Source organism: Capra hircus, chromosome 7 (assembly GCF_001704415.2).
Source record: "Capra hircus breed San Clemente chromosome 7, ASM170441v1, whole genome shotgun sequence".
Taxonomy (NCBI): Eukaryota; Metazoa; Chordata; class Mammalia; order Artiodactyla; family Bovidae; genus Capra; species Capra hircus.
The window spans coordinates 71,554,998-71,617,313 of NC_030814.1; the positions used below are offsets into that span (position 1 = coordinate 71,554,998).

At 50.4% G+C, this 62,316-nt stretch overlaps 3 protein-coding genes across 14 annotated transcripts; all 3 read left to right on the forward strand.

Moving 5' to 3' along the window:
- Window positions 12,624–43,304, forward strand: FAM193B (family with sequence similarity 193 member B). 11 transcript variants are annotated; one of them, XM_018050588.1, is made up of 11 exons: window positions 12,808–13,657; window positions 13,795–13,986; window positions 26,744–26,849; window positions 27,776–28,007; window positions 29,090–29,498; window positions 31,854–32,055; window positions 32,964–33,203; window positions 39,065–40,088; window positions 40,239–40,314; window positions 41,050–41,147; window positions 42,915–43,304. In XM_018050588.1, exons 2-10 carry the CDS (start codon window positions 13,874–13,876, stop codon window positions 41,144–41,146), a joined length of 2,499 nt encoding a protein of 832 aa, XP_017906077.1. In that variant the 5' UTR covers window positions 12,808–13,657; window positions 13,795–13,873; the 3' UTR covers window position 41,147; window positions 42,915–43,304. The 11 variants fall into 11 exon arrangements, with proteins under 11 accessions (XP_017906074.1, XP_017906075.1, XP_017906079.1 ...); XM_018050589.1 differs by having other exon boundaries at window positions 12,835–12,902; XM_018050592.1 differs by lacking the exon at window positions 12,808–13,657 and adding an exon at window positions 18,817–18,877 and having other exon boundaries at window positions 13,885–13,986; window positions 26,744–26,986.
- On the forward strand, window positions 46,572–52,189 carry DDX41 (DEAD-box helicase 41). Its single transcript, XM_018050595.1, has 17 exons — window positions 46,572–46,664; window positions 46,747–46,857; window positions 47,134–47,293; window positions 47,374–47,448; window positions 47,577–47,637; window positions 47,761–47,897; window positions 48,660–48,732; window positions 48,836–48,989; window positions 49,072–49,208; window positions 50,023–50,185; window positions 50,308–50,439; window positions 50,692–50,763; window positions 50,870–50,966; window positions 51,105–51,254; window positions 51,337–51,408; window positions 51,515–51,625; window positions 51,801–52,189. Exons 1-17 carry the CDS (start codon window positions 46,638–46,640, stop codon window positions 51,935–51,937), a joined length of 1,869 nt encoding a protein of 622 aa, XP_017906084.1. The 5' UTR covers window positions 46,572–46,637; the 3' UTR covers window positions 51,938–52,189.
- Window positions 54,053–59,111, forward strand: DOK3 (docking protein 3). Of its 2 annotated transcripts, none has more exons than XM_018050597.1 (5): window positions 54,053–54,247; window positions 55,569–55,874; window positions 57,746–57,845; window positions 57,959–58,131; window positions 58,232–59,111. In XM_018050597.1, exons 1-5 carry the CDS (start codon window positions 54,182–54,184, stop codon window positions 58,910–58,912), a joined length of 1,326 nt encoding a protein of 441 aa, XP_017906086.1. In that variant the 5' UTR covers window positions 54,053–54,181; the 3' UTR covers window positions 58,913–59,111. The 2 variants fall into 2 exon arrangements, with proteins under 2 accessions (XP_017906086.1, XP_017906085.1); XM_018050596.1 differs by having other exon boundaries at window positions 54,102–54,247; window positions 55,569–55,889.

Genomic DNA, 62,316 nt, shown 5'->3' on the forward strand with positions numbered 1-62,316 from the left:
CCCTGGTAGCTCAGATGGTAAAGAATCTGCCTGCAATGCAGGAGAGCTGGGTCGAATCCCTGGGTTAGGAAGATCCCCTGGAGAAGGAAATGGCAACCCACTGTAGCATTCTTGCCTGGAGAATTCCATGGACAAGCCATGAGGTCGGAAAGAGTCAGACATGACTGAGCAACTAACACTTTCAACCCTTCAGTAATCAAGTGGGAAAGTTGAATAGGGATATTTTCAGGCATGTAAAGTCTGAAAAATTGACCCCTAAGTACCTTTCCTTGAAAGGCTACCGTGATGTTCTCCACAAAAACAAAAGAGATAAACAAGAAAGAGGAAGAGATGGGTGAGAAGAACCGGAAGATCCAACAAGGAGAGAAGTGATGGAAATCCCCGATAGAACATTGAAAGAGAATCCCTGGGTGCCCTCTTCCATTGCACCACCGTTAAAACTGGAAGACATGCGGCCTGCTGAGCTGGTCGTGAGTCTCAACTGTACTTGTTTCCATAGGAAGCATTCCTGCTCTTTACCATGCCTTGCTGCTTGCAGCAGTGGGGGATGCTCAGCTCAGCACAGAGAAACAGTCCCTTCCTCCTATCTCATTGCTGCCAGATGTGCAGCACCTGCAAACTCCAGAGACCTGTGGGATTTCCCAGCTGGGATTTCTCTCTCTGGGAAATTCCACCCATGATCTTGCCCACCAACTTCCCTGAGGAGGGCCTCAGAGACTTTTAAGGAAACTGAAGCCAAGGGTATGCCTCAGAACCTGTGTTCAGTGTATCCTCTGGGGCTTCAACAAACAGTGGCCATACTGCCCTTTCCTTCCACAGATGGGTTTCAGTTCAGTTCAGTTCAGTCGCTCAGTCGTGTCTGATTCTTTGCAATCCCGTGGACTGCTGCACGCCAGGCCTCCCTGTCCATCCCCAACACCCGGAGTTCACTCAAACTCATGTCCATCGAATCGGTGATGCCATCCAACCATCTCATCATCTGTCATCCCCTTCTTCTCACGCCTTCAATCTTTCCCAGCATCAGGGTCTTTTCCAATGAGTCAGTTCTTCACATCAAGTGGCCAAATTATTGGAGTTTCAGCATCAGCATCAGTCCTTCCAGTGAATACTCAGGACTGATTTCCTTTAGGATGGACTGGTTGGATCTCCTTCTCAGGAGTCTTCTCCGACGTCACAGTTCAAAAGCATCAACTCTTCAGCATTCAGCTTTATTTACAGTCCAGCTCTCACATCTATACATGACTACTGGAAAAATCATAGCCTTGACTAGACAGACTTTGTTGGCAAAGTAATGTCTCTATTAAAAAGCAGAAACCTAGATTGGTCATAACTTTTCTTCCAAGGAGCAAGCGTCTTTTAATTTCATGGCTGCAGTCATTATCTGCAGTGATTTTGGAGCCCAAAAAAATAAAGTCTGTCACTGTTTCCACTCTTTTCCCATCTATTTGCCATGAAGAGATGGGACTGGATGTCATGGTCTTAGTTTTCTGACTGTTGAGCTTTAAGCCAACTTTTTCACTCTCCTCTTTTACTTTCATCGAGAGGCTCTTTAGTTCTTTGCTTTCTGCCATTAGGGTGGTGTTATCTGCATATCTGGGGTTATTGATATTTCTCCCGACAATCTTGATTCCAGCTCGTGCTTTATCCAGTCCAGCATTTCTCATTCTGTACTCAGCATATAAGTTAAATAAGAAGGGTGACAATATACAGCCCTGATGTACTCCTTTCCCAATTTGGAACCAGTCTGTTGTTCCATGTCCACTCCTAACTGTTGCTTCCTGACCTGCATACAGCTTTCTCAGGAGGCAGGTCAGGTGGTCTGATAGTCCCATCTCTTTAAGAATTTTCCACAGTTTGTTGTGATCCACACAGTCAAAACTTTGGCATAATCAATAAAGTAGAAGTAGATGTTTTTCTGGAACTCTCTTGCTTTTTCGATGATCCAATGGATGTTGGCAATTTGATCTCTGGTTCCTCTGGTTTTCAAAGCTGTACAATGCATTCTTTAGGAGTACATAAATAAGGAGTAAAACCACAAAGAAAAGCAAGGAAGACATATGTAAGTGAGGCTAGAAGGAGGTTAGGGACCTTGAGTGGTTTGTGGGGAAGGACACACGGAAGAGTAGTTATGGTTCTGGTAACAGTCTATTTCCCAACCTGAGATCTGAGTATGTGGCTATTCACTCTATTATTTCCTTTTTCAACTGAAAATGTACTTTTTCTATATTCTTATCTATGTATGTTGCATTTCACAATAAAGTGTTTTAATTTTTACATACGTGTATAAAGATATTCCTTGCATATTTTTTGCTTCAAAATTATAACTAAAAAAAAAAAAAAGGCACCTGGCAGATGGTAGCTGTTGTCTCCTTGTAAAAGGCTACGCAAATAAGCAGACACTGCTCTTAACTTTCAAATACAAGCGCCCATTGCAGTTCATGGGGAATTTGGGGCTCAAAAAGAATTAGAGCCCAAGCCTCCAGATGTTGAGTTTGCACTCCCTGATGAAATGACAGCAACAAACTAGACAAGGATCAATTCCACCACAGTACCTCCCAATCCAGAGCCTTGTTTCAAACCCTGTACTCTCATACCACCTGCCACCTAGACTCACACCCTTCAGTCACTCACCATAAACAGTAGAAGAAAGCACACACCTCTCCTGCAAGACCATTCTCATCTCCATGCTCGGACTTCATGGGGCTTCTCACTATATTATTCAAGAAACATCAAATACCCTTTCAAACTTTGAACACCCTTTCAAACTTTTTCAGTGGTAATTCCCTCTGACTGAAGAGTTATCCAGCCCCCACCCCCATCAGTATGACAAAAATCCTACACACCCTTGAAAGTGAAAAGTGAAAGTGTTGGTTGCTCAGTCGTGTCCAACTCTTTGCAACCCCATGGACTGTAGCCTGCCAAGTTCCTCTGTCCATGGAATTCTCCAGGCAAAAATACTTCTCCAGGGGATCTTCCCAACCCAGGGATCGAACCTGAGTCTGCTGCATGGCAGGCAGACTCTTTACCATCTGAGCCATTAAGGAAGCCCACACACCCTTGAAGGCTCACTTTGACATTCTTTCCCTCATAAAATCTTCCCAGACCCTCTGGACTCCCACATCAACAAGTGTTCGGAATGTCAGCCCCTATCACACTGCACTCAATGGCCTTGTCTCTCTGTGCTCCCTTTTCTAAACCAAGAGCTCCTCAGCCAAGAACAGTATCTTTTTCTTCTAAATTTTTACCCATCACCAAGTCAAGCTATGACATGGAGTGCTAACAAAGGCCTAATGAATAAATAAATTATTCTTCAATAGGACAAATTGTAAACACACAGATGCTCTCTCATCTGAGTGATCCTTTTAAATCAAAGAAAATCAAGTGGAAGTTGGAAGAATCCTCATGGGAGACCTAATATTCCCCAGTGAAGCCAGTTCTATAGATGAGCTCAGCCCAGGAAATGTCAAACACCTGTTATGTGATGGCTTAGGGCTATGGCTTCCAAAAGGGCAGTATTACATTTCCAGGAAGAATATTATTTCCTTCAAGGAGACAGTTTTGTCATCTGCAAGAAAATTAATGCTTCCTTAGCAAGGTGAGCTTCCTTCTCAGGTAAATTACTAAGACTGTGATCCACACAGTCAAAGGCTTTGGCATAGTCAATAAAGCAAAAGTAGACGTTTTTCTGGAACTATCTTGCTTTTTCTATGATCCAGCAGATATTGGCAATTTGATCTCTGGTTCCTCTGCCTTTTGAGGAGATGCAAAGAATGGGATCATGAAATCCGTTCCTGAAAATATCTAACTATCCAAAGACCTGTTCCACCAGTTTCCCTGGAGCAGAGTGCCTCAGTCTCCACCCTGAATTTCCTGTAGGGGGTGCTGAAGGTCAACAGCTGCAGCAGCACAAGGTTCAGTCTCTGCAGAGGCAGACGGCAAACGCCCTTGTTGTTCAGTCGCTCAGTGTCCGACTCTTTGTGACCCCATGGACTGCAGCACTCCAGGCTTCCCAGTCCTTCAGCATCTCCCAGAGCTTGCTCAAACTCATGACAATTGAGTCGGTGATGGCATCCAACTGTCTCTGTCGTCCCCCTCTCTTCCTGTCTTCAATTTTCCCAGCATCAGGGTCTTTTCTAATGAGTCAGTTCTTTGCATCATGTGGCCAAAGTATTGGAGCTTCAGCCTCAGCATCGGTCCTTCCAATGAATATTCAGGGTTGATTTCCTTTAGGATTGACTGGTTTGATCTCCTTGCAGTCCAAGGGACTCTCAAGAGTCTTCTCCAACACTACAGTTAAAAAGTATCAATTCTTCAGCGTTCAGCTTCCTTTATGGTCCAACTTTCATGTCCATACATGGCCACTGGACAAACCATAGCTTTGCACCTCTACTATATGCACCTCTGTCAGCAAAGTGATGTGTCTGCTTTTAAATATGCTGTCTAGGTTTGTCATAGCTTCTCTTCCAAGGAGCAAGTGTCTTTTAATTTCATGGCTACAGTCACCATCTGCAGTGATTTTAGAAACCAAGAAAATAAAGCCCATCCCTGTTTCTACATTTATTTGCCATGAAGTGATGGTACCAGACGCCATGATCTTAGTTTTTAGAATGTTGAGTTTTAAGCCAGCTTTTTCACTCTCTTCTTTCACTTTCATCAGGAGGCTCTTTAGTTCCTCTTTGCTTTCTGCCATAGGGGTGGTATTATCTGCATATCTGAGGGTATTGATATTTCTCCCAGCAATCTTGATTGCAGTTTGTGCTTCATCCAGCCCGGCATTTCACATGATGGACTCTGCACATAAGTTAAATAAGCAGGATGACAATATTACAGACTTGACGTACTCCTTTCCCAATTTTAAACTAGTCTGTTGTTCCATGTCCGGTTCTAACTGTTGCTTCTGGACCTGTATACAGGCTTCGCAGGAGGCAGGTAAGGTGGTCTGGTATTCCCATCTCTTTAAGAATTTTCCACAGTTTGTTGGCAAGCTCCAGTTTGTAATTGACAGGTCTTTAACCGACATGCGAGTGAAAACAAGCAGCCAATGGGAACCAATGACACAACCAAGAGCACCTGTGTGAATAGATGTCCTGGAGAACTAGGCTCAACCTGCAACCATGCACGCACACACGCTCTCTCTCTCACTCACAACTGAGTACTAGATAAGGTTCCAGGGCCTTAAACACAACCCCAGGGAAAGGATAAAACCCTCAATTGGCCGAGCTTAGGTTTTGCCACTCCAGCAGAATGGGAGTTCAAAGCAGAAATTGAGTTATAGAAAACTTTAATTACCTTTTTTTGGCTATGCTGGGTCTTTGTTGTCTGTGTACAGGCTTTCCCTAGTTGTCACAAGCAGGGGCTACTCTCTTGTTGTGGCGCGTGGGCTTCTCATTGCAGCAGCTCCTCTTGTTGCCCAGCACTGGCCCTAAAGCAGCACAGGCCCTTGGGTGGCGAAGGCTCAGTTGCCTCACAGCATGTTGGACTTAGTTCCCGGATCAGGGATCAAACCCACGTTCCCTGAATTGGCAGGTGGATTCTTAACCACTGGACTACCAGGGAAGTCCATAATTATATTTCTTGCACAGGTGAATTTATGAACAGAGTTTCCTCCTTGCTGCAGTAAATATTTTGGAGGCAGAATCAACAAGACTTGGAAGTCTGATGTATGATGCAGTGGTGGGGAAGAAGTCTCTGTCCCCTCTGAGATACCTGTCTCCCAAATGCCCCCAGCAAATTCAGGTCTTCAATTCTGTCTGCAAAGTTTTCCTTCCTTCCTTTGATGTTCTTTTCTCACAGCCTATAACATAGGTTCTACTGCTCTTACCCAGTTATTTAATGATCAGGAGCCATTACTGGTTACTCTAATAAAGCAATGTATTTACTAGCAATTTACTGTTTACTTCCTAGAAAAAGTATCTCAAAATCGCCCCATTCAGACTTCTGCACAATAGTCACTTAAGTTAGTCCATAGGGCCTGGAAGAGGTCAGGGCAAATTCTCAAATGCTCTGCCTCCATGAGTATCTCATCTGGACCTTCCTGTTTTATTCTTTCCCTTTGCTTAAGCTCCACTACCCTCACAGAAGGTCCAGTCCTCACCCTGGTATTCGAGATTATTTCCCACTAGATCCCATCTCTCGTCCTCTCAGTCTTATGTCCTTTTCTCTAAACCTCTCTTCCTCTCTGGGGTGGTGGGAAGGGTTTGTCCCAGGCCTTCCTGCCCAAGAGTAAAAAGGCACTTCTCAAGTGTAGAGGGAGGAGGATTGAAGGAAAAGAAAGGAGAATTAGTTACCTCCCTCAAAAATGGTTAATAAATTCCTTAGGTGGGCAAGGCCCAACTCCAGGACTCAAGGAGAGGAAGGCACCGTGATCTGACAAATTCCTCCCAGAATACAGCCACAGGATGAGGGTGGCAAGCTGGATGGGGCTCAGGAACTGCACTGGGGCTGCCTGAAACACACACCTCTGTGAGGCCCATGATGCCCAACCTCACCTGTGCAGACGGGGCACTATGCTGAGATGGTAATCTGGTTGGCATCACCCTTATCATTTTCCCTTTCCTCCTCTCCACTCAAGCACCTGGTTCTGTAACGGTTGCCTTGAAGTAGGAATAAAGTACTACTTTATTGGAAAGTGGAAAGTAGGAGAACATATAAACCATCCTGGATTTTATGTTTCGAAAGTCCAAGCTCTTATAGACTTGATGGTTGAGGTCAGTAGCCTGCAAACTTTTGCTTCCTGCTTGCTTCCTGCTCCCCAAAAACAGTTTTTAAAACTACATACCCTTTCACACAGGACTAGCTACATAAACTGGAGTACCTAGAACAAAATGAGAATGTGGGCCCCTTGCTCAAACATTATTAGGAATTTCAAAGGACTTCCCTGGTGGTCTAGTGGTTACTTACAACTCTGTGCTTCCACTGCAGGTAGCCCAGGATCCATCCCTGGCCAGAGAACTGAGATCCCACATGCTGTGCAATGTGGCTGGGGGCAGGGGGAAGCGGGGGATAGGAAGCAATTCAGGAAGCAATGGCAGACTGTTAAGCCAAGCTCAGAGCCCTCCTGAAGTAGAGGTCTTGAGTGACTGTGCAGGTTACCCAGAAGAAGCTGGCTCTGCTCTCACACATTCCTAAGTTAGCCTCTAAATACATATATATAACATTAAGCAGTTGCAAAAGATGTGATTTTAGTATCCTGCATACTTGCTTTAAAAATATTTTCTTCCTGGGACTTCCCTGGTGGTCCAGCGGTTAAGACTGTCTCGCCGATCCTGCCGACTATGCCAATTGTCTTGCTGTATCTCACTGTGTACACTGTTTGTTGAACCCATGGTAGGTAAAGCATGAGTGGGGGAGCTGGAAGAAAACTCAAGGAGACATAGGAACTGCAGACATGTTTCTTCTCTCCAGATTGGCACAGCAGCCGTAGCAGCAGCAGACATGCTGTGTTCTCCCTTCTCATGGTTGACCCAGTGGACACAGTCATAACACAGCCTTACCACCATAACACACCCATAGGGTAACTGCAAGGGCTTTTTCAGGTGGAATTTATGCATGCTTACAGAACAGAAGTAGCTCGTGGCCAACCGAGTACCTTGTGAGCCACATGCGCAGTGCTATGTGATCTCAGCTGTTGCCTAATCATGATTTACAAAACACAGGGCAAGAGCGAGAGGGCGTGGGGTGAGAGAGCCTGACCACCGCCATCTCCGCTGATTTGCTGTTTGCTTACAGACTCTGTGTTCCCAGTGCAAAGGATGCAGGTTTGATCCCTGGCTGGGGAAGATTCCCATATGCCATATGGTGCAGTCAAACAAAAAAAGGAAGAAAAATTTTTTTCTTTCAGTTCTCAGAGCAGTATAATAAGTTAATTCAATGTATGAGAAAGATCTGTCATGACTATTCATCAATGTTGAATGAATAAACAAACTGCGGTACTTCCATACAATGGAATACTACTTAGTATTAAGAAGGAATGAGCTTCTTAAGTATTAAAAAGGATACACGCTACAACATGGATAATTTGCAAAATAATTATGCTAAGGGAAAGAGGTCAAACAAAGCAAAGTGCATGCTATATGAAAATGCAAAACACTTATAGAGACAGATCAGTGGTTGCCTGGGGAGAAGGATGGAGTGGGAGGGAAAGATGACAGTTAGGTGGAGCCATATGGCTGCAATCTCCCCAACAGAATGAGTGAAAGTGATGTATAGTCATTAATGGGTATTGCTCATAAAAACAACCCATGCAACCCTTGCTCTACCTTCTTTCCCATCCTCTCATTGAATGAAGAGAACCTAGATGAGGGCAGAGCCACAAGACAGAGAGTGGACCCCTGAACGACAGCCTGAAGCAAAGTCCCCTTCATCCAGCTTTGGACTGTGACATGAACAAGAACTAAGCTATTATGGTATTAAACCCCTGACATATTGGAGTCGGTTGTTACAGCAGTTAGCCAACACTGACTAATACAGAGTCTAATGTAAGCTCCCTGCCAGGAGATAGCAAGCTGGTTCCCTCAAAGTAAGGTTCTGCCTAGGGGCTCAGGCTGGTTCCCCAAAGCTTGCAAATTGGGCTCAGCACTGAGAATAGGTCAGCTGAGGGAGGGAGCATTTCGTAATACTCTGTCAGTTTTCTCGTAAACCCATCGAGCCAGTCCTGATATGGCTAGGGAAGGAGCCAAACTGCCCACCAAGCTGCTAAGAAGTTCTTCTGTAGTAAGACCCTTTGGTGACTATTCATCTGGCATACAAATAACCCTAGGCTCTGAAGCCATTCTGGGCAGTTTATCCACATTTATCTTCCTCAAAACTTCTCATCACTAAGCCTTTAGTCTGGGACTTCCTTTCAAGTCCCTGACCAACAGACCATACCATGAACCAATGGCCAGGAACCCGTGCATCTTCACTCTGGGGACTCTGGGCACACTTCCCTTTTCTAGGTCCCTCAGGCCTTCTCGGAGGAAGACTAGAAGACTCTAGCACTCCACTTTCAGCAGTAGCCAACATAATGTGCAAAGCCACCTATAAACAAGGCTTTAGGTTCTTCTTCCTTAATCAACCTATTACAAACAACTCTCTTGGAGTAGCACATCAGTTGCAGAAGAGGAAACAACTTGCTCAGGCAACCTACTTGTGCCTTTAAGGCCTGCAGGATCCCAGCCGTGTATGTCATGTCCTCTTCATGAAGGAGTGAGGCCTGGTCATCCCTGGTTCTATATCTAGGTAGATCAGATACCACAGTAGCTCAGGTCATGTGGTCACCTGCTGTGCCATGATCAGGCATCCAATTTCAACAGACTCCTGGAGCAAGGCAAATGTTTCTCAAAAGGAAAATAACTGTTGCAGGAGGTCATAACTTTGCTCCAAAATCCAATGCCCAAACATAAAATGCGAAAGGCAGAACCATCTACCCTAAAGCCTGATCCAGTAAGAAAACCATCTCTCCTTGTATGGTCCCCCCTAAAGTTGATAGTTTTCAAGTGATCCAGTAATAGGTAAAAATAATATACTGCAGATGGTGACTGCAGCCATGAAATTAAAAGATGCTTACTCCTTGGAAGAAAAGTTATGACCAACCTAGATAGCATATTCAAAAGCAGAGACATTACTTTGCCAACAAAGGTCCGTCTAGTCAAGGCTATGGTTTTTCCTGTGGTCATGTATGGATGTGAGAGTTTTACTGTGAAGAAGGCAGAGCGCCGAAGAATTGATGCTTTTGAACTGTGGTGTTGGAGAAGACTCTTGAGAGTCCCTTGGACTGCAAGGAGATCCAACCAGTCCATTCTGAAGGAGATCGGCCCTGAGATTTCTTTGGAAGGAATGATGCTAAAGCTGAAACTCCAGTATTTTGGCCACCTCATGCGAAGAGTTGACTTATTGGAAAAGACTAATGCTGGGAGGGATTGGGGGCAGGAGGAAAAGGGGACAACAGAGGATGAGGTGGCCGGATGGCATCATTGACTTGATGGACATGAGTCTGAGTGAACTCTGGGAGTTGTTGATGGATAGGGAGGCCTGGTGTGCTGCAATTCATGGGGTCACAAAGAGTCGGACACGACTGAGCAACTGAACTGAATATACCTAAATTTCGTATATTTTATTTTATTTTAATTTTTTTTAATTTCGTATATTTTATACTGAAGTCTAAAGTCTAGAGAAGTCCACAAAGTAGTATACCTCTTTATTAGTGGTCAGGAGTGTGGTGTTCAGCAACTTGTCCTTTATTTGGTGCAGAATATTACAATACACCCCAGAACCCTAGAAAGTTCACTGAGTAGACAGACCGCTATATATTTGTGGGGTTTGTTATCTGCCCTCTGGCACACATTTGTATGCTTACCAAATCATCTAGGGTATCCGCCACTTCCTGTTCTCAAGCTCCATCTGGAAACTGTCATCAGTATCACAATATATTAGCCTGATATCCCCTGGAATGGTGATCTGGTCAAAAATTCCTGTAAGCTGAGTGTATCCAGACAGTGACACACCCCTGAAGCGAGACAGTGAAAGTCTATTCCTGCCCCTGCTAGAGGAATACAAACTATTCCTGAGCTTTGGTATAGAATAAAAAGCACTGACCTGACCTATCATTGTGGGCCAACAACTGTGCTGGTCTACTCCAAGAATGACCACTCTGAAGAAGTCCCTCAATTGGGTTCCCTACTAGAATGAGTTTATCATAATGCTCGATCATTTTTTAAGACCATCTATCTTCTCTGTTGAAGTATGAATGGATAAAGAAACTGTGATATAGACAGACAGATATCTGTATATATATAAAGGAATATGTAAGTATATACCATATATATGAGTATATATATAAGGATATACAAAAAGTATATATAATAAATATAAAAAATATTATTTGGCCTTAAAAAAAGAAGAGAATTCTGTCATTTGCACATGTATGAAATTTGAAAGGCATTTTAAATGAAATAAGCCAGTCACAAAAAGACAAACACTGCATGATCTCACTTACATGTGGAATACTTTTTTTTTTTTAATCTAAATTCATAGGGCTTCCCTGGTGGCTCAGTGGTAAAGAATCTGCCTGCTAATGCAGATCCCACATGCCTCAGAGCAACTAAGCCCGGGTGCCACAGCGATTGAGCCTGTGCTCTGGAGTCCAGGAGGGACAGCCGCTGCTCTGGAACAAGAGAAGCCACTGCAACGAGAAGCTTGCACAACAGCAAAGACCCAGCACAGCCAAATAATAAATAAATATTTTCTTAAAAAGAGAGTAGAAAAATGGTTACTAGACACTGCAGTGTAGGGAAAAGGGGAAGGTTTTTCGTGTTTTTTTAAAGTAGAATGCTGGTTGCCAGGGGCTGTAAGGATAGGAGAATGGGACCTTATTTAATGAGTATAGAGTTTCAGTTTAGCAAGAAAAGAGTTTTGGAGATGGATGGTGGTGATGGCTGCACAACAATTTGAATGTATTTAATACAAATGAACTGTACACTTAGAAATGGTTAACACAGTAAGTTTTATGTTGCACATATTTTACCACAATGAAAATAAATAAATGGGGGGGAAATGCCATCTATCTTCTGTTCTGGCCAAACTGAAGAGTTAATGTTGATACAGTGGGAATCACCCTGAATCTTTCAAATCTTTGACGATGGTGCTAATCCCTATAACGAGATGAAGTATTATTTTTTCATTCGGTAGTTAGGGAGAACTCCAGGGCCTTCCATTTAGCCCTTACTCCCTAAGTCGGGCCAATGTCAAAATTGTGCCCTTGATGGAGCAACAGCAACTCTACATATAACCACCATAAGTTTCAGGATACCACTGACCCTTGCATGAGACAAGCTGCACTCAACACTATTTTTGAAAAATCTGTTCTACGTGCATGTCACATATTCAAAAAAGAGTAAACATCCCATTTTAAACAATTAAATACATAATCATTACACTTTTTTAATGTTCCATTGATATCACTCAGAATCCTCCCACACACACATATACTTTTTTGGAAACACTGACCTAGTATGTGCCCCAGTCATCTCATCTTTATCACACCTGTTGTAATTGTGTATTTCAGTGTCCACTCTTTCCACCTGACTGAGGAGCTGAGTCTCCCTGTCCTAAGCACCAAACGCTGGGTTCCCCGTGGATCATACACTGAAAATAAGGATCTAAACAATCCCTTCGTCCCATTCAGCTCAGGCTGTCCACAAGCCCATGAGTTCTGGCTGTCTGATGCTGAGCAACCGTTTCATCTTCCGTAGCCCCCGTTTTCTCCGCTGCAAAATAGGAGCTATAGCACCTGCCAGGTCGTGTAGGTACAAGAAGTCAAGTCACAGCTGTGAAAGTAGCGGAGCACTATAGAAACTACTAATATTACTAACATTCACTCATCCATTTAACAGCCAGTTTTGAAGCGCCCAGGGCCTTGCAGCACGGTTACTACAGCGCACACCCCCTCCTGGCGCAGGTCTCATCCCCGGAATCCCGAAATGAGGAGGGCATTTCCTCACCAGGTTTACTCTCTCGCGGAACTCCGGGTAGTGACCTTATGCAAAATGGCGCAGGCGGCCTCGGGGGCTAGTGCGGCGGCGCGGCCTCCGCGTGCCCTCTGACCTGCTGGCAGCGGCGGAGGGGGAGCCGGGCGCCGCCATATTGGCTGTTGTCCTGTGAGGGGAGCGGCGGCGGCGGTGCGAGTGGAGCAAGGGAGCGGCGCGAGAAGCAGCATGACTCGGAGGCGGAGCAGGCCGAGCGGCGGCGCGGGCCGGCGCGAGCGGGCGCGGGCCACGGGGCCGCAGAAGCCCCAGGCGCCGGAGCCCCCACCGCCGCCAAGCCTGGAAGCGGGAGCGGGTGCAGGGCCCCCGGAGGCGCCGGCGGAGCCCTACCGCGACGACCCCAGGGAGGAGGACGAGCCCAAGCTGGCGCCCGGCCCCCAGGTAGGAGCGAGCGAGGCGAGTCTGGCTGCTCGGGTTCTTTCACCTCCCCGGAGTGGGGCTGGGACGGGCTTGGGGATGGACCATTCCCCGGCTGGGGCCAGAACCTTAACCCTCAGGGCCAGAGCTGAGGCTTTCTCCCCCAAGGCGGGAGTGAGCCTGGACCCTTTGGTCCAAAGCCGAGGCACGGCCCGTCCGGTTCTGAGTGAGACCAGCCTCCCTGCCCTCTCCCGCCGCCTCCGGGATACCTTCTGGCCGCACACCCAGTCTTACGGCCACAGCTTAGCTCTGTGCCCTTCACCTTCCCTGGGCCCACCTGCTCCCCACCCACCCACAGGCCACGTCGGGGCTCTGGGCCCTGGAAGGCTGCAGCCTGTTCCCTCCCACCCCCTCGGGAGCAGCTCCACCCCTTCCCCTCGCTGCTCCCTCAGCAGCTGTGCCCCCAGCATCTGTCTCCAGGGCGCCCCCCCCCCCCCCCCCCCGCCCCGGGCCCTGCGCCTTGCCCAGCTGAGCAGTTGAAGCAGACAGCCAGGCTGCCTAGAATTATTTGGTGGGGCTTCTGTACTGAGTTGGAAACCCAGCAAAGCCTGCTCTTTCTCCCCACTATACCCCCGACCCACGAGGTAGTCCACCCAAACCCTCAGATCCCTGGGTTTGGCGAATCCTGCTGAAAGTGAGCAGTAGGAGGACTCTCCAAGGCTTCCAGCTTGTCACCTGGAAGAAGGTCACTTTCTTTTGAGCAAAGGAGATAATAGGAGGTACCCTGCCAGTGTTTACTGCGAAGCTGGGGTGGCATGAGCCGCAGTTGCTCTGGGGGGGTTGTGGCACCTGGGGCTGGGTGGCTCGCCCTAAGCTTGCTCTGACAAAAGAGTTTTGAGTTGGTTTTTTGGATGAGTCTGCCGAGGAAGGCAGGCTCCTGCAGGAGTCTTGGAGGGTCGGATGCAGCCCCGGATGAGGATGAGGCGTGGCGGAAGATGCGTTTGGCTCTGCAGACACTGCATCGGGCAGCAGGGGACTCTGGGAGGCTGGTGCAGCCTGAAGGCATGGCTCTTGACAGCCTTCTAGTAGAATCTCTGGAATTGTGCATGTGAGTGGGGATGCTATTTGGGGTACCATTCCCAGAAAGCCTTTCCTGACCTCCCCAGCTGTGTGAGGTGCCCCCTCTGTCCCACAGCCCCCCATGCTCTCCTCTGGTAGCACTCCCTGTTCTACAATGACATAGTCTGTTGATGTGTCTGTTCCCCCCACTGAACTGTGAACTCCACAGGGGCACAAATCATGCCGTCTGTCCCCAGCCCTCCACTCCTAGCCCTGGGCCTTGCTGACACAGAGTAGGAATAATTAGGTGAATGAGAGAGAATGAATCCGTTGAGAACCCGAAATTACTGTAACCCAGTTTTTATACTGTCTCCTTTGTGTCTTAGATCATAGTAAGATTTTTAATTAATGAAGATGTCACCACTTACTGAGTGTGATAAGCCCCCCCCCCTTCATCCCCATCTCCTACCCTGGGCTGAGACTGTTTCCAAAGGACTCCTCAAGTTGAGAACTCAAGTTGGACCCCACCCTTGCCTAGTCTAACTTCGCACCCTGAAGCTGTCTCCCCCTCTAGCCTTCTCTGGACCCCTGGGAGTGCTGTTCTCCAGAAGAGGAAGGTAGGGAAGGGAGAGTCAGGGAGCTGTTGTCTTCTCTTGTTTACCATTCAGGGTCCCCTGCCACTTAACCAGCCTATAGTATTCATGGCCAGAAAGTTTGGTTGATGACATAACCATTCAGTTTTTATTTAGGTCGCAGTTTTAACATGATAGATTGCTACCTACTCCACTACTTGACCTTTCAGTTAATTCATTTATTTATGCTAAGCATTTTACATACCTTCCCACCAGCCCTGTGTTCTCCTCAGCATTTAGCACGAATGTGATGAGTTAACCATTGATATAATTATTAGTCTGCTTTTGCTTTGTAAACTCTTGAGAGTGTAGGAACCAAGTCAGTCACTATTGTACCACTAAGCCTGGTGATTGATAAATTCTAATGAATGAAGATATAAATACTGTTAATCCCATTTTTCAGATGAAGAAACGGAAACTCAGAGAAACTAAACATTTGCCCAAAAAACTCCTACTATAGGTACACCTACCACCGCCTCATAAAGTACCTTCTTATGTACTGTGGGGTATTTAGCAAGACTTTTTTTTTTAACTCGAGCTGTAACAGGTGAAACAAATGAACAAACTTCTGATTGAGCCCCGTTTTTGCTGGGGAAGGGGGTTCTAGGTGCCAGAAGCAGGCCTTTGTGCCTTGGTGAAAAGTACCTGCTGAAAAAATTGGGATCAGTCCTTGCTCTGCCCGCAGGCATACCTTTGGCGAGGACCTCTGGCTCCCACCACCACTTAGTCCCCTGTCTTAAGCACTTAGAGTGGGTAAGTAAGGTGAAAGTCAGTGTCGAATGCCACACTGAAGCCAAAGCTGGAGAATGGGATCACTTTCAGTCTACACACAGGGTTTAATGCCCCAAATCACATGTTTTGTTTTTTGTTTTCATTTGAGCCAGTATTTTTAAAAATCAATTTCCCACAAAACTGGATTTGTGCCATCTGCTGCTAAAAATCTGGTACTGCTAGGCCCATGTTTCCAGAAGTTAGTCATCTGCAGTCTCTGGGAAGTGTCTGCCCTCTTCATCATATGAAGGACACCTGATCTGTGCCAGGCCCTGGGCTAGCTGGTATACAGAAGTGAATCAACTGTGGACCCTCCTCACAAGGGGCTCATTTGGTCTAGAGAACATGTATATAGCAGTCATGGTAAGGCTAGAAGAGCGTTGCTTTCTCTGAGTTAAGGCTCATAGGCCTCTCTGGTTCCATCCAATCTCCTTTGCTTATTTTTGTAACTTGTATGCATTTAAATGCAGGACCTTGAACTTAATTGGAATCCCAAAAGCCTTTTCTTCTAATTGTTTAGGCCCCTAAACAACATTGATACATTCACTGAAAACCCAAATCCTTGTTTGTTTGTTTTTTCCCCCCATAAGAAGACTAAAACAGTTATAGCCTTCTTAGTGAAGAGGGGAAAAACAAATTACAAAGCAGTTGAAGGAGGCAGAGAGACATAGTATTTAATCTTACAGACTTGGGGTGAGCTTCCTGCTCAGTCTCCTAGCCTTGTTACTCTAGGCATGTTTCTTCCCGTCTTTAAGACTCTTAGGCAGCTTCACAAGAGAATGTGGAGCAGCCCACATAGCATCTAGTGCTGCTCATGCCGGAGCTAGAATTGGATGTGGCATGTGGCAGGAGCCGTTTGGCCTTCCAAAGCCTGAGTGTTCTCACCTGCCGGCCCCACTGGCTGCTTCTAGTTCTCTTGGGCCACTCAGCTTGCAGTCCAGGTGCACACTCACTCAGTAAACCCCCAGGAGACTCACTAGACTATAAACTGGCGTTGGTAGGGGTTGAGCGCATCCTGTCCTTCCATCTCTCCTCTACAGCTTCCCGTGGGACTTTGCCCAGCCTAGTTTAAAGGAACGCTAGAGACATGGCTCCACCACTGCTCAGAGTTAAACCTACTCCCTCATGGGACAGGAGCAGATGACAGTCAGTATCTTTATTAAAATCATCTCATTATATTTAATCCACTCAGCAAGTATTAACCTCTGTGCCAAGGCCTTTATTCAGAGCGCACAGATGAATGAGATAATCCCTGTACCCTGAGACTTCCCCCTTAAAATCACTGCCCACCTAGCCATTTTAAATGCAGGTAGGAGGAGATAATGCTGAGTAGAGATCCCTCTCACCTCTGCTCCTTTGTAAACCAGTAGAGCTTCACCATGTAGAAATGCCAAAAGACCTTTGAAGATTAAAACTTCCTAAAATTTTAAATTTCCTTAAAATTTCCCAGAACTATTAAGTGTAATATTGTTAGATGTACTATTAATATCGTACCACCTTCACTTACTAAGCCTAGAATTTTGTGAGCTTGGGCTATGTTCTTAATTCATTTCTGGAGTATTTATTGTACATGGTTCTTATGTGTTCAGTGAGTAGCTGTTAAACTATAATAAAAGAAACGTTAGGTTTCTGGCACCTTATTCTTACTGCCTGCACTGCTAAGCCAGGCTGGCAGTCACTCATTCATTCAGGCCCATTACGCATGCACTGTGCCCAGCCTTCCTCTCACCTAACCTGCTGTTCATTTATTCTACCAACACTAATAGACTCCTGGTCTGTGCTGGGTCCTGGGCTAGCTGGTAATATAGGATTGAATCAGACATGGTCTCTGCCCACAGGGGCTCATGGTCTAAAGAACATATATGTAATAATTACACTTAAGCTAGAGGAGCATCACTTCCTCTAAGTTGAGTCAAATTCTACATCCTGGTACACACCTTTAGAAGTGCTTCAGCCTTTTGTTTGGTTTTCTGTGTATAAAATGACAGTGATACTGGACTCAAACTAGGGTTCAACAGGCACTGAATGTCAAGCACTGAACACATGTAGTAGCTATGATTATTATAGCGCTTTGTTTTGAGGATGCACAGATGTGATAGCCTAGAAAAGGCTTCTTGGAGCTGAGGCTTCAAGGTCAAGTAGAAGGTCCTCCAGAGAAGGTGAGGCAAAGCAGGCAGCGTAGACAAAGACCAGAGTCCAGAACTGCCCAACTCATGGTGAGTGGTGAGAAGTCTGACTGGAAAGTTTAGTAGGTTTGAGCTTTAATCTATAGGCTATGAGGAGTCAAACAAAGATGTGGGAAAGTGAATGAGAGTGTGGGAGGAAGTAATTTTCAGTAGAAGCAACTGTGATTGCTTGATTCTACCTCTCTCGCACCCCAACCTAACTAATGATCAGATCCCCTGTGCTTTGCTAGACCCTGTCCCAGCCCTATAGTCTCTAGGTTTGGAGCCCAGTAACCTGTTCTTAAATTGCCTCAGATGATTTCTGATGTGTGGCTGGGTCTGGGAACTGTTTAACTGAGGGTGCCATGGGGATCTCTGTGGAGGCCTAAAGTATTCTTTAAAGAATGAAGCTTCCTGGGGAAAGAGAGAGCTTTTCCCTAAGCAGATGAAGGAGCAGCCTTAGTTTTTAAAGAAAAAAAAAGCAAACTTTTTCCAGTTCGCCGTTTGTCCATATTCTCCAACTGCTAATCTTTCTTTGTGTATCAAAACATGTGCTGCCATCTCTGCTGAACAATTGGAATGCAGTGACTCATGGGATACAGGCCCTGCCCTTGAAAAGCTCACAGTGCTATGGAGAAGACAGATTTTGACAATCAGGGTACAGGTGATAACCTCTGTTCAGGAGACATGTAAAAAAAGTGTTAGGGCATCCCCTAACACAGAGCAAAGCACAGTTTGTTTTGCCTGTAGACTTAGGAGAATGTAATACCCAAACTGAGCTTCAATAGGAAGAGGCAAAGAGGACAGTGTGAGTGAAGATACACTTTATGAATTGGGGAAAGGGAATGAATATTGTAGAAAGGAGTGGTTCATGGTTCTTCATGGTGGAATGTGCAGAGCAGAAAAGAACTGAGGAGAAGAATGCTTGTGTCCTCGGAAGGACCCTGTGTTTGCACCTTTCAGTTCTGTGCCCATGTTCCCACTCTCATCCTTCCAAGTGCAAGATGGATGAGCATGGTGCTGTCCTATAGGCCACCTCTCCTACATTCCCTCCCCAAGACTCTTCACTATCCAGCTCCCTTTGTGGTTTCCCCCACCATTCTGAAGTGAATAGATATAGAGAAATTCAGACAGAAAGAAGGGCCTAGAAATATTGAAGGTTCTTATTACGAAGTTGTAGCCAGAGAACATGAACTGGGGGGGTTAAAGAGACCTTGAAGGTCATCTGTCTAGTCTTCTGTCCTGTGCTTCAAGTAGTAACTTTGGATTGGGCAAGTCTCACTTAGTAAGTTTCCCTGTCATTTCTTCCAGGACAGAAGAGGAAAGAAACTAACGGGTATTGAGCACCTACTGTGTGCCAGGCCCAGGCCAGGTACTTTACATAATTTATTTCCTTCTGTCCTCACGACTCTGTGAAGTATGGTTTTATTCTCATTTCATAAATGAGGAAATGGAGGCTCAAAGAAATTCAGTAATAATCCAAGATCATACTGAAAATGGCAAACTTGGATTTGAACTCAACAGTCTGTCTTCAAAGGTCATTCTCTTCCACCCATGAGAACTCTGTTGCCATTACAGAGTAGTCGGTAATAAGGTTTGCCTGAGATTCCAGGTAAATAAGCAGGAGTTTAGGCCTTCCCATAACTGATTGCACCCAGGAAACAGGTTCAACAGGTGAACTAGCCTTCACAGGTAGAGGGCCACTGGGGTTAGAGAGACTCACTGCTCTATCCTTGACTCAGCCTGTACAGCCAGAGAGAATTCTCCACAAACTGACTTTATGTTGTGAAACTACTATCCTGTCTCCTGGAAAGACCTGAGCCAACAGCCTGAGTGGGAGTTTGAGTGAAAGCTCAGGGCACGGAGGTGTGGTTGTATTGGCTTCGCAAGAATTAACTACACCTCTGATGGCCAGCATTAGAATGGTCTGAGATTCTTAGCACTGATGCCTTCCCATTAGTGACCTGGAGTGACGCAGCCATGCCTTTTCAGCATAGTATGTTGGGCTAGTTGGGCTGTGTTTTAGTTCCTTTCCTTTGTGTAGAGCAGCTGAGACATAAGCCAGATGGCTTAAACATCATTTATTTATTCAGTGAATGCCTGCTATGTGCCAGGCCCAAGCCAAGCCTAGTTCCTGGACCCATTTAAATGGCCAGGGTCCACTCCCTGCCCCCAAAGAGCTCCCATTCTACAGGGGTTTGGGAGTGGGCAGAGGATATGTGTCTATGGCACAATGCGATAGACGCTATACTAAAAGAACTCTATTTAGCCTGGTCCAGCAAAAGCTTCATCAACCTTTGACCAAGATCTTAGGAGATGAGTAGGAATTTCCTGAGGAGCAAAGCTGAGGTTTGATGGGGCACGGTGTATCTGAGGAATAGTACAAATACAACCTATGGCTCAGGGTGTTAAGCATGGAAATGGAATATGGAGAGATCAGCTGGGGCCACATTATGAATGCCACGGGCCAAAGGGTATCATAGTGAGGGTAGTGAGCTCCACCAAAAAGGAGCCGAGATGAAAAGCGACCAAGGTAGGAATGAGGAGGTCAAGGAAAGAAATCTTCAAACTGGACAGATATGTGAGAAGGCACATTACAAGCTTAACCTTAAGGAGAGAATCCCAGTGTCCTAATTGGTGGTTTTTAGTTTATATTTATTATTTTGTTTACTGATTATAATTGTATATTATTTTAATATGTGTTCCTGCCTGATTATCCAAAATAAATATGAGGCATCCTGGTAGTTTGGGAGCATAGACAACCCTGTGCATGAACCTGCCTGGTTTTACGCATGTGTTCTTAAGGCAGGAACTCTTGTTTCCCAGCACCTAGCACAATGGTTGGCACCAGGTAGAGGCTCTGAGAATGTTTGTTGAATGAGGGAATGAATGGAAGAGTGAATGGCAGTGACTGGGCTGGGGAACTAATCACTTTCTCTGCTTTTGGAAGGGACTTCTAACTGTTGTCTTCTGCCTGCCTCGGTGACAAGGAGGCTTTTGGAGTTGGGCCATTTCTGAATAGAATTTAGAAACTGTCACAGGGCTCCTGGGTAGATACAGCACTGTGTCTTGAGGGAATCCTCTATAAACATATACTAACTCTTGGGAATAAAAGGAACCCATGAAAGAAATGAGAGCAGGTTTGGTTTTAGAAATTAGATCCAGCTTCAAGAGCGGTCCTTGATAGCCATCTGGCCTAGTGACACATAATTCCCAAACTGTGGCCAGAAAGGCTGTGGTGCAAAATTTTCTCATGACCCCAAACAGCTCTTCAGATATACCATGAACTGCTGTATGATTGTTAATAATCACTATTGCTTATAGCACACCCACTGGCTGACAGGCACTGTTAGATACTTTACATCAGCTGTTCTCAAAGGGTTTGGTCTTGGGAACCTTTTACATTTCTGAAAATTTTTGAGGACCCAGAAGAGCTTTTGTTGGTTAAACTATTGAAATGTACCAAAGGAAGTATTAAAGTTGAGAAAGTTTAAAAATATTTGGTCACTCGTTTCAGAATAACACTATTAGAGCTATCATATTACCATAAATAACAATTTTAAAACTAGAGATAACAATTTTCCCAAAAAGTGAGAAAAATGGTCTTGTTTTCACTTTTGCAAATTTATGTCTATCTTAATAGGAAAAGTTTAGATTCTCTTACATGCTTCTGGGGCTTCCCAGGTGGTGCCCGTGGTAAAGAATCCACTTGCTAATGCAGGAGACACAAGGGATGTGGGTTCAATCCCTGGATCAGGAAGATCCCCTGGAGAAGGAAACAGCAACCCACTCCAGTATTTCTTGCCTGGAAAATTCCATGGCTAGAAAAGCCGGGTGGGCTACAGTCCATGGGATCGCAAAGAGTCGGACACAGCTGAGTATGCATACACACATGTGCTTCTGTATTCAGTCTGTTGGCAGTACATTATCTTGATGGAATTATGTTTTTAAAAAAATTTAACTTCACACAGATACATAGTTGGAAAAGAGAAAGGTATTTTGATAGCCTTTTCAGATGATTGTTGGTATTATTCTTTGCAATATGGAATCTGAGAACATAGCAATAAAGTCTTTATACTCATTTATGTTAAAATCTGTTGGTTCATCTAACACTTTGGGTGGACTTTATACCAGTGCATGACTCTGTGGCATCATGCTTTGATCATTTGGAAAAATAGGTTCACTGAGTTATATAGATCTTCCAGATGTTTTCCTGTTTCATTTTATAATATCAAAAAATAGCATTTGTTAATATCACCATCAATTTCATCATAAAGTCTTTTAAGTATTGGGAAGCTGTCAAGCTCATGGTTGTGGATGCAGCTTTTTCAAAATTCTAATTTTCGCCTAAAACTTGAATTTTTATCATTGACCACAGAAACAGAATAGTTTTCCTTGGGGGTGATAGGCTTGTTTTGTTCATTTTCTGAGAAAATGTCTGCCAATACCCAAGTTTGAATAACCATAGTTTGTCAGTTAGTCATTCTTTGTAGTAAAAATGCTCCGTGAAAAATTGGCTTTCCCTTCCTTTGACTTTATCTCTTTTTTCCCAGGAAAAACTAGAAAGTCCTAGCATAATGCTTCTCAGACAAAAACAGAAAAGTCTTGGGCCTGGCCAGATGAGGGCACAGGTACTAGTTTTCATGGGTGTGCATGCCAGCCCCCTGGGCTGGGAGTGGCCACAGTCTAGGGTCCTGGCTCCCTAAGAACTCTGGAGATATGCCTATAGCACAGATACCCCATGTGAGTAACTCCACACGTCCAGAGATTGGGTGTTTGCCCAGAGAATGAAGCAGAATTATCTTGGAGCTTTTATAGCAGATCCCAAATCTAGAGAACTCCTAGAACCTTTCCTTTCGCTCCTCCATCTTTTACCTAAGGCTAGACTGGAATCCGGAGAGGCTCTGAATTTAACCTGAGGTAAGAAGGAATAATTAGCTGTTGCCCAGGGTCACTGGGTTGAAGAATCGATTCCAACAGCCTTTCTGATGAAGAAACATGGTTGGAATTTTCATTCATTTGATAAACATGTATTGATCATGTTCTTCATGTGAGATTACTATAAAATTGCGCTAGCTGCTAAAAAGTACAGCTTGAGAGCAGCTAGTTGAAAGCCTGAATTGACTACAGGGCATACAAGGTCACGATTTCCAAGAATTTGGAAAGTGGCAGGAGATTGCAGTCAAAGGGAACTGTAAACCAAGAGCTTTTCTGCCAAAGCAAAAATTTGACAGTATTAACTGTATATAATATCTCCAGGGCTTGGGATTCTCAACACCCTCTGGCAGTTAAAATAGAGATGAAAATGTCAGAGAGAACAGTCCACAGGCTCCGCTGGGAATTTTACCCAGAGATAGGCACCAAGGCTTAGAGTTAAGACAACTTTGAGGGTGGCCCCCTAAAACTTCCTGGGCCTAGAAAGAAAGAATCTAATATACCAAACTCAGGACAGTAGATAAGCTAGTTTCCAGTGTAGACTTACTAAGAACAGACCAAAAAAGAAGACCAGCCCAGGAGCCTAGATAGTAGATTGAGCACCTCCTGTATGGATCCTTTGAGCTAAGTGCTTTACATCTCTAATGTCACTTAATCCTCTGGGCAACCTTATGCAACATAGGTGGTATCATCTCTGCTTCAGTTTGTACTTAATTAGCTTCCCTGGCCTTGTGTTTCTTCCTTTAACTAGAAAGACAGCCTGCCCTGTAAATTCACTTCCATTGATGGCTAATCTTATTTATCATATGTACCATTTCAACTCTAGGGAAAGTCACATTATTTCCATGAATAAGCAGTCTTGTAATCCCTGAGGAATACAGTCTTCCAATAATCTTCCAGTCTTCCACACTTGGATTGGAACCATTTGGTTGGAGGTCCAGGGTGGGAAGACAGCCTTTTACTATGGGAAACAATTTCAAGCAATGTCTCACCAAACTGCCTGCCAGCTGTATTGCCATGAGGATACTTAACAAATCTGACTTAGCCACTATATGCCCAGCTGAGCCTGTGCCCTGTGCTGTACCGTGAGGGATCCAGACAAGAATCAGACCTGGTACTTGCCCTCTAGGAGCACAACCTAGTAGAAGGGACAGAAGATACAGGTAAATAAGTTAAGTAGAAGGCACAAATCTTGTCACCAAGGCCCAATGTGCTGCAGGGGTATGGAAATGGGAAAGAGAGGTGAATTGTAAGAGGGAATCTCTAGGAAAGCTTGAGTGAGATTGGATCTAGACTGGGCTTTATTTAAGCCCTGCTCATCTACCTATTGGTAAGGGGAGGAAGAAGGGTTTAGGCAGAGGATCTCCTTTAGCAAAGGTGTGATGTAGGAGAGCACAAGGAATATTTGGGGAACTTAAGGAATTACATAGTGGAGTGAGGACAGAGGTTAAGATGCCTGGATGTCACCTTCAGTTCATTACATATGAGAGACTCTTGCATTCTCATAAAATACAGTGACTGTATATTCTATGTTTTCAATCCTAGTCCTGATTTTAAATATTTTTTCCTATTGCTCCCATCATGTTCACAATTAGTGCCATATATTGAGTAGCATATATGCCTGGCACTGGACTAGGTGCTTTATCCCAATGCTCACAGACAACTCTACAAGTCAGAACTTAATCCCATTTTATAGATGGGGAGGCACGGAGTAAGTAGAACTTGCCCAACATTATACAGGTGGTAAGTGATGGAGGCCCAGGATTAATGCCAAAGCCAGTATTGTTTCTTCTACACCTCAGCACCTCCCACAAGTACTTTAGCATCAAGTACAGTCACACAGGTCACATATTTACCTTATAAAAATTGTTTCACTTTTAAAAGAAAACAGCAAATAACACTACACATTGTCATTTACATTGTACATTTGCATTCTTGGTTGTTCCTATAAAACCATATATACTGTACTTTACAGGCCACATTAAAAATTTCAAGAATTATTTTACTCACCCAAGATTTTCGTCTTCTGTAATAACTCGAACCTAACACTGGAAAATGAAGTTCCATTGTAGTAAAATTGCACATCCTGGTGTTTGCCTAAAAAATACAGTCACTTTACTCTTTCTCACAGGAAAAGGGACTTGGGCATTGGCCTTACCTCCTCCTCCTGGAGCTATTAATACTATGGCATCTTGTAGCTATGGAAAGTTTCCTGGGTGCACGTCTCAGAAAGGCCTCCTTTACCTTAACTTCTCTGTCAGCCTTCTACCCTTACCATGTGACACTCACCACAAATGGGTTCTAGAATGCTGTTTTCTTTTATAGCTGCCGCTAAGCAGCTGACTTGCTCACTGAACTGTCCCCTTGGCACAGACTTTAGGCAGCATCTCACATGAGTTCCATATGTAGGATTTCTTTCTCCTTCTCTCTGATGTTCTTTCCCGAGGTCCTTGTAATTCCCCACAAGTTTCGGTATGCTCCTGGTGGTGCTAGTGGTAAAGAATCCCGCTGCCAGTGCAGGAGATGCAGGAGACCCAAGAGACGTGCTTCAGTCCCCGGGTCAGGAAGATCCCCTGGAGGAGGAAATGGCAGCCCACTCCAGTACTCTTGCCTGGAAAATTCCATGGACAGAGGAGCCTGGTGGGTTTCAGTCCACGGGGTTGCAGAGTCAGACACGGCTGAGCGGCTGAGCACACGCACAGGCTCAAACACACATGCTTCTGGTGCCACTGTTTGTTTCCTTTCTTCTTCTAGAAGCCAGGGGCCCAGGTCGGTGTAATTGTAGCATTACAAATTGAAGGATACCCTGATGCCAACTTATTGTGAGAAGGTGATTTTATTTGAAAAAGATGATGCCATTTATTTTATTGGTAGGATGAAAGTGATACTTGTATTATTCCTTTGCTTAGGCCTCTGCAAATACGTCTTGCCTAGTGGTGGGTAAGTTTGGAAGCTTAACTATTATGTGCAACAAACCACCCCAAAACTTAGTGGCTTAAAACAATACCATTTATTATTTGTCATGAGTCTCTCGGGTGTTGACTGGGTGTTTCTGCTGATTGGTGCCTACTGGGCTGATCTCAGCTATACTCATATATCTGATCTACTGGCCAGTCAGCTGGGAAGACTCAGTTTTCCCCACAGGTCTCACATCCCTCCAGCAGCTAACCTGGTCATGCTTACGTGGCAGGGCAGAGGTGCAGGAGCAAGCAAGTCCAGCCATGCAAGGGAGCACGTAGAAATGTACACACACTTTTCAAGCTCATGCTGGCAGCATGTTTGCCGACATTCGTTGGCCAAAGAAAGTGACATGACTGTCTGAGTGAGAAGGGACTACAGTGCAAAGTTGCAGGATATAGGAAAGCCATTAATGGGGTCACTAGACACAATCAGTCTCTTAAGTCACTATCCCTCAGTGTGACAGAAAACCTGTAGACTTACATTTCTAGGTCAGATTTGTCCTAGAAGGAAAAGGGAAAAATAATAATAATAATGACTGTATACTGGGACTGTACTATGGACATGCACAGGGCTAGGCACTTTACTTGTTTATGCACCCCCCCTCATAACAACTCTGCACAGTAGGTAGGAAATCAGAAGTTGAATAACTTGCTCAAGGTCACCCAGCTCATTTGTGGTCAGGGAGGGATTAGAATTCATGTCAGTCTGACACCCAAAGCCCAGGGGTTTTTTACCGCACCTCCCTGCCACTCAGAAGCCCCTGGGTCTGCCTTACCCTCCAGCTCGGTTTTCAGCTGAGTTGATACTCTGACTGGCTCCTCCAGAATGCTCCTGTGATCCTAACGGAATTGTGCAGCTCTTTGGGAAACCCACATGGTCTCCCAAACTGCGTTAACTGAAAGCATTTTTTTTCCTTTCAGGTGAGAATTGGTCTGTAGACTTCACAGACAGCCCAAGAATTGTGACCTCTCCCAGACATGCCACAGCAGGAAGGGCCGACTCATTAACCTTCAAGATCCGGAGACGTTGGGGCACTAGGGCATTTAAGCACGAGCTTTGGAGTCAGCCTCACTGGGGTTCAAATCCTATAGGGTTCAACCACTCACTAACTCTATAACCTTGGGCAACTTATTTGACTTCTTGAAATGTTTCTTCTTTAAAAAAAAAAAAAAGAGAGAGAATAATAACAGTTTGCAGAGCTGTTTACAAGGGTAAAATTGGGTAAATAAAGTGCCTAACCCAGTGCCTGGCACATAATAAGTGATGTCATCAGTATTGTTAATATTGTTTCTAAGCAGAGCCTTTCCCCTTCTGGGAAACCCTGTTTCTGTCTGTTGGACAGGTTCCCCCTACCACCAGCCAGTCTGTGCAGACTTGCTGCCTGCTGTGTCACCGGGAACGCAAAGGCTGGGAAGAAGGCCCTTCCCAGAATGGACTGGTGTTGCAGGGTGAGAAGCTGCCCCCTGACTTCATGCCAAAGCTCGTCAAGAATCTCCTAGGCGAGATGCCTCTGTGGGTCTGCCAGAGTTGCCGAAAGAGCATGGAGGAAGATGAAAGGCAGACAGGTCGAGAACATGCAGTGGCGGTAGGTAACCGCTGAGAAGGGGTCCCCGAATGCAGGAGTGCTGCCTGCCCAGAGAAGTCAGGCTGTTGAGCTGTGGCTGCCTTGTGCTCAAGTGGCTGTCCTCAGGCAGCACCTCCGCCCAGGTGCCAAAGAGGCTGAACCCATACAGCATTAGCAGCTTGTGGCCCACATTTGGGGGAAGAAAAGAGAGGTTTCAGGCAGCCCACCAGCCCCCAAGGACAGTGCACCGTGTGATGGCCGGCTTGGAGGCACTGGTAGATCGAGATCCTGACCCTCCCTGTGACTGTGCTGCCGTCAGCTCTGTGGCAGCTCAGAAACCAACCAGTATGACATGGAAGGCAAAGGTCAGTTTGAGGGTCTGCAATACCTCTGTTAGAAGGCTTCCAAGATGCCCGGGAGCCATCTAACTGCCATCTCCTGAATCACAGAGGTCAGACTCCTCATTTTTCATTCCCCTCAGTCCCTCTCTGTAACCCAGAATCAGTTCAGCTTTAGGACTCCTGGCTTAAAGACCTTTTTCCTCTCCTTGGCAGCTCTCAGGACTCCCCAAAGGCCACAGCTGACAGGCAGTCTCTGCCACTTACCAGACCCTCTCATCACATCCACACACTTCACGGGGAGCACCGCAGCCCCTCTTGGCAAAGGCCTGGCCCATGTTTGCCCTTGCATCTGGAGTTGTGGGAACTGGGCCATTCCCACAGTTGGTGGGGGGTGCCCCAGGGGAAGCCAAGGCAGCAGAGGGCCAGCCCTGAGGTTTACTGTTTTACCATGAGCCTTTTTCTTCCCCAGATCTCCTTGTCACACACATCCTGCAAATCACAGTCTTGTGGGGGTGATTCTCATTCCTCTTCGTCCTCCTCTTCATCGTCCTCTTCCTCGTCCTCCTCCTGCCATGGGAACTCAGGGGACTGGGATCCTAGTTCGTTCCTGTCAGCACATAAGCTCTCGGGCCTATGGAACTCCCCGCACTCCAGTGGGGCCATGCCAGGTGGCTCGCTCGGGAGCCCTCCTACAATCCCTGGTGAGTCTCCAAGCTTAGAAGAGACCTCTCTCCATAAATGGAGAGAGTTGTGTTTTCCTAACCATTTTGTTCAAACAAATCAGATCGGTTATTAAATAAAAGTGGAGCTGTTCTGGTGGGAGCCAAGTAGGGAATCTAGCCCTTGACTATCTTGGTAGGAATCCTTTCCCCAAGACTCTGAACTTGAAAAATACTGCTGGCATTGGCTCTGGTAACTGTTCCCATTGGATCCAAGAGGGGACCTGGTAAGCATTGGCTGAAGAGAAAGTAAAGTCTGCAGGGGCCTTTAAGGAATTAGGTCACCTGACTGCTGCAGCAGCATGGAGGGCCTGAGTGTCTCCTCTTTTCCAACCAAGGGTTGGGTGCTTTTATAAAAGCACTGCACTTCCATCCACACGAGATTGGCAGTGTGAGCTGCTTTGATTATTAGCCAGTTATGCAGCTGTGTAAGCCTTTTTTAGACCCTGGGATAATGCTTAGCAACCCAAAGAAAAAATCTTGAGTTATTGCTGTACTTCGTAAATATGAATTACTGTCTACTTTTAAATGGAGGACCTAGTTCTTCAAAGGGGTGCTACCCGCAGAATTGTGAGGGAGCGATACATAAATGCAGTTATTCTGGTGCATGAGCCAGAGAGAGTCATCAAAGCGCTTTCCCACTTGTCCTCTGAAATTTGGGGCCACCCGAAAGTCTGGCATATCTTGGCTGCCTTGATGCACGTGGCCCAGAAGCAGAGCCTTGTCAGACAGGTCCTAGAGAAGCACTCAAAGATAGAACATACAACCCCTGTTTATGCCCAGCAGAGGTTTTATGACCTTGCATGGGACTGGCCTTCCTGGTGCCTTCTCCCTCAGGCGTGGCCATCTTCAGCCTGTCCAGCTGCTGCCTGCCGAGAAATCTCTCCAGCCCAAGTTACCGCTTGACTTTTCCAAAAGCTCATGGGTCTACCATGCTGAGAGACTGTGCCCAGGCATGCTGCCTCTGGCCACAGTAAGCAGGCTGCTGCAGCAGCGAGCCCTTGGGCCTCCTTCCCAGGATCTGGGCTCCCGCTCTGACACCTCTCTCCCCCATCCGCCCACAGGTGAGGTTTTCCCCATCTCGGAGCACCACCGGCACTCAGACCTCACTGCTCCACCTAACAGCCCCACCGGCCACCACCCCCAGCCAGCGCCGCTGATCCCATCTCACCCCGGATCTTTTGGCTCACCACCCCACCCGCACCTGCTGCCCACCACCCCAGCAGTGCATTTCCCTGCCCAGGTTTCAGAATGCCCTGTTGCCGTGGCAGAATGCCCTGTTGCCGTGGCTGCTGCCCCCCACACCCCAGGGCCATGTCAGAGCCCCCACCTTCCCTCCACCAGCATGCCGCTCCTGAAGATGCCTCCTCCATTCTCGGGTTGCAGCCACCCCTGTAGTGGGCACTGCAGTGGGCACTGCAGCGGGCCCCTCCTCCCACCACCCAGCTCTCAGCAGCTCCCTAGCACTCACAGGTGAGTGGCACAAAGAGCAAACTCCCTGACAACTTGAACTTAAGAGTTTGGGGAAAACTTTGGGGTGGAAGTTAAAGGGTATACTCTGTTTATGTTTTTTCTATAGTTTTTCCAGATATGAAAGAAATGTTTGTTTGTTTGTTTTAACTTGGGAAATTTATAAATGTCAAAATTTTAAATACATGAGAGAAGAAAAAAATTCCTGGCAACCTAAAGATAAACTTTAATACCACATTATATATTCTTTGTTTTCACGTTTCTATATATCCATAACAAAATGAGGTCACATTCTGTATTATTTTTGTGTGGTTACTTTTTAGCATATACCATCATCATTTCCCTAGTTAAAATTCTTCAAAAACTTTCTCAGTGGCCACATGTTTTGTTGTACAACTGTGGCATAATTTATCATTACCCTGTTCCTGGATATTCAGGCATTTGTAGATTTTTTTTGTAGACTGTAATAAGCATCCTTGCACCCAAATGTCAGGAGTTCTGTCCTTAAAGTAGATTCCTAGAATTAACTCTTAAGTACTGAGAAAGTGTGCTTTAATATATATTTGAAAGGTACAGTTCTTTGGAGAAGATCTGCCTTTTTGTAAATCAGGTGTGTGTTGAGGATGTGTTTCTATTTGCCCGCTCTAAAATCCCATCACCCCGATACAGCGCTTGTAGCAGGTTTCTCTTGAGTAGCTTTCCCGTGTGGTAGTGGTGTCTGTGGTTTTTTGTCGTCCGGTTTCACTTAGTGCTGTTAGGTTCCCACATGGCTTCTGAACCTCAGCTTTAAAGGCTGGGAAATTCTTTGCTCTTCTCCAGTTGCTGAACATTTAGGTCATCCCAGCATTTTAACATTATAAATAATGTCTCTTAACGATGTGTTTGCCTAAAGCTCTTCACTCTTTTGGATTTTTCTCCTTGGAATAGATCTCTCGGTGAAAAAAGTTCTCAGTATAAAGGCTATGAGGGATTTTTTGCTTTTATTTTATTGAGAAAGGCTCTTAATACATATTGAAAAATTGCTTTCCCAAGGGGTCTCCAAATTGATGTAACCACCAGTATTAAAGCACTAGGAATTTTTAACTGTGCTAGTATAGTAGATGAATAATGGTCAGTTGAGGTTAAGCTTCTCTGAGCACCTTTTTATTTTGCACCGCTCAATATGTAGGAAATTAGTTCCCACCCTGGGATTGAATCCGTGCTCCCTGCAGTGGAAGTGTGAAGTCTTAACCACTGGGCCGCCAGGGAAGTCCTCCGAGTACTTTGATAATGATTCCTGCCCCAGGGAACCTCCTTGGCTGCTCCTTGCCCCACCCTTCCTCCTGGCTCCCTTTGGCTTCAGCCCTGGAGCACTCCCACTGCTGATGGCCAGCCCAGGACTCTGACTCTTCTAGCACGAATTCTGGGACCTTTCAGACGTGTCTCTTCCTTACCCTGGGAAATTAGTCCATATTACAAGATGCTTCCTGAAATCCAGAGGCAGAGCAGAGCAGTGCAGTGCGAGGGTGAGTCCTAGCTGCTCTTTGGGCAAAACGGTAAAGCACTCTGAGCCTTGGTCTCTTCTGTTGCAGCGTGGGGATGGCAAAACCTGTTTTGCAGGGTTTGGGGGATTGTTAGAAATGATTTGCTGTATACAATACCTGGCACAAACAGTAGCTTAAAATATGGCCCACAAGGCACATTTACTTTCCTAACCTTGAGACGCCATGGCTGAGGCAGCTCTGTGCAGTGGTGCGATCTCAATCAGAAGGACCTTTGAGCATGGTCCACTGTCACTTCCACTGTCAGGGGCCCGGATTCAACCCCTGGTTAGGAAACTAAGATCCCAGAAGCCACATGGTATGGCCAAAAGCAAAACCACAGTGTCAGGGTGGGGGGAACCGTAGAGAATGAAAGGACGTTGGCCTCCTTTGGATGTTCCAAGGAACCATCAGACCACTAATCTGTTCAGACACCTACTTCCTGAGCACTTACTGTGGATAGGCTTGTGATGGTACACACTGGGACCCAAAAATAGAAGTGGCATAGTCCATATCTTCAGGGAGTCCATACTCTGCTCTGGAAGACAGATGGGTGAACAGATCGTCACTGTAGTGTGTGATAGAGGTAAGGCTCACATGGTAGACGTGGGGAGGGGAAGCACAGGGAACCTTTCCAGAACAGTGCCGTTGTGGGGGTCCCTGAGGAACAGTGAGGGTGTTTGCCTTGTTCTTACAAGAGGCTCATTCTGTCTGCCTGCCTTGGTCTTTGTGGGATGAGGCAGGTGAAGATGGTGGGGGAGCTGCTCCCCAGGCTCCTCACAGCGTGCTCCTGCCCTGCCTTTCCTCACCTTTGGGCCTGTCTTTTCTCCCAATTCAGCAGGGACCCTGGGTGCAAGGGGCACAAGTTTACCCACAGTGGCCTGACGTGCCAGCTTCCCCAGCCGTGCGAGGCAGACGAGGGGCTGGGCGAGGAAGAGGACAGCAGCTCGGAGCGTAGCTCCTGCACCTCATCCTCCACCCACCAGCGAGATGGGAAGTTCTGTGACTGCTGCTACTGTGAGTTCTTCGGCCACAATGCGGTGAGTGAGCCTTCCCAGGCCAGAGCAGGCTGGGGGCCGGCCGAGGGGAGCCAGGGGAGTACCTTGCTCTTCCGGGGCCGCCCTTGCTCTTGGAGCTAATAATTGTGCCTGGACCCTGTGAGTCCTCGCCAGCGCCCGCTTGCTAGGGCCTCATGGCATATGGATGAGGTAGAGATTTTTCAGGTTTGCTACCTTTGCTCTTCTCATGGTTTCTCTTAAGATTGACTTTTTTCCTTAGGCAAAAAGAAAGTGGCAGAGGAAAGCTATGATTCTGATGAGCATGTATACGTAACGTGCGTAACCACGGAGAAGTGAAGGCTTGTGCGTGATAAAGGCAGAATGGAAGCCAAGGCTCTCAGTCCCCAGTGTGGGAGCCAGCCAGGGGACAGGCCGTGAGCACAGATGGCGCCAGGAAGGAGGCTCATAGCAGAGTACAGGCTGTCTCCGGACAGGGGAAGAAAGCAGTTCAGAAGTCTCATAAGGTGAAGAGGAAAGGGCTTCTGGCTAGGGGAGAGCAGTTGAGGGCAGAAGAAATTCAAGCAGTTATGTTGCTGGTCACCTTTGAGCTAGAAGTTGTTATCCTCATTTTAGAGATGACAAAATTGAGGCTCACAAAGACTCAGTGAATCTGCTCAAGGTCATACAGCTTCCGAGTGACGAAGCCTGGGCTCAAACCTGCTTTCCTGGCTCCCAAGTCAGTGTGCTCGCAACACTGCTGCCTCCCTCCCACTCCTCCGCCCACCACTGCCTTGGCTCCGAGCCTGGCGGAGGGTGAAGCCATTTGGCCTCTGTGGCTGTGGTAGAAAGAACAGTTGTCTTGCTTCTCACCACATGCTTGGTGCCTGCGGGTGGGAGTGCTCCGGGCTTCCCAGGCCCAGGGTGTAACGTCAGCACCTCCCCTCCCCCAGCCACCCGCTGCCCCGACGAGTCGGAATTATACCGAGATCCGAGAGAAGCTTCGCTCAAGGCTGACCAGGCGCAAAGAGGAGCTGCCCATGAAGGGGGGCGCCCTGGGCGGGGTCCCTGGGGAGCCCGCCGTGGATCACCGAGATGTGGATGAGCTGCTGGAATTCATCAACAGCACGGAGCCCAAGGTCCCCAACAGCGCCAGGGCTGCCAAGCGGGCCCGGCACAAGCTGAAAAAGAAGGTGGGTGTGGGGGGAGCCCAGCTCTACCACCTCTTTTCCCCGAGGACTCCCTCGCCCCCAACCCCCAGGACTTCTCGGGCATGAATAGTGCTGGCTGCCAAAGGCCTTGGCAGGGCTCTCTTCTCTGAGAAGGTCTGAATGGGTTTGGGAGGCACTGGGGTAAGGGGGCCAGGGGGCCAGTGATTGGAGGAAAAACAAGTCCTAGCGTCAGAAGCCGCTTGCTGGATTCCTCAAAGCTTAGGACTTGTTCAGTCAGTCAGTCAGATGTTCATTCAGCAAACACTTCTGCAAATGCTTGGAGCCAAATATGATGCAGTTAGCTTCTTACCCTGGAAAGTTCAGTCCAGTGGAGAAACAACACTGGACAAGCACATTAGTGTGCAACAAGTGCTGGGATGAGGGAAGCCCCCATCCTGCCTGAGGCACTGGAAATGGCTGGACCACCAGGCTGCCTGGGGAGCTGAGTTGTAGAGAGTGAGTACAGATTCATCAGGAGGACCCTCCTGGCAGCGGGCATAGCACATCCACAGCAGTTTTTGAAGCCAGAACTCACACCCAGGAGAAGGCAGGCAGATAGCAGAAGTGAGGGAATGGTATTGCTCCACAGCTCTGACTTGATCCGACAGCCCAGGGGGGTTCACCCAAGGGCTTTAATCACACAGTGCACTCACCAGATGTGCCTCCCAAGGTGACTGTGAAGGAGTGATCCTCCAGGCCAGAGAGCCAAGAGCCAGGGAGAGGTGACCGATAGTGGGCCTAGAGCAGGGGAGCTGGAGTTCTCAGAGGAGGCAGGCGACCTCTTGATTTCAGGACAAGGAGATGATAGAGTCAGCCAGGGTAGCCGGCAGGATGGCATGCCTTGCTGAGCACAGGTGGAGTTGGCAGAAGATGGAATTCAGTTGGGCACAGTGACTCAGAGATTCTCATGAGAGGTCCGAGTGGAGATGGCGATGTGGGGCTGGGAGTTGCTGGCATGGAGATGTAATTGAAGCCATGGGAATGACCCATCCTGAGGACTGAGTGAACTCCTCCCAGAAGGCCGAGGACAGAACCAGGGGAGCTGTTCCTGGGCAGCCCTGCCGCCAGGCGAGCAGCAGAGCTTGATGGCTCGTCCCCTGCCACCTCATTACCTCTTGGCCTGCCTGCCCCCAGCTGTGTCTGCACAGTGCCACACTCAGGAGCTCAGCAGCTGAAGAGAATGGGTTTGACAGCCAGCTAGCTCCAGGTCCTGGGTGGTCAAACAGCCCCGGTGCTCTGGAAAACAGCAGTGCTTCTCCATCTTTTTCCAGCCCAAAGGACAAACCAGGACCCCTTCCTGCACCCTGAAGTAGTAAACCAAAGGGTCTCACCACTGCCTTCAGAAAGTGGTCGGCATTTGCTGTCTCCCTGCCAGCACTGCCTGGCCAGAAGTGTGCAGTGGGCAGAAGTGGTCTCTCTGGCCTTTCCTGGCCTCCCAAGGCTGTGGTTCCCAGTTAGGTCCCAGGGAACACACTTCACAGTTCCCAGGCCTGGTATGTTTTTCATAAATTTCTGCCTGGATATCCTTTCTCCGTCACCTCTGCCCCCTCCTTTCCTTTCTAAAAACCTCCTCCCAGCCCAGTTCAGATGTTTCCTCCTCCGCAGGCTTCCTCAGGTAACGTCCACTGTGCTGTGGCTGCATCTCGCACATCTCTCTCGTCTGCCATTTGTCATTCTCTATCCACAGTTCAGAAACTGCCTGCTCCACCCAGTCTAGAGGCCAGGATACAACACAGAGGAGGCAGTCCTGACGTCCTGTAACTAGTGATCATGGCCAGTATCTGTGTATACATCAGCCTCCTCCACTGTACCCCTCCGTCACCTCCCAGACTTAACTGCAATCCACCGAAAACACAGCTTCCACCACGAAAGGCATCCACCCACTACCCACCTGGGGAGACAGATGAAGCTGGGCATTTTTCTGCTCCCTTGTACCATTTCTGGCCATGACTCGTCCATGTCCTAACCCTCGCTCCTTTGAAACCGACCCTGGGTCTGTCATCTGTAACCTCCCGCCACTACCCCTCTTCATCCACTGAAGACCGTCACGTGTCTTCCTTCCTTTCTCAGACCGGTTGAGATCCCTTGAGTATCATTCATTCACTCTCCTACCAGTCCTTTCAGCTCCTCATTATCCTTCCGTTATGCCCACTTAGAAAAACCACAGTCCTGGGTTCAGCCCCAGCCTGCCTCTCTCCTACACCTTGAGGAAGGTGCTAGATTGAACCTGTCTTTGGCACCCTGGCCAAGCAGTCTCCCACCTGCCTGAGCCCCCACTTTGCTGTTCTCTAGTCTTCTGACTCCTCATCACTTCCATTCATCCCAGCCCCTTTGTTAGACCTCCATTCTGCTCCAGCTGCCAGGCTCTCCCTACCCCCACCTTACTTTTTGGCAGATAACTCACTTCCTGTTTCAACAAGGATTCAAAGCCAGTGGAGAGGCACTGTCCTGCAGAGTTCTTCTTGCTGGAAGGAAGAGTTAGTCCTTTTCCTACCTAAAGCCTGTGCTGTCCTTCCTGCCTCCTCAGTCTAATACCACTTCCTGCTGTGTGGCTTCAGCCTCTCACTGTGCCCAGTACTGTTTTTTGAAAGCAAACTGTCCTTTGAGCGTACAGCCTCTCTTAACCACCCCAGTCTCTTTCCTCATCTGCACTTACTCCTGTCAGCCCGCTGCAAATTGTCTGCTACCTCCACTCCTCCATGGAGCCACTAGTGACTTCTTTGTCGCCAAGTCCTTCTCTCCTGTCCGTTGTCTTTTCCGCCAGGCAGCATCTCACCCTTTGTTCTCTTCTTCAAAAGTTTTCTTTGGCCCCTCCAACCTCACTTAAGTGGGGGCAGGGAAAGGGAAAGGGGAGGCCGCATTCTCTGTGTTTCTCACTTCCTCTCTGCCCTCTGTCCTGTCTCCTTTGTGAGCACGTCTTCCTCTGCCTGGCCCTCCCCCTTAAAGACAGCTCCCTGGGAGAGAGCCATCTAGATAGTGTTTGCTCCCAGGTCGTCATGTCTCCCTGTTTCCCCCTGCACTTCCCAGTGACATATCCTCCCACTGGTGGGTACCTCCTCACAGACATTCTGCAGGTACCCAAACTCAGCGTATCCCAAACTGAGCTTGTCACCTTTCTCCAAAAGAGCCCACTTTTCCTTCTCCATTGCCTGTCTAGGTAATAGCACCACCAGCCACCCAGCTGCCTCAACCAGAGCCCCAGATGCCATCTGGGGAGGACTGCATCGTGGTGATGGCGAGCAGCAGGCCTTGCAATTGGACCAGTTTGAAACCTGGCTTTACCGTACTTGCTGTATGACCTTGGGCAAATCACTTAACCTCTAAGCCTCAGTTTCTTCCTCCATAAAATGAGAATAATGGTAGAACCTAAAATTCAAGGCTTTTGCGAAAATGAAATGGAGTGATGCACAGAAAGGTTGGGCAGAGTGAACAGAGTAGTTGCTGCAGGAACAGTAGTGATGGTTGATGATGTGTTCATGACTCCTCGTTCTCTCCCCAACCCGTCGCCGAGCGGTCCTGGCCATGCGACCCCTTCCAGCAGCTCACACCATCCACTTCTTTCCACCCTACTGGCACTGTTTAAAAAGCCTTCAGTGAGGGAACATTGTCCATAGGCTCAAATCTAGGATCAGATATGGCATGCGGGGCTCTTGAGGCTCTATCCCCTGCTTAGCCTGCCAGCTTCATCTCTCAGTCTGCCCCTGTGGCCTTCCAGCCCACTCTACTCCACCCAAAAGAAATCTGTGCTCCAGCTGCCTGTTAAGTATTTGCATCCCCTAAATATTCTGTGTGTCCTCATTTCCCAGCCTTTTTTCTACTTTTTATCTAGAATATGTTTGTCTCACACTTCCCAGGATAGTCCCGCTTACCCAGTGCTCAGCGAGATATTGCCTCCTCTGGGAAGCACCTCCTGATGGCCCAGTCTGGGTCCCCAGAGCACCCTGTGCTTTTTCCCCCTGTCACTTTTCACACTGTCACTCAGAATTAAACAGCCTGTTTGCACGTCCATTTCCCCCAGCAGACTCAAATCAGTGAACAGAGAGTGCCCAGAGCCCAGTCCAGTGCCTCATATAAGGTCACAGGTCAAGAAATGATTGTCAAATGATACTGAAAAACATAAGAACTTCTGAAGATCACCCCTGGGCATGCTTTCCTGACTCACCACTTAACTAGCATGTAATCTTGGGTCAGTTCCTTAACTCTTTCCAAAGTCGAGTTTCCTCATCTGTAAACTGAGGGTAATGACACAGCAAGGGCAGTTGTGGGGATTAAATGCGGCAACATGGGGAGGCACCGGGCTTTTGGTACATAGCAAAAATGTGTGGTTCCATGCTTTTTCCTTCTCTCATTACAAAATTATACGCGATTCCACATCATTCCCTCTACACCAGTCGTTTCACACTTGTATGGCAGCAGAAGTCCTTTCTGCAATTGAAATTGTCCTCAGGCCCTCAGTTCCTAACAAATGAAAGCAGAGCTGTTCTGACACAGAAGAGCAAAGTGAAGGGCCTTCCAGTTCTTTGTCCATCACCATAGCCTCAGAGCTCTTCCTGTAGCCTTGAACTCCACGGCTTACAGCCTGATTATTGCCCAGAGAAGGGGACACACACCCACTGAGGTATCCTCATGGTGACCCTGTGACATAAATAGGTTGGTTGTTTTTCCCCAAAATTTATAAATGGAGATCGTAAGGTTCAGGGAGAATAAGTGATTTGTCCAAGGTCCCCCAGTTGTGGCCCTAGTCAGCTATAGAACCAGCCTGTTAAAAAGATGAGAGAATAAATGTAAGCCCCCTGGGGCAGAGGGTCACCCTCCTTAAGTTGACATTGTGATGCAAGCCCTCTTCTGGCATAACTTCCTGTTCCTCCCCTGCCATTCCCAAATGAAGTCATCTGGCTCCTAGCACACCACTACCACCTCATTCCCAGTGGCTTTTGAAAACTGTCTCCTGTCTCCCTCTAAATGCCCCCTCAGCCTGCTGATGCCTTGAGGTTGGGCAGAGCTGGTGCCAGAGGTTACGGGTGGGGTGACTCAGCCCACAGTCTTGCTTTCACTCTCCCGATCTGGCTGTCGATGCTGGGTGGCAGAGTCCAGCCTCCCTCAGTCTCCTGGTCCTCACCTGGGCGATGGGGCTGCTTTTACCTCTTGCTGTGGCCCCTTGTCTGCCACTGGGCATGCTTTAGGTGTGCCCTTGATTCCTTGAGGCCAACTAAGCAGCGAGTAGCCTTCCTATGGGAACTTGGCCCTCTCCAGTAGCACCCATAGGCAGCCTCAGGAGGGCACACACATTTCCCAGCCACCCAGAACAGTGTGACCTACCATGGTATCTCACGGCTCCACATCTTCCTTCTTGAAAGACCTACATGTTGTCATGGCTTTTTTTCTCCTGCCACCTGCAGAATTGGAGAGAATGCCTCCACAGTAGCAATCTTCCTTACACATATCCCCACTTTGGTCTTCACTCCAGAATACTGTCCCCATTTTGCAGATAAGTCCACTGAGACTCAGCAAGTGAGTGAATTGCTTCAGCTTATGCCTGAGAGGGAGATCCTATCCCTTTTGAGATCCTATAAACTTTTTAGGCCCTAGGACTGATTCTAGGGCCCTGGATGAACAAGCTGTAAAAACCCTACCCTCTGTTGGCGTAACTGCCTCCATCCCCACGACATGTACCTGTCACATTGCATTTCATCCTGGTTACTGTAGGGTGAACAGGCCGGGATTGCCAGGCCCTTGCTTCTAGCCAGTTCGTGGGAAAGCTGGGCTGAAGGCAGACGTGTCAGGTGTCACACTGTGCCTGGCAGCTGCCAAGCCCCTGCTGAAACTACCTCTTGTCTTGGCAGGAAAAAGAGAAGGCCCAGTTGGCAGCGGAAGCTCTGAAGCAAGCAAATCGTAGTGTTTCTGGAAGCCGGGAGCTGAGGCCTGCTAGGGAGAGTCTTTTGGCGTGGCCCGATCGGGAGCTAGATCGGGTCAACAGCTTTCTGAACAGCCGTCTACAGGAGATCAAGAACACCGTCAAGGACTCCATCTGTGCCAGCTTCAGTATGTGTGAGCTCAGCGTGGACAGCAATGGCTTCTCTAAGGAAGGGGCCACTGAGCCAAAACCTCAGAGTCTAGCCCCCTCAAACCCCAGTGGCTCCTCAGAGCAAAGGCCTGACATTAACCTTGACCTATCCCCTTTGACTTTGGGCTCCCCTCAGAACCATGTGTTGCAAGCTCCAGGAGAGCCAGCCCCACCATGGGCAGAAATGAGAAGTCCCCACCCACCATGGACAGAGGTGAAGGGCCCCCCTCCTGGTATCATCCCTGAGAATGGGCTAGTGAGGAGACTCAACACCGTGCCCAACCTTTCCCGGATGATCTGGGTCAAGACACCCAAGCCAAGTAACCCTAGCTCTGAGGAGCCAAGCATAAAGCAGGCCCTTGGTTGCAAGCAGGAGCTGCCTGAGCCTGTGGCCTCAGGTGGGAAGCCACGGAAGGGCAAGAGACAGGGTAGTCAGGCCAAGAAGAGTGAGGTGAGCCCAGCTTCCCAGTCCCCAGCCTGCCTTGAGACTCCCAGTGCCAAGGGCCAGACCCCTAGTCCCAAGCAGCCAAGCAAGGCCCCGGAGCCTCCCAGAGTGGACAGCTGTGCTGAAGCTGGAGAAGGGGGCCAGGGGAACCAACCAGGACCAGGCTGGGCCGACAGCCCCAAAGCTGACAAGGAGAAGGGCAGCTCTTGGCGAAACTGGCCAGGTGAAGCCAAGGCACGGCCTCTGGAGCAGGAGTCTGTACAGCCCCCAGGCCCAGCAAGGCCGCAGAGCTTGCCACAGGGCAAGGGCCGCAGCCGCCGGAGCCGCAACAAGCAGGAGAAGTCAGCCTCCTCCTTGGGTGAGTGCACCAGGAACTGACTGACTGATCGACCCCCACCCAGCCAGGCCATGGGGTGGAGGGCAGTCCTTACATGTGAGCAGCATTGCCCCAGGAGCATGACCCAGAGGCTGCTGTGAGCACTGAGCCTTCCTGGCTATGTCTTCCTAGACGATGTGTTCCTGCCCAAGGACATGGATGGGGTGGAGATGGATGAGACTGACCGGGAGGTGGAGTACTTCAAGAGGTAGGTGTGAGGCTGCCTGCTGTCCCACTCATGGTGGACTCCAGCCCCCCCACCCTGCCGCGGTAGGGACACAGGTAGCCAGGATGGATCATCTGGGAAGGTGCAAGGGACTGGGAGAAAGAGGGATGTCAGGCCCCAAGAACGAGGGCCTTCTCCAGTTTTATTCACGTGCATTTCTCTGTTCTTGCCTGGGTTGAGTTTTGGGGGCAGAGTCTTATCTAGGTGGTGGCAGAGAGCCATATATGTACAATCCAGTGATAAGAGCTATTAGAGGAGTAAAGGTATGGGGCTAGGGCCTAGGAATGGCCAAGCTGAAGGATGGGGTGGCCAGGGCAGCCCTCCCCAAAGAGGCAGTAACCAGACTGAAACCTGAGGAATAGGAATGAGTGGGCCAGGTAAAATGAAAAGGGTTTGAGGGCAGGAGAAATACACCATCCTGGAGGAACAAGGCATCCCAGTTTAGCTGGAGTAAAATCCAGGGTGAGGAGGCCAGCTGTATGCTAAGGCAGGCCACTCTCTTCACACACTGCCCCTTAGGTGTGTGGGCACCTCATCGGGCAGCCCCATACTGTTAGGCCCAGACCCCTGGGAGTCCGAGGGGTTGTACAGAGCTGACCTGGTTTCCTTAGTGGCCAGGGCTTACAGGTCTGGAAACGGGTCCAGTGGAGAGAAGAGAGAACCTCTTGATTGTGCCCCCACCCCATCCACTGCCTGGGCATCTCCCAAACCCGACAGGTTCTGTCTGGATTCTGCAAAGCAGACGCGTCAGAAAGTTGCAGTGAATTGGACCAACTTCAGCCTCAAGAAAACCACTCCCAGCACAGCTCAGTGAGGTACCGAGACCCCTCTAATGTTTCGTGCACCACGTCTTCCCACGCTCTGCCATGTTTTGTGCTGCTGCCAGGCTGTGTCATGCCCTGGGGCATAGGGAGTTGGCCTGGTGCTTTGCCGGCCCCATCTTCTCTCCTGAGAGCCCTCCTGTCCCTGTTCCTGAAGGGCCTTTCCAGCACTGCCATCCCCTGGGGTGTCATTGCCAGGCCTCTGACTTCCCTCACCAGCTGCCTCCCAAAGTGCCCAGGGGGCCATGGGCCTTAGAGGGCTGCCCCCACCCTTGACATTATCGGCCTCAGGATTGAATCTCATTGGCCTGGTCTGGCTCCTCCATGCAGGCTACCAAGGTGCTTCCCAGCTGAAGCCATGCAAAACGGACCCAGCCCCAAGAGAACAGTGAGAGGGCAGTCCCGCTAGACCAAGGCCTTGGAGGTCATTTAGGCGTAGAGGCTAGGTGGGCCCTCTTCCTCAAACAGGATGGGTTCCACGAGGAAAGCGGTACTGAAGCTCCTCCTGGAAGAAGAGCCTGGCCCCTAGCTGGGCTCTGGCCTCCCCTCCCAGCCACCTGCATAGTCTTTTTATCTGAAATATTGACATATCAGATGTTGTTCTAGGCTAAAAACAGAAAACTGAGAAGGCAGTGGGGCTGGGAACCCCCAGGGCAGAAGAGAAGACTGGCTGGCTGGCAGGCCTTGGTCCTGGGCTTGGGGCTTAATGGCTGTACAGTGTCATAGCTCACCCTAAGATGCGTGCCCAGGGCCGGGCCTCTCAGGCTGGCAAGCATACAGCTGCCTTTGAGGCAATAGGGAGCTGGGGCAGGTGGGCTGAGCTCACCCCTCAGGAGGACATCCTCTCTTGTCCCTTCCTCCTTTTCCCAGTGCCAGGGCAGCAGACTTCTTGGACCCTTGACTGAGTCCCTGAGTCCCCTTTTGAGTCAGAATCCCCCCGACCCTTAACACTAACCTCTGCTTCCCAGGCAGCCCAGGGCTGGGCTCCCTGTAGGCTGGTCATGTCTGTACTAACCCAGAGTCAGGACAGTCCTCAGGCTCGCCTCAGCTCCTCTGCTCTGTGGGCCTGGGCTTCTGCCAGAGTCAGGGTGCCATCCTGCCTTTCTTCACCACCTCCACAGGAGCCAGGAGCTACCAGAACCCCAGGCACCTTCATCTGTTGCCCCTTTTGAGACAAAACAAGTCACACTGCCTTCCCCAGCCCAGTGCCCCTATCATGTAGGAAGCCTCATCCAGCCATCTTCTCTCACTCCCTCTTGACTGATCTCTTTCTCAAGACGGGGGTGCTCCCCACCAGTAAATGCCCTCCTTTAACCTTCTCCACCCTTCTCATAGCCTTAATTGTGAGCCCTGAGTGTGTGAGAGAGCACTGCTGGTGCAGGCTGGGGACCCAGCCTGGGCCAGGCACCTGGATCCCGAGGCGGGAGTCTGAGAGCATAGGTGACCTCTCCACGGTCAACGGGAGAGGCTGGGCTCTTCCTCCACCCTGGCCTACAGCAGGGGGCCCTGGGTTCCTCAAGTGTTGTCCTCATTCCTTGAGATTTAGGATCATGTTCAGTGGGGCTGGGGTTCTGTCTTAACCTTCGTCTTCTGCTGGAGGTGATGGGGAGGGAAAGTCTGTTCAGTGTTTTTAGCCCAATGGACAGAAATAGCAGGCAACTGTTCTGCCTCCATGGGGACCTGTGGAGACTCGGAGCCAGCACAGGGAGGCTGCTATGGGGCCATTTCTCACCATGTGGCCATACTCTTCTCTTTTATCAGCCCCTGCCAGAACCAGCTTCTTAAGGGTGTCCTGAGACCCCAACTGCCAGCCGAAGGTCTACAGTTTTCTCCATCACATCCCCACCTACCTGCCCAAGACCCCACTCCCCGCTCCACCATCCTGGACCAACCAAAAGCTGAATAGATGCTGTTCATGCTGGGGCCCCTCAGGACCTCCGCAGAGCCGCTTCCTGGTGCTACGCAGCCTCCACACTCAGAGCCCGGAGGCTGGGCTGGCCGGTGGGCTTGGGGGCTGATGGTACTGCTGGCCCAACACTGCTCTTTTTGTGTTTGGTTTTTTTGTTTTTGTTTTACTTGTTTTTCAATTCTTTACTTTTGATACTGTGAAAATCTTTCCTGCCGAAAGATAAAGCAACATTTGGACACAGAGTCGGTGTGTTGATTGAAGGTTTACTCATCCGGGTGGGGCGTGAGGGTGAAGGATGTACTCAGAGACATTGTAGTCTGCCTTAGTCATTAACTTTCCTGAGCACATGCTGCCGCAAGAGATTGGCGTTGATTCCACTTAATTCTGTCAGCAGTGCTAAGTGGAACTATTAGCCCATTTCACGGATGAGGAATTAAAGCCAACTGACAGCAAAGAGACTCTACTGAGCTCAGTTTGGCCAACTAGGATCCCAGGTGGTGCAGTGGGCCTGCCGACGCAGGAGATGCAAGAGACTCGGGTTCGATCCCTGGAGTAGGAAGTGGCAACCTGCTCCAGTATTCTTTTTTTTTAATCGAAGGATAATTGCTTTACAGACTTTTGTTGTTTTCTGTTAAACGTCAACATGATCCAGTATTTTATAACTGGAAAATTCCATGGATAGAGGAGCCTGGTGGGCTATAGTCCATTGGGTCTCAAAGAGTCAGACATGACAGCGTGTGTGCGTGCACACACACACACACAGGATTAAAACATAGGTTGTATGACGGTAGCATCTGTGCCCCCTCCTCCTGTTAATAAGACTCCAGTATGGAAACCCTGAGCAACCCCTTCCCCACACTGTGGCTCAGTTTCCTTCCCTCCAAGATGGGCGAGTTGGAGGGCTAGGACTTGGTCTCTGCACAGCTAATGTGAGAAGCTATCAGGAAGTCTTGAGGCCTTGTGGATTGTGTGCATACCTGTAGCCTGGATGATTGAAGCTGTCAGGGCAAGGTGGGGGTAAAAGTAAAGATGGAGTTTTATAAGTTGGACCTGAGTTTACAATGGGCATGGATGTGTAGCCAAAGTACTTGAGTGTTAAGAATGCACTCTTGTGTAAAGCAAACTACCTCATCCCCTGCTCCCCACCACAGATCTGATCTTGTTTGTGAATTCAGATTTTAATATAAGAGTTTTGCCAGAAATGCCTCACACACAATTTTGTCCCAAATCCTCACCTCCAATGTCATTTTTTCTACTAGAACAGCTCTTAGCTAGTGCTCCTGTGCGGAGTGACAGTGGCAGCAGCTACACCTTCACCAACAGGTCTTTGGAATGTTGGGACTAGGATCCAAAACCACTCCTTCCTTTCCCACCAGGTTGAACCCTTCTCTACCCTGCAACACACACACACACACTGGGCTAGCAGTACCACTTCTTCCAAAGAGGCGAAACAGCATTGACCACAGGCTCACAAGTCTTGGTCCCTTGGCCAGTCCTCAAGGAAGTGCGGCCACTTTTCTGTGAAACCTCTCTTTGTATATTTATTACCTGTGCTGCTCGCGTTCAACTTTTACACTGGGATCCTGCTCTGCAACTGAATTGTCACAGCTATGAAAAATTCTGCTTCATCTGCAGAGTTGCAGATCTGATCAAGCAGCCGCTTTACCCACAGAAAGTGAAAGTCACTCAGCCATGTCCGAGTCTGTGACCCCATGGACTGTATACCAGAGTGGGTTCCATGCCCTACTGCAGGGGATTGAACCCACCCAGGGATTGAACCCGGGTCTTCCACATTGCAGGCAGATTCTTTACCAGCTAAGCCACAAGGAAAGCCCAAGGATACTGGAGTGGGTAGCCTATCCTTCAGCGGATCTTCCTGACTCAGGAATTGAACTGGGGTCTCCTGCATTGCAGGTAGATTCTTTACCAACAGCTATCAGAGAAGCCCTTTCCCACAGAAAAAGAGCTCTATGAATGGTGTTCAGGGTTGTTCAAGTCTGGCTCCTGCCTCTGGCACACTCCAGCCACACCTGATGACCTCAGTCTCCAGCGAGGTCTGGCACCCTCAGGGCTCCTAACTTTTACTCACTTGTTTCCCTCTTCGAAATAACACTTTCTTACAAATACCACCTAGTCCATCACATTCCAGCTGAGAAACCACTTTTTTACAGTTTGCCCTGTGTGTGTGTAAGTTGCTCAGTGGTGTCCAACTCTGCGACTCCATGGACTAGCCTGACAGGTTCCTCTGTCCATGAAATTCTCCAGGCAAGAATACTGGAATGGGTTGCCAATTGCCTGCCTTCATGCTAATTCCAAAAGTGGTACTTTTTGTGTCTTAGGAGAGTTCTTAAGACCAGTTACCTATCTCTCCACCTAATCTCTTTGGGCTTCCCTGGTGGCTTATATGGTAAAGAATCTGCCTGTAATACAGGAGACCTGGGTTCAATCCCTAGGTCGGGAAGTTCCCCAAAGAAAATGGCAACCCACTCCAGTATTCACGCCTGGAGAATTCCACGGACAGAAGAGCGTGGAGGGCTACAGCCAGCAATATTGCAAATGAGGTGGATATGACTGAGCGGCTAACACTTTCACACTGCACAATGTCCAGTCCACACTCTTAACATACAAAGGAAGAGAAGAACAGCACTAACCTATCCTCTTTAAAAGTTGAAATTACCCTGACAGTCAGCCCTGCACACTCTGGGTCTACCTTTCCAGCCTTAACTCTTATCTACCCTATCCTACACAGGCCACATCTCTTTGTTCACTGAGAAACTTGGGCATGGCCAGAACTTGACTCCTGCTAGCCCCTGTATCAGGAAGCCTCTCCCTCTCCTGCCCTCCCAGCAGCTCTGAGATTCCTCACTTCCCTCTAACTTCAGATCCAGGTCTCCTCGAAGTTGTCTTTGGTTCCCCAGTTACTCTATTACGGCATTTACAATGATAATCGTTTGCATACATATACAGGCCCTCAGTTTAAAACCACAGCCATCGTTTTGTTTATCTCGCCACGCTGAACATAGGTGTTTCACACAGATAACACCAGCAGTATTCTCACCAGTCAGCTTATTCTGCAAGCCCCATCCTGCCCTGCCTGCCTTGGCCGGTGCGGGTTAATAGGGGCTGGATAGAGTCCGGGCCAGCATTCCAGCTAGCCTGGTCTCTGAGCTCCCCGGCCACGAGAGGGCGCAGTGTCCACTAGCGGGGGAGCATGCCGAGTGACGTCACGCCCGGGGCGAGGCTGGGCAGCCGGCAAGCCTCCCTCTTCGGGAACGGCGGTTTCCACGCTTCTACCCGGCTCGGTTTGAGCTTTTAGCGCGTGCTCGAAATCCTGCAGAGTCACACAATGTCTTGCCTGACGCTTTCGCCCTCAGCCCCGGCAACAGCTGCGTAGCCACCTACAGTGGGCGGGGACACAGCACCGCGCGACCGACGCTCCGGAGAAAATTTGTCCTTCTGCGCGATCCGGCACTCAGAGGTCGTTGCTAGGTGCCGACGTCCGCTTCCTTACATCTGATTGGATCTCATATAGGTGGGGCGGGGTTTTACTGTGGTGCGCATGCGTGCAGCAAAGGATGGCGGAATCGGAACCTGAGCGGAAGGTGGGAGAGAGGTTGGGGTCCGCGCGGGTGGAGAGTGAAGGTAAAGGCCGGGGGTCCGGGTCTGACTCGTGTGTGTCTGCAGCGGGCTCGCACCGACGAGGCGACTGCCACAGGAAGCCGCTCTGAGGCAGAGGATGAGGACGACGAGGACTACGTGCCATACGTGCCGTTGCGACAACGCCGGCAAATGCTGGTGAGGGCCGTGGGTCGCGAGAAGAGTGAGGGCAGGAGATAGGGTTTTAGCGATGCGATGGGGGGTGGCCCCGGGTCCGCGGAGTGAGGTGTCAGTACGCGGGAGCGTGGTCCCCAGGCAGACGAGGAACTGGCAGTCTCATCCGAGGAGTGGGGCAGCTCTGCGCCTCCGAGCACAGGACCCTCTCCCCAAAGCCAGAATCCTGACGCAGGCCCCCGGGCCCGATGCCGCACTTTGCGTTGGGCTTGGCTCTGAGGGGCACTGGTGGAACCTCAGCTCCAGAAGCTGCTGCAGCGAAGACGCAAGGGAGCTGCGGAAGAGGAGCAGCAGGACAGCGGCAGCGAGCCCCGAGGAGATGAGGACGACATCCCGTTGGGTCCTCAGTCCAACGTCAGTCTCTTGGATCAGCACCAGCATCTCAAAGAGAAGGCTGAAGGTGGGCTGGGCAGCAGGCCGGAGGCTCAGTGTGGCGCACTGCTTTGGTGTCTCTCTGACACCTTCTGCTTCTTTTGTCAGCCCGCAAGGAGTCTGCCAAAGAGAAGCAGCTGAAGGAAGAGGAGAAGATCCTGGAGAGTGTGGCGGAAGGTCGAGGTATGGCTGTAGCCAGGGCAGAGAAGAGGTGAACTGAGCCTCCTCCCTCGCCCCTAGGCATGTTCCATTTCAAGGGACCTGGCCTCTGGGAAGCAGGAGCCAGCCTTGAGCCACATCTGTTTCCTCAGCTTTGATGTCAGTGAAGGAGATGGCTAAGGGAATCACATACGATGATCCAATCAAAACTAGGTACGTCTTTCTTGACTGCAGTTGGTTCCTCTTACTTGGGATGGTAGGTGGCTGAGACTGGAAGGGACACCCCAAAGCCAGGTGTGCCCAGGGGCTGTCTTGACCCTTGTCACCCACCCACAGTTGGACACCACCCCGTTATGTCCTGAGTATGTCTGAAGAGCGGCATGAACGTGTCCGGAAGAAGTACCACATCTTGGTGGAAGGCGATGGCATCCCACCGCCCATTAAGAGCTTCAAGGAAATGAAATTTCCTGCAGGTACCTTGGAGTTGGGAGCACCAGCACATTATATGCATACAGGCTGTGCTGGGTCTTTCGTTCCTGCGCACAGGCTTTCTCTAGTTGGAGCTAGCAGGAGCTACTCCGTTGCGATGCACAGGCTTCTTGTTGTGGAGCATAGGCTAGGCACTCAGGCTTCAGCAGTTGCAGCACGCGGGCTCAGAAGGTGCGGCGTGCGGGCTTCACTGCGTGTGGCACGCAGGCTCAGTAGTTGTGGCACACAGGCTTTAGTTGTTCCACAGCATGTGGAATCTTCCCACACCAGGGGTTAAACCCGCGTCCCCTGCATCAGCAGGCAGATTTTTATCCACTGTACCCCCAGGGAAGTCTGCAGTACCGCATTGTGATCATGAAACGCACCACATTTTGATAGTGAAACATCTGTGGGGTTGCACCCTGGGCCCCCACCGAAATCCAGAAGCTGCTGCATCAGGTCCAGGCAGTGGAGAAGGAGGAGTTCGTCTTTATGCTTCTTTTTCAGTCATTGAGCTGTTCATACTTCGTAACCTTTGCCGTTAGGGAGCTTTGGAGGGCAAGTAATGATGGCCTTAAACAGAACTGGGTGTGAATCCTGCCTCCACTTAGCCTAGAAGCCTTGGGCAAGTTTGTATGTCTGTCTTTCTGTCTGTCTGAGTTTCATCATCTGTAACATGAGGGGCATAGTGCCAGTTTTACAGGCGTTAGGGGGCTGTGTCTCGTATCCTGTGAAACACAAAAATGAAGCCAGGCTGTTTTCTGTAGCCATCCTGAGAGGCCTGAAGAAGAAGGGCATCCACCACCCAACACCCATTCAGATCCAGGGAATTCCCACCATGTGAGTGTGAAGCTGACAGTCCGGGGAGGAGCAGCCACTGGGTGAGAAGCAGTCTTTGTTTCCCACCGAGCCTGACCCTCCGGCCTCTCTTCTCTGTCACCAGTCTCTCTGGCCGCGACATGATAGGCATAGCCTTTACCGGTTCAGGCAAGACACTAGTGTTCACTTTGCCCGTCATCATGTTCTGCCTGGAACAAGAGAAAAGGTTACCTTTCTCTAAGCGTGAAGGGCCCTATGGACTCATTATCTGCCCTTCGGTAAGAGAGGCTGGCCTGGAGGGCAGGGTACACGAGGGAGGGAGCCACCTTCTGGTGCCAGCCACTGCCCCTGTACCTGCAGCGGGAGCTGGCCCGACAGACCCATGGCATCCTGGAGTACTACTGCCGCCTGTTGCAGGAAGACAGCTCGCCACTCCTGCGCTGCGCCCTCTGCATCGGGGGCATGTCCGTCAAAGAGCAGATGGAGACCATCCGACAGTGAGTCCGAGTCACCCTGTCCCACGGGCTTCGTCAGAACCCCTTGACAAGCCAAGAGATCCTTTGCTTTAGCTACTCAGCAGAGCCTTGCAGAGGCTGCCCATAGGCTCAGCCCTCAAGGAGCCCCCAGTCTAATGAGGAGGTGGGTTGGGACAGAGGAAGGTGCTAAAGTACTCTGGGACCACAGCAGATGGAACAGGGGCATCTGGGAGGTCAAGGAGTCAGGGCATTCCAGGCGGAAGGCAGAGAGGTGGAGGGCCTGGGGTGTCCAGGACAATCAGGGTTGTCCAGTGTGATCTGTCAAGGAGGCTGAGGCTCTGGAGTGTGGCTGGGCCTGTGCCCTTTCCACACAGTGCAGTTCCTGACAGACATCACATCACTACATGTCCAGGGTTACAGACAGGCCAAACCCAGTCCCTGTTTCATAGGCATTGCTAGTTAGGGAAGATGCAAACATGGAAAAGATGAGTTCAGTGTACCAGGAAGCTGATCCCGTTGAGGCCTACAAAGGGACCTGTGGAAGCACAAGCTGAAACTATCTGAAAATTCAGGTCAGTCCTCCTAGGGGCAGAGGAGTGATCAGGGGGACGGGTGTGTGAGGCAGAAGTGAGCACATGGCTGGGGTCTAGCAGAGAAGGCTGTAGTGCTCTTCAGGAGAGCCTTGTTCTGTTTGGAGAGCAAGGTGGTGGCAGTGACAAGGAGGGACAAGTGACGAGAAACAGGAAGGAGACTAGAAGGCAGAACAGAGCGGGCTGCTGGCCTCTAGGTAAGGTCAAGCAGGTGGCTCAGCCTCAGTGTCGCCCTTGGTCCCCAGTGGTGTGCATATGATGGTGGCCACCCCTGGGCGCCTCATGGATCTGCTGCAGAAGAAGATGGTCAGCCTGGACATCTGCCGTTACCTGGCCCTGGACGAGGCTGACCGCATGATCGACATGGGCTTCGAGGGCGACATCCGCACCATCTTCTCCTACTTCAAGGTGCCCTTCCCCACCTGGCCGGGACGTTCCCGCCTCGTTCCCCCCTCCACACACACCACATAAACACCCACTATCCCAGCCGCTCAGCCTCCCCAGCCCACACATGTCCGCTTCTTCCTCAGGGCCAGCGACAGACCCTCCTCTTCAGCGCCACCATGCCTAAGAAGATTCAGAACTTTGCCAAGAGCGCCCTGGTAAAGCCTGTCACGATCAACGTGGGTCGTGCCGGGGCCGCCAGCCTGGATGTCATCCAGGTACCTGCTAGGCAGCCTTACCTGGGAGGGCAGGGTCTTCCAAGGCTCCTGGGAACTGATCAGAGCAGGGTGGGCAGCGAGGGTTTCATTCACAGCCTCGGCCCTTAGCAGGAAGCCTTCTTATAGTGCCCCGCCCTTGGCAAGAGGCTTCTTGTCACCTCCCAGCCAGGACTGGGGACCCATTCTCTGTGGCAGGGCCAGGGCTGGTGAGTCTGTTGTCAGGACCACCTGACCTGATCCTGGTGGTGGCAGGAAGTGGAATACGTGAAGGAGGAAGCCAAGATGGTGTACCTGCTTGAGTGCCTGCAGAAGACACCGCCACCCGTGAGTGCTGCCAGCCAGGCTGGCCAGAGGGCAGCATGCAGGGAGAATGTAACAGGGGGCACCCAGGAGTCAGCCCCTGTGACCAGAGTTGGCTTTTTCCGGACAGGTGCTCATCTTTGCAGAGAAGAAAGCAGATGTGGACGCCATCCATGAGTACTTGCTGCTCAAGGGAGTGGAGGCTGTTGCCATCCATGGGGGCAAAGGTCAGGGTGGGATGTCCTAGGCACAGACCCCACCCCCGTAGCAGCCCTTCATCTTATCCTTTCCCCTACCTGGACAGCCTGCCACTCCTCCCCAGACCACTGCTGTCGCTCTAACAGTTCCTGCCCAACCCTTTCCAGACCAGGAGGAACGGACCAAGGCTATTGAGGCATTCCGGGAAGGCAAGAAGGATGTACTTGTGGCCACAGATGTAGCCTCCAAGGGCTTGGACTTCCCTGCCATCCAGCACGTCATCAATTATGACATGCCCGAGGAGATCGAGAACTACGGTGGGGTATTTGGGCGGCTGGGGTTGAGGGCTCGGCCCCGGCCCCTGGAGAGGGGGCCACATGCTCTGTTCCCTGTCTGCAGTGCACCGTATTGGCCGAACTGGGCGCTCAGGAAACACAGGCATCGCCACCACCTTCATCAACAAGGCCTGTGGTGAGTCTACCACCAAGGCCGTCTCCTGGGTCCTCCACCTGTGACCACTCAGGTTCTGGCTGCAGGGCCCAGGCTTGGACCTGAAGACTCCCCACTATCCCCACAGATGAGTCAGTGCTGATGGATCTCAAAGCCCTGCTGCTGGAGGCCAAGCAGAAGGTTCCACCCGTCCTGCAAGTCCTGCACTGTGGGGACGAGTCCATGCTGGAGATTGGAGGTGACGCGGGGTGGAAGGACCCTAGTCTGGTGGGGGCAGTCGAGCACACCACGGAACAAGTGGATGCTGCCCCTTGGTGGACTGGGGGTCTGATGGGGGTGCCCAAGATCCGGGGTGTGGAGACTGGCCCTGTCATCGTGCTGACCCTCCGTCTCCCGGTACCCCATTCCTGCAGGAGAGCGTGGCTGTGCCTTCTGTGGGGGCTTGGGTCATCGGATCACCGACTGCCCCAAGCTCGAAGCCATGCAGACGAAGCAGGTTAGCAACATCGGCCGCAAGGACTACCTGGCCCACAGCTCCATGGACTTCTGAGCTGGCTGCCACCCCTCCTTCTCCGCGAGGGGCCTCTGTCCCTGGAGCTCCAGCCGCCACCACTGCCCCCCCAACACACACACATAGACACACACACACCCGCCCTGTGGACAAGAAGACAGCAACCTCGGCTCAGCTGGCCTGGGTTGGGCCAGGCTGGACCTGGCTGCCTGCTCCCCATGCCCCCCAGAATTACTATTTTTGCTCCCCTTTACCCTAGCTGCCATTAAAGCACAAGCCTTTCTGGTCTCAGCCTCTGTGTTTCACCTTGTCTGCCCCGTGCTCCCTGGGCAGGCCTCACCCTCTGACCACCAGCGCCCTTCTGAGGTTGGACCTTGGTATTTCCCACCACCACTGCCAAAACCTGCTGGTACTGAGCTGTGAAAGGAGCTGATTGCCTGGGGCCTCCTGTGGAGGCTTAGGGTAAATTTCTTCTATTGTGACTCAGAGAAGGACCACCCTGATAGACCAAAGGGAAATGGGTGATTGGGGTTTCTGGTCTTTCTGGTTGGCTGTTATAACCTCCAGGCCTGCCCCAGCCTCCCTCTTCCTGTCAGTGTGTAAAGTTCCCCAGGGCTTCTCCTAAGGCCCTTTGGAGACATCATGTCTCAGGCCCCCTGCCCACGCAGGCTCCCAGTAGGAAGGCCTCTGCTGTTTGCCAAGTGGGCAGCAAATGCCATAGGACTGCCACCTAGGCCACATGCACCCACTGACCCAGCTATGTGTTGGGCTCAGGACCCAGGTGAGCCAGACAGATGCCCTCTGGGAAGTTCACAAGTGAGTGGGACAGACAGATCAGCCATGAATAAATGCAGGCTGCTGTCTCGGGACTGCTAGCAAAGGGGCCAGGATTTCTTGCTAGGGGTCGATAGAAGAAGAGCCCTGGTAGCCCTGGTGGCAGCTCCTCTGCGCCAGACACTCCATGCACAGGCCACGCGCTTATCCCAGCGGGACAGCCGTTGCTCGAGCCATGTTTGCCACTTGGTGTGTCGCCTTGGGCAAGTTACTTAATGTTTCTGAGTTGATTTCCTCATCGGTGAAATGGCAATGAGAATGCAAAGGACATGGTGTCTGGGGCTGCTTGGGCCATAATGGGCACAAAGCCAGGTGAATGAGGCCCTCGATTTCCTGCCTGAGAAGCTACACAACCCACATGTGACCCCCAAACAGTATTTGGCCTGTTCACACATTGCTTCCTAGAAGTGGCACGGGATAAATGACACAAGGCTGTCTCCAGAATTCAGGTTCATATGCAGAGCTCAGATAACTGGCCTCCAGCAAGGCAAGGCTTAGAAAGAGTCCCAGTAAGAAGCAAAGCTTAAAAAAAAAAAGCACGTGAGATCTCCAGGGAACTCTGCAGGGGCGTGCCACACTCACGTGGCTGGGGCTGTGCCATGAGGGCTGGGGCCTTTGTGCTCTCAAGATAGCGTGGGGTGGTCAAGGGAGGCCTCCTGGAGGAAGAAGGCCAGAGGGAGAAGGCCCAGTGCCCTGAGGAGCACGGTGAGAGGTGCCCTGAAGGGGCCAGGCGTGGGGAGGTAGAGGAGAGAATACTCCTCGAGTGCTGGGCCCAGGAGTCCAAGCTAGACCTGAGGGCACAGGGAGCCAGGCAGCATTTAGGAAGGGGAGGGATGGGTTGTTTGGGCATGGCAGAAAGGGCCTGATGGGCCCAGGTGGGGCCATGGTTCAATGGGAAGATGCCAAGGCTGGCAACAGACAGGAGCTGTGAAATGGAGAGGACCAGGTGATTGTTAGAACTGTTTTCCAGCATAACGATAGGCTGACCAACTAGGACTCTTGAATGGGAAGGCAAGGAGTTTGCCCATCTGGCTAGAGTAAGGTCCTGGGGTGGGGACCAGGCTGTGGGTATGCCAGGCCCCAGGGTACACAACTGCCCCAGGATGGGGGAGGGGTCGGAGCTCATGACTCGGGAGCCAGCCTGGGGTCAGAAGCTCACACCCAGCTGACCGGAACAGGCAGGGATCATCTGCCCTCAGATGGTCTGAGGTCCCTGCCTGGCCCTAGTGGGAGACCTGGAACCCCAAGGGAGAAATATGGGATGCCCTCCCCACCCCATTCTAACTCCTTTATGGTGTAGGCAGGGCTCCCCTCCCCCAGGCCTGCAGCTGCCGCTCTGGACAGAGGGAGGGGGAAGTGGCCAGAAGGGGAAGTGTGAGGAGTTCCCCTCCTACCCGTCATCAGTCTCCGCAGGTCCTCGGAGTGGTGGCCCTGGGTCCGGCCGCGGCCATGGAGCCTCTGGAGACCCCCATCAAGGACGGCATCCTCTACCAGCAGCACATCAAGTTCGGCAAGGTGGGGACCCTGGCTGCCAGGTGGCCGCCTAGGACAGGTAGTGGGCCTCTGCCCCAGACTCGGACAGGCCACTAGGATTGGGAGAAAGAGGGTAGGCGTCAGGGTGGGGAGTCCAACCTGGGTGTGGAGTTCAGCCTCAGCGAGACCCTGCCTCATTTACAGGTGGGAAGCCAAGAGCAGGGAGCTGGTAATGCCACCAATGGGGCAGGGCAGAGCAGAGGTGAGGGAGCGGCTAATCCAACAGCCTTCCATCCCGTCTACTAGTGGCACTGTGGCCCCTGAGACGGCTGGAGGCTGAGCTGGAGGAGCCCCTAAAAGTGGAGCTCCATCCTGCTGAAGAGGGCTCGGCTCTTCCCAGCCCTGTCCTCAGGTCGCGGGCCCTGCACACCCATAGCTCAGCCGCAGCTGCTGCCCAGGCAGATAAACCGTCTGTTTCCTTTGCTCGGAATTATTTGCATGTTTCCTTCCTTGCCATCATGAGACCGAGGCCTCCCTCCCACCCCAGCCCTTGCCCCATGGCCTAATTGACCTTTTCTTTGCAGGCGGTGGGGGCACCGACAAAGCAGGGGTGCAGGTGGTCTGCTCTAGCCACTAGATATTACCCAGTAGAAGCCCCAAACTTGTGCGTTCTCATAACCATTTGGTTTTTTAAGTATTTTATTTTATTATTTATTTGGCCATGCTGGGTCTCAGTGGTGGCGTGCAGGATGTTTTACTTGCCCCATGTGGGATCCAGTTTCCCGATCAGGGATCAAACCCAGGCCCCTGCACTGGGAGCATGGAGTCCTAGCCACTGGACCACTAGGGAAGCCCCCCCTCATGACCTTTGAGAGACGAAGATACTAGTGCTTATGGGGATCGCAGTTGGGAAATTGTGGGGGTAGATGTGGGGGCCGACTGACTCCAAGTACAGACTGTCCCCCTTGCCATGCCAGCTCTGGCAAGGCATCCTGGGCTTCCCTGGTGGCTCAGATGGTAAAAAAGCCGCTCAGACAGTAAGGAGTCTGCCTGCAGTGCAGGAGACCCGGGTTCAACCCCTAGGCCAGGAAGATCCCCTGGAGAAGGAAATGGCAACCCACTCCAGTATTCTTGCCTGGAAAAATCCCGTGGCCAGAGGAGCCTGGTGGGCTACAGTCCATGGGGTCACAAAGAGTCGGACACGACTGGACGACACTTCGCTTTCACGTGGCCTGAGGAGTGGGGAGGCGGAGGCCACCCTGGGTGGCCAGGAGCACTGGCTGAATGGCTTGTGTGGGGTTGAGCTGCTGCAGGTTGGGAACTGCCACTTGAGGGTCATCTCCCCCATTTTTATCTCCTGCAGAAGTCCTGGCGGAAGGTATGGGGTCTACTCTATGCAGGAGGCCCCTCGGGCGTGGCCCGGCTAGAGAGCTGGGAGGTCCGGGATGGTGGCCTAGGGCCAGCAGGTGACAGGTCTGCGGGGCCTGGCCGGCGGGGAGAACGGAGGATCATCCGCCTGGCTGACTGCGTCTCTGTGCTACCGGCTGATGGTGAGAGCTGCCCCCGGGACACTGGTGCCTTCCTGCTCACCACCACGGAGCGAAGCCACCTGCTGGCCGCAGAGCACCGCCAGGCATGGATGGGCCCCATCTGTCAGCTGGCCTTCCCGGTGAGCACAGGGCAGGTGGGTAAGGCATCCAGGGGCGGGCCGGGAAGACCATTTCACCCACACCTTGTTCATCTCCATGCTCGTTCACGTCCCGTCACTCGGCAAGCACCTAGAAGACTGGGATACAGCCCAGAAGCCCAGAGAACAAATCTCAGATTGCCATGCATGCTATGGAGAATATGAGAGGCTGAGTGGGACCATGAGTGAGTGGGGGGATGTTAGACAGGATGGTCCAGGAAGGCTTCTCAGGAGAGGACAAATAACCCACCAGGCAAAGATCTGAAGAAAGAGTGTCCTCAACACCGGTCTGAGAAGGCTCCTGAAAAGAGGGAGCAGTGTGGGCAAGGGCCCTGAGGCAGGGAAAAGCTTGATGTTCAAGGAGCAGAAAGGCCAGTGTGGCCACAGAGTAAGAAGGAGAGGGGACCCAGGAGGAGGCAACGGTGGAGAACTTGGTGGGAGCCAACTGAACCTGCCTTGGGCTACTTGTGGAGTCTGGGCTTTTATTCTACACAAGAGGAGAAGCCTCTGGGGAGTTGGACCCAGAAACTGAGTTTTTAAAGCTTTGCAGGGTCTCTGATGGGCCAAAAGGAAATGAGTGGCAGTTCCTCAAAAATTAAACAAAGTTAACATATGACCTAGCAATTCTCCTCCTAGGCGTAGACCCAAGAGAACTGAAACAGGTGTTCAAACAAAACTTGCATGAGAATCTTCAGTGCAGCGTTCTTCATAGTAGCCCAAAGATGCAAACAACCCACATGTGCATCAACGGATGAATGGATAAACTGAATGTAGTCTATCCATACAACAGAACATTACTTAAAAAGAATGGAGCACTGATACATGCTACAACATGGGTGGACATTGGAAACATGCTAAGTCAGAACAACTAGGCACTAACGGCCACACACTGCGTGATTCCATTTACATGAAATACCCAGAATAGACAAATCCATAGTTACAGAAAGCAGCTTACGGGTTGCCAGGGCTGAGGAGAGGAGGGAATAGAAAGCAAAGACTTAATGGGTACAGGATTTCCATTTGGAGTGATGAAAAAGTTCTGAATTACATCTCTATCGACTTTAAAATGGTTAAAATGGTCAGTTTTATGCTGTGTATTTCACCACAATTCTTTTGATTAAAAAAAAAAAAAAAGGTAAATAAACAGGAGCAAAGAGACCAGTGGGAAGCCACTGCATTTGACCCTGGCTATGGTATCCTGGCGCTTCCCTGGTGGCGCCGATGGTAAAGAATCCACCTGCAATGCAGAAGACCTGGGTTCAATCCCTGGGTTGGGAAGATCCCCGAAGGAGGGCACGACAACCTGCTCTAGTACTCTTGCCTGGAGAATCCCACAAACAGAGGAGCCTGGTGGGCTATGGTCCATACAGTCACAAAGAACCAGACACTGAAGTGACTTAGCATGGCATGGCACGAGGTATCATGGGCCAAGGTGGTCATGATGGAGATGCTCAGGGTCAGAGCCTGAAGAACGTCGGGGAAGATGGAGAAAGAGGTCAAAGATGGGAGGAACAGTGGCCATTCACTCATGGGTCCCACCCTTGACGCTCCCACCCCTTTACTGCTCCAAGGTGTCAGGGACACAGACAGACTGGCCCAGCCCCCTGGCCAACCTCAGGAGCGATGGAGGACATCTTCATGTGTGCCCTTGCTTTACAGCTCTCAGCACCCTAAAAGGGGCAGCCGGTGGGGAAATAGGCTCAGAGTGGTGCCCAGGGCCTTGCACTGTGTCACAGGCAGAACTGGGACTGGCACTCAGGTTGCTGGGTGCCCTTGCTCATCACAGACCCCAGGGAAAGGATATGGGAATGGGGAGGAGAGGCACCAACCTCTAACTTTGTCCCATTCCCTAGGGCACAGGGGAGAGTTCCTCAGGATCTGGGGAGGTAGACGCCCGGCAGAGGAGCCTGGTCCCCATGGAGGAGAACTCCATCTACTCTTCCTGGCAGGAAGGTAAGTCGCAGAGTTTACAGAGGCAGCTTTAGCCCCAGCACACCCGGGGCGGGAAGCTTTCTGGGACCCCACCCCGGGAGTGTGTTTGTGGCCCTCACGGCCGGTGCTTGCAGTGGGTGAGTTCCCGGTGGTGGTGCAGAGGACGGAGGCAGCCACCCGCTGCCAGCTGAAGGGGCCCTACCTCCTGCGGCTGGGCCAGGACGCTATCCAGCTGAGCGAACCAGCCAACCCGCAGGCGCTCTACACCTGGCCCTACTGCTTCCTGCGAAAGTTCGGCTCCGACAAGGTGAGGTGCTGGGTTGCCGCCCCGCTGGTCCCGCAGGGAAGGGTGGCGGGTGGCGCGCGGTTCCTCAAACCGCTGACTCCTCGTGCCGCCCCCTGCCCAGGGCGTGTTCTCCTTTGAAGCCGGCCGCCGCTGCGACTCGGGCGAGGGCCTCTTCGCCTTCAGCAGCGCCCGCGCCCGCGACCTGTGCGGGGCCTTGGCCGCCGCCATCTCCCGCCAGCGGGAGCGGCTCCCGGGGCCCCGGCCCTGCCCTCTGCCGCGGGCCACCTCGCTGCCCTCGCTGGAGCCTCCAGGCGAGCTGCGGGAGGGGCCCCGGCGGCCCGAGGGGCCCGGCTCGCGGAAGATGCGCGCGGCCGAGCCCGGGCCACAGAGTCTGCCGCCGCTGCTGGGCCCCGCGGTCTCCGAGGAGCCGCCGGCAGTGCTCTACGCGTCCGTGTGCAAGCGGGCCAGCGGGCCCCCGAGCGCCGCCGCCGAGCACCTGTACGAGAACTTGTGCGCGCCCGACGCCGCCTGCCGGGAGCTGGTGGAAGAGGGCCCGGGCGGCGGCAGCTCCCCGGACAGCCCCATCTACCACAACAGCCAGGACCTGGGCTGGCCCGGCGCGGCCCACGACAGCAGCCTGGAGGCCCAGTACCGGCGGTTGCTGGAGCTGGAGCTGGCGGATAACGGCGACGAGGCCGCGGGGTCTGGCCGCCCGGGTGCGCACTCAGGCTTCAAGGCCAAGCTGGTGACGTTTCTGAGCCGAGAGCGAAAGAAGGGCCCGGCCCCCTGCGACCGGCCCTGAAGCACTGGGCGTGGCCGCCCGAGGAGAGGAGGGCACTCTCCCTGGGACAAGAGGGCAGGGGGGACAACAGACATCTGGGGATGCAACCCTCACACTCACTCTAGCCTGGAGTGACGAGGTAGGAGGCCTGGGGAGGACCCCACCCCATCCCCCGTGTACAGTGTACAGATTTGCTGGCAATAAAGCCTTTTTAGTTCTCCTCTGTGTCCAGTCTCGCGGCCCACAGTGCTATCTCCTCCCTAAGGTCTTCCCTGGTGGCTCAGATGGTAAAGAATCACCTGCAATGCCGGATTCCTGGGTTCGATCCCTGGGTCCGGAAGATCCCCTGAAGGAGGGTATGGCTACCCACTCCAGTATCCTTGCATGGAGAATCCCATGGACAGAGGAGCCTGGCGGGCTACAGTCCATGGGGTCACAAAGAGTCATACATGACTGAGCGACTAAGGACAGCAAGGCTCCCAGCAGTAGTATGCCCAGGTCCGCACAGATCCTCAAACACAGGTTACAGCAAACACCAGTGCCCTGTGCTGGGTTCCAGGGGCATATGTGACCCAGCGCTGACCTCTGCCACCAGTAGGTTCAAGTCCACTGGAGCAGGCAAGTGGAACGCAGATAATTACAGCTCCATGTGGTCCTGTGTGGTGGAAGTGACTCAGACAGTAGTAGGGCAGAGGGAGAAATAAGGCTTGCTGATGGGTGATGTACCCTCTGAATTGAGCGTAAAGGGGAGGCAGGGCTTCACCAGGCTGGCAGTGAGCCCTGGAGATTTCCAGGCTGAAGGCAGGCATGGTGGTTGTAGAGAGCAAGGGAAGAGCATGAACCAGAGGGTTCCTAGGGGCTTGAGATTGAGCTGGCCACACATGAGAGGCCTGATCATCCTACAAGGAGCTGGGTCTCATCCTCAGTGGAGGGACACAGTCAGACCAGGGAAAGCTGTGTGGAGGCTGATTTTGAGGGACCGGAAAGCCTGAGCTGGGGAGGAGTGGGAGTGGGGGAGGGGCAGTGGGCAGAGACTTCAAAGATGTGCACACCCAAAACAGTCTCCGCTGAGACTCAAAAATGCACAGACACTCCTGGGGAGTCCCTGGCCTCAGTCTCTTCCTTAGCCGTCAAGGATAAAGATCAAATTATACACCAGATATGCGTTCATTCGAGTCTTACCAATGCCTACTTTGTGCCAGGCTCTGAGGACCCATGGCCGTGTTCATGACAGCCACAGTCCTGTTTTCAAGGAGTCCACATTCCAGAAGGAGATAAGGAGTCTCTTGAAGACTTCATTGGCTGCCTTACTGTCCTCCCCTTACTGTGAGAACTGTCACCATCCCTGGGTCTCCATGCATACAAGCATCAGTGCCCCCAAAGACCCAGCCTCCTGGACCCTTGACCTCAGCACCACCTCAGCTGCTCACACCTTTGACACATCCCGATCTTCATGATGGTGACGCTCCATTGTCACTTCACAGTGACACTGTCTTATTTCAAGCGTCTGCCGCTGGCTGCCTCCTCTCCTTCTGGCCCACTTCCGCTAGTGTTGCCTGTGTGGCTGCTCTCCATTCTCGCTGACCTGCACTGACGCCTTTCTCATTATCTGCACTACTCCAGTCCATAATCCCATCCTTGCCCTACTTGGATTCTGCCTTCTGCTCCCCTCTCCTTCCGTCCTATTTTTGGGGCAAAGTCCCCAGCCTCAGGTGAACCCAATTCTCTGTGCCACCATATGAGAAATTCCCATAACCAGGTTGATTGCGCTCTCTTTAACGATGTGATCTCAAACCTCAAATAGATAGGCTCTCCATGGTGCCCAGAGATCCTGCACCCCACAGTGGCTACTTTTCTCCTCCTCAAGGCTCTCATAGCTTCTGCTCTCCATCCCTGACCATTCTCACATTTCTACTTAGGAAATGGTAGCTGACAGCAGTGAGCATCCTTGACCTCCCACTGCTTCATCTACAAGAGCAGCTATATCTGCACCAGTCTCCCTCCTGCCCTACAACAGAAGAGTGTCTGCTCCCGTCTTCCTCTCACTTCCCCATGGCTTGGCAAGCGGAGCTCTACCCTCTCTCCTTGACCTGTTAATTCCAACATCATCATCATCATTTCCAGCCACACACAAATATGCTCTATAATTTCTTTAAAACAAACCTCCCCTCAGCCTCTCATTCTCCTTCAGCCACCTCCCCATTTCTCTCTTCCTCTTCACAGAGAAATTCCTCAAAAGAGTTGTTGATTACTCTCATTTCCACTTTCTCACCTCCCATTCTCTCTTCAACCAAATCCAATCTCCTGGTGGTCTCCACAACTCCATTCCATTGCTCTTATTAGGATCACCAACCTTCTTTTTTCCCCAAACAAAGCCACCTGGACTCTCCTTGTGATCTAGACTCTCCTTGCTTCTCAGCAGCTATCCACACCCCTTCTTGGAATGTGGTCTTCACTTGGTTTTCCTCCTCCTCACAGGTCTCTCCTTCCCAGACTCTTCTGTCACCTTCCCTGCCTGAGTTCTGTGGGGGACTTTGGCATCAGACCCAGTGTAATTCAAACCTAGCTGCATACGTAATCACCTGTTGTTGTTCAGTTGCTCAGTCATGTCTGACTTTTTGTGACCCCATGGAGTGCAGCACACCAGGCTTCCCTGTCTTTCACCACCTCCCAAAGTTTGCTCAAATGCATGTCCATTGAGTCAGTGATGCCATCCAACCATCTCATCCTCTATCAACCCCTTCTCCTCCTGCCCTCAGTCTTTCCCAGCATCAGGGTCTTCTGCAGTCAAGTTGGCTCTTCGCATCAGGTGGCCAAAGGATTGGAACTTAAGCTTCAGCATCAGTCCTTTCAATGCAAATTCAGGATTGATTTCCTAGTATTGACTGGTTTGATCTCCTTGCTGTCCAAAGGACTCTCAAGTGTCTTCTCCAACACCACGGTTTGAAGGTATCAATTCTTTGGCGCTCAGCCTTCTGTATGGTCCAGCTTCCACACCTGTATATAACTACTGGGAAAACCATAGCTGTGACTATACAGATCTTTGTTGGCAAAGTAATGTCTCTGCTTTTAATTATGCTGTTTAGGTTGGTCATAGCTTTTCTTCCAAGGAACAAGCGTCTTTTAATTTCATGGCTGCAGTCACCATCTGCAGTGATTTGGGAGCCCACAAAAATAAAGTCTATCACTGTTTCCATTGTTTCCCCATCTATTTGCCATGAAGTGATGGGACCGGATCCCATGATCTTCACTTTTTGAATGTTGAGTTTTAAGCCAACTTTCTCACTCTCCTCTTTCACTTTCATCAAGAGGCTCTTTAGTTCCTCTTTGCTTTCTGCCATAAGGGCGATGTCATCTTCATATCTGAGGTTATTTCTCAGATTTCTCCCAGCAATCTTGATTCCAGCTTGTGTTTCATCCAGCCT

Excerpts from the sequence above, each read along its gene's own strand:
- FAM193B (XM_018050585.1), top strand. The coding sequence starts at position 12,693 with ATGACTCGGAGGCGGAGCAGGCCGAGCGGCGGCGCGGGCCGGCGCGAG. Across the intron at positions 28,008-29,089 it reads GAGCCCTCCTACAATCCCTG|GTGAGGTTTTCCCCATCTCG; the intron begins GTGAGTCTCCAA and ends ATCCGCCCACAG. Across the intron at positions 33,204-39,064 it reads GGCACAAGCTGAAAAAGAAG|GAAAAAGAGAAGGCCCAGTT; the intron begins GTGGGTGTGGGG and ends TTGTCTTGGCAG.
- DDX41 (XM_018050595.1), top strand. The coding sequence starts at position 46,638 with ATGGCGGAATCGGAACCTGAGCGGAAG. Across the intron at positions 46,858-47,133 it reads GACAACGCCGGCAAATGCTG|CTCCAGAAGCTGCTGCAGCG; the intron begins GTGAGGGCCGTG and ends GTGGAACCTCAG. Across the intron at positions 47,898-48,659 it reads GGAAATGAAATTTCCTGCAG|CCATCCTGAGAGGCCTGAAG; the intron begins GTACCTTGGAGT and ends TGTTTTCTGTAG.
- DOK3 (XM_018050596.1), top strand. The coding sequence starts at position 54,182 with ATGGAGCCTCTGGAGACCCCCATCAAGGACGGCATCCTCTACCAGCAG. Across the intron at positions 54,248-55,568 it reads AGCACATCAAGTTCGGCAAG|AAGTCCTGGCGGAAGGTATG; the intron begins GTGGGGACCCTG and ends TATCTCCTGCAG. Across the intron at positions 58,132-58,231 it reads GAAAGTTCGGCTCCGACAAG|GGCGTGTTCTCCTTTGAAGC; the intron begins GTGAGGTGCTGG and ends CCCCCTGCCCAG.